The following is a 72089-nucleotide window of genomic DNA, read 5'->3' as shown; positions in this document are numbered from 1 at the left end:
AATGATTTCTTTCTCTTGCTCCTAATGGGATTGACACTACATCATCTGCTTATTGTTCAGATAGATTCAAGAAATTTATCTCTTCCTGCATCTCAGTGACAGAGAGGATGTGCTGTGCTGATTTTGTACTTGGCAGGTTGTACAGGACATAAGGCTTTTGCATTGCATTATTGCTGCTGGCAGAACAGAGCCAAAAAGATGGATGATTTGTTTGTAGTATTGCCTCCTATTCATTTTGCTCTCTCTCACCCAGCCCCATTTTTTTCCCTGTGCCCATCCTTAGAGACCTGCTTCAGCTTAAGCATCTCCCCTGGTAAAATAAAATTAAAGTGTTGCAAACAAAAGTTTCCTTAGACAAGAAGGCTTCCAAATAAGCTACATTAATTCTCAGAAACATTTTTTGTATTTCCGATCAAAAGGCTGTGCTTGTGCATTGGTAGAATTTTATCAGGGGCAGGATGAGGTGGCGCCTTTCTAAGCCAAGGTGTTTCATTTTGTTTTTTCTTCAGCAGGAAATGCCTAGGCAAAAAGGATCCCCTTTGCTGCTGCATGTCACGTTGCTTCTGTTGGGGCCACGCTTTGTTTCGCTCCTCACAACCCTGCTTGGCTTCTGACTCTGTGTGTTGCTGTAATTTATGAATGCTAGAAACGCTGAATCTTGAAACCCTGGCAATACAAAGCTTTATGTTTTGTAACACATACTGATCCCACATCATTTCAGGCTGCCACCTCTGCTCTTTTATGTTGTCTTTCTCATTCTGTATTTGCCACGCCTTGCAAAGGCAAACTGTCACCTGCCCCAGCCACTGCTGGTTTACCAAGGCTTTGAGAAGGAAGGAGAAATTTGTTAATGGTTAACTCCACTTCATTACCTCCTACCACGTTTGTCACTTTTAATCATTGTGAAGGTGTCTAATTGTCCTTGTGTTGCGCTATTTTTGTCCTTGGTAACTTCTCCTCCACGGTGGTCCTTCAGGTATGCTTACCAACATTATTTCTGGAGGTGCCAGTTGTCTGCTATTGCTGCTCTGCTACAAGAGATGAATATCATAACACTGGACAAATGTGAACCGTCAGTGCAAAGCTGTTGTCACGGTCTCTTCTGCCTCCACGCTTTTTTCTGGCTGCAGTGTGTGCTTACTTTGTGAGCTGGGGTAAGCCATGGCCCTGGTGCTGCTCCCAGTCTGTGGGACCCAACTGTGCTTGGCCCAAAGCCCTGGGGAGAATCTCAGTGCAGTCCTCCACTACCCAATGGGGGTTTATAGGCAAGAGGGGGCCAGGCTCTCTCTCTGAGTGCAGGGTGGAAGGACAAGAGGCAGTGGTCACACGCTGCAGCAAGGGAGCCTGTGACTGGACGCGAGGAAGGAATCCTCACCCTGCCAAGGTGGCTCAGTAGTGGCAGGGGTGGGTCCAGAAGCCTGGGCAACCTTCATCCATGGAGATAGTCAGAGCATGGCTGGTCGTTGTACTGAATGACCAAACCTATTTGTGGCAGGGCTGGGACTGGGGACACCCGGCCATGCCTTTCAGCCCTGGTGGTCCTGGGATCTTCTGATCCTGTTAGCTATTTCTCATACAGATCTGCAGTTTCATCTGCTCGCTCCCTGTAAATACTCTCTGAAAGGGTATCCTTGTGTCTTCCTAGTCGTGTATGGCATTGGTGCCTGTAGGTTCTTGAAATTGCCAGAAGTTTTCTAGAAAACTGTGGTGCAACTGTGGATTCTGGAGCTTCAGGCATTTTGGGTTTTAAAGAGCTGTGGGGATATTCATTTGCCTAAAAATTGCTAAGGGTAACCTGTACCATGCTGCTAAGGAAGAGGAAGCTCTGTACTGATAGATGTCTTGCTATTCAGTTGGTGTATCATTCTCCAGACAATTTAGATTTTCTAACTGTAGATCCCAGCTCTTCACCTATTTGCACTTTGATTATATTCTGGGGAACTCACCAAAGCATCAGCTGAGGGACCACAAGGTGCAACTCAATGGGTTCTTGGAAAGCTGGATGTGTCTCATAGAAGAGATGTTTTTAAAGAGTAGCCACAGCTTTATTTTTGAAATATGGACTTTTCACATAGATATTCCTTCTCTGGATGGCTTTAGGGTACTACTGAAACTTTGTACGGAAAATTGGCATTTATTTTATTTAATAATAATAATAATAATAAAAAATAAATAAATAAAAAGTTCTCATATAAAAAAGGCTAGCAAAATCACTGCTAATTTTTTATGTGAAATGAAGAGCCACAAAGAGAACTGGATGAGGCCCAAGCACTGCTAGCAACACTTCAGAATCTATTAATGCAGAGAGGGTTAAAAGATTGGACCATAATTATCTAACGTAATACCAATTTAAATAAACAAGCATTTCTTTTGACTGGATTATTCCTATTGGAAGCAGTTTATAATTTTACAAATACTAGAGCTTTCTGAAGAAAACCACTGCAAAACGCTCAGTGAAGGGAGTAGGTAAATTGGCTTTAAAATTCCACCATCTGGAGACAATCTGGAAAATTGGTCTTTAAAACAGATAATAATAATTAAAAAAGCTGTCATCTATTTTTCAACTCCAACTGTTGTTCTCAGTGGAGTCTAGGTTGGAATATGGCAAATACTTTAATTGAATTCTTGTCCCTCTACACTAAGTATGATACCCTTGGTGTATGTTCATGATTTGTGGTTTTACAGCAAGCAAATTTAGCCACGCAGTATTTCTTTTAAAGTTTTATAGCTAACAAATGCCTGAAATGGGGCAAGAGAGATATGAAAAATTGTACTAACTAAGCAAAAAATCTAAATTAAGTAAAAATGGAAAAAAGTGTGATGGGGAAAAAATGGTGGTGTCCAAACTTTAGTGTTAGAGTTATAAAAAGATACTCAGAGCCATCAGATTTGTCCCATTGCCCAAAGCTGTGGATAAAATATACTCCTGTAATGTTAATTAAAATCTCTGCATTAAAATTGATTGCATGTATTTCTAGATCGTAATTGGTTATAGCACCTAAAAAGTATGCAGATACATGGGATGAAACATCTAGTCTATGACATGAAGGGTAAGTGACTGAATGGCATGGGGGAGGTAAATTATGGTGTAGCAAACCCTTAGAGACTGGCAAATTGGTGTCTGAATTAAAATTTAGCAGAAACTGCTTTCTTCAACAGACGATCAACAATCAAGACACATCCTGCTGTTCTTTCTGTTTGTCTTCCAGGTCTCCTTATTTAATGGTTTTCTTTCAGAGATCATCTCAGCACATTGCAGAGACCGTATAAGTATTAATAAGCATTTTTCTCAGTTTTTGAAGATTGGAAAATGGAGCTGCAAAGTGCAGAGCAATTAACCCCAGGTCACCAGGCAGTGCAGCTATTGGAAGGGGGCTGCTCCCAGCACCACGCTCAGCCCGCTGGCACACTGCTGGGTGGAGGAAGGTCTCTCCTCCTCTTCCTGCGCCCGGTGAGCTGGGGCAGTTCCCATGCTTCTCGCTTGCCCTGCTCAGCATTTAAATTCAGCTGTAAATGTGTGAATCATAAAATGCTTATGCTGGGCTCAACCTGTAAATCTGGCCTTGGGCTTGTTTCTAGGGCGTCCACTTCAGGGAAGCTCAAATCGCCCCTTAAGATCTCTGTGCTGTGACACAGCATCCTTGTGTCGTGATGTTTGACCTCTGAGCCTTCCTGCCTGCCTCTCTGGTCCCTGTCTCTGAAGAGCTGTATGTTTGAAAGGGTTGAACGCTTGTGCTGGGAATGGCAAAAATGGCCTAGATGCATTCAGTTCAAAACATTAGGGAGCTGTGCTTGCTCGGCATTGCAGCTTTCTTTGGCAAAATAAACGGGGCCATATTCCCATCTGTCATAACCCTGGCGTGTTTCTGCTGAAGTGAGCTGATGTATACCAGCAAGGGTCTGACCCATCGCAGCTTGAGTGAGGAGGAGTTAAGAACATCTGCACATTGATGAGAGAACTAAATGATGAACTTGGTGATGTCATGAGGAGGAAGGCAGCTATTTTACCCTATTCAGTCAGAATGAAAAATAAATATGAACAAGCTGTATGAAATTTTTAGGGCTTTCTTCTTTCTTTCCCTATGTGGTAGCCCTGAACTAACCCTCCCCTTGCTGTCTTCTTGTCTTCCTGCACTGGAATAGTCCTGAGCTTTGCAAGAGTTCAGATAAATCCCAACAGTGAATTTTGATGTAGCCTTCTAAGACATAATGGACGTGTACCGTTGCGCTCAGACTTTTCTGCAGGGGGTTGAAATCCACGTCTGTATATTAATGTTTAAGCTCCTCTAGACTTTTTTTCATCAGACTTCAGAGGTGAGAGAAAACAGTTTGGAAATCATGTTATTTGTTGTTGCTGCTGCTTTTTACCTCCTGGAAGCTATTAGGAATTGATATTAATAAAAAGAAGAGGGAGGTCTGCTTTTTGTGGTGATGCATCTTTTAAGTTAGTGAAAATTGCTGACTTGGAACCTGGTGTTACAGAAAATGAAAGCTCTTCGCAAGTTGTACATTATGGTTTTGCAGGTGATAAACAAGGCAGCTCTTCCAGGCAGAACTTTAACAATATTGTTCCAGTCATGCTTTTTTCTCATTATAAATCATCTCCTCCAATTATAGCTAAAATTTTGTTCCTTGTAGAAAACAAATGCCTGATATGCTATGATATAGCACCAGCACCATCATTTTCAGGAGTGTCAGTAGAAACATCTATTCCCAGGACTAAGATTAAAGAACAATCTAAAATCAAATACTTTTTTTTTTTTTTCTTGGTAGCTGAATTCCTGTCAGACCCAAACACTGATTCTTCTGGAGCTTGGCTTCTCAGTAAATATCTTCTGAATGAGCCTTCCAATCAGGATTTGAAAAGTTATAAGATCAATCCTTATTTTGAGTGACTTTAAAAAACAATGACTTAATTTATTAGTTGGAATTTTTCCACAATCTTACACAGGAGAAAAGTCTCTTGTTTGCTTTGCAGTCAGTGCACAGATTGTATATGTGGATGCGCTGGCAAAATGATTGTCAGTAAACCAGGCTAAGCCAGATAACATGTCCGTGCAGACTGGTTTTCAATCCAGAGAATAAATATGAGACTAGATTCAGCAATCTCATCTGAACGACTGTGGTTTACCCTGTGATGGTTTCATGCTTCCTGAAGTAATTTTCTTCCTGACAGCTCTGGAGGGCAGCATTGCACTTTGAATGAGAGGAGGCTTGCTCTTTACTCCTTCATTAACAGAAAAAATGAAAAAGTGAGTAAAATAAAATAAAAAAAGTATGTGTGGGGGGCAGGGGTACAGGGACAAAACGAATGAGAGAGAAAAACCCAAGGAAAAAAGCAAAAGAAACAGAATACTTGTCATGATGGAGGGGGGGAATTAAAAAAAAAAAAAAAAGTGGTGGGTTTTTCTGTTTGGTTTGGTTTTGTTTTTTTTTTTTACATTGTGTACTCCCTGTCAGAGTGTGTAAACTATAGTACTAAAGCATTGAGATATTCCAGGATATGCTATACTGGACAATTAATAACTTCCTGAAATAGAAATATTTTTTCCCCTTCTTCCCCATGATCTCCTGTTATTCCTTGCTTATCCATCTCCTTCTCACATTTTCTGTTTCTAAACAGCCACCTGGAGTATTCATTTAAAGCAACCGTTAAAAGATTAAATTGGAAGCATGCTTTGCCTGCAAGTTGCCTCTTAAAACAAGCAGCCTAAGAACACTGTAAGTCCGGCTATGCCTGATGAGAGCTGTATAAGCAATGGTTCAAGGCTGCAGGGAGGAGGAGGAGGTTGAAAGCCCTTCTTTTCTTTCTTTCTGTTTCTTTCCTCCATCTTTTCTGTTGCTGCCACTCTTAGCTGACCTAATCTCATTCAAATCTGAATTGTATCTTCAGCCAGGGAAAGCAAACACGCAGCCTCAATGCCAGGTTAGATAGGTGAGAGCATGGTAACTTGGAGTGGTCTGCCCTGCGTTCCAGCAGGCTGCTGCTGGCTGGTGCAGTATGTGTGCAACCTTTTTCTGCAAGTTCTTTGTTATTGACTTTGTTAGTACCATCCATGGTCCAAAAGATGTTCTCAGACTTTTTGTAAGTGGGTTTAGGTGACATGAATCTGTGGCACTTCACGAAGAGGTGATCAAAGTATTTGTAATCCAGAGTCAGGTCCAAATATTGATACTCAAACCTACTTTTGCATAAAGTTTACATTGGTATTGCAGCTGAGGTTCAGTACAGTTCCCTTCCTGTGTGATACCCTTCCCCTAGTATGTGATTTTGAAGCCATGGTTTGCCTCAGGCCATCTCATGTCAATGTCTTGTTTGCCTAACGCATGTGGGAGTGCAATGCAGGACTCGTTGGTGCTGTGGGAATGGTAGTGGAACAAGCCCTTGGGGTTTGTGATGGTCTGTCTGTATGTTGTCCAGCACGTTGTGTTTATGGAGCATCAGTTCCTGTAGCTTAGCCAGAGTCAGGCAGAAACTTGACAGAACAGATTTTTTTCAAAAAGACTTTAAGTCTAGAAAGCCAAAGTTTTTTTCAGAATGTCTTAGACTGGGACAAGTTTCTTAGGCTGGAAATAACATATGAGAAAGAAAGAAAATATCATCTTGGCTGAGACCAAGGTTGGAGACCATGGTCTATCCAGTTCAGCAAGGGGCCTGGGGCCTGGTATCCCACGTGACAGATGAGACCTTAAGCTCTTGCCCGTTGATAGTCTCCTGCTTTGTGCCTGCTTTTTGTTTCTTTATGGAAAAAAATTCCAGAGGTTAAGACTTGTCCTGACATGATATAGGAAATCTTTTGAAATTTTCAATTCTTTTTCAGGAAGAGCAAACTATTTCTCATCCTGCATTAAGCTCCACAAATATGTGTGAAAACTCTCACAAGGACAAGCCTTTATGTTTGAATAGCAACTTTGTAAATGGCATTGATTTAATTTAAATGAGAAGTTATTCTTTCCTCATATATTTATAACTTTTAGAAAGAAAAAGGCAACATGAGGAAATGTTTTACTTTGGCTGAAAGTACAGATAGGGCAGGGTATAAAAGACCACATGAAGATTAATCACTCCTGTTGAAATTTAGCTTGACTGCACAAGGTGAGACAGTTTAATTATATAATCATAGTGCTGCCTTTAGCTTTTGAGGCCAGGAATGTAGTGATTTTGTTGCCTTTCCCACCCTCCTGTGTTTAATTTATGTGACTTCTTGTACCTAACCTTCCTGCCCCCTGTTTGAATAGGAAGAGGGATTAAAATTTATTTCTTGGAGTGACGGTTTATCCTTGTGCCTTTTGTATGTCTCATGTCAGTTTTAACGGACGGACTACACTTGTTACGATTGATAGAGTCCTGTGATTTACTGAAGGCTTTGGCAGTTGTTGTAATTGTTTATTCACTTGAATTCCAGAAGAGTCTAGAAGCATTGAAATGGGATCAAGGTCTGCTTTATAAGAGCTATATAAAAATGCTGTATGTTTATCTGTTTCAATGTCTCTTCTCTTCTTTGGTAGATGTCTTCCTCCTCTGACAACTAGTTTTCTTGTGATTTGACTCAAGCCTTAAATAAGACCTCTTTCCTACTACTCCAAGTCTATTGCAAGGTTGCATTGAAAGGACAAAACCCATTCTTCTAAACCCGGTGAGAATTAGAGGCAGATTGTACTGAAGTCACAGAAAACTTCCTGTGGACTTTGGTCGGCCTGCAGGGTATCTGTCAGGCAGTCGTTTTAATAGTGTGCAGCACTTTCAGATGTGTAATTCATTGCAAGTGATGCTGCTTTGCTTTAGCAGACTGCCTGGTGAGCCTAGCTTACTTTCTTGTTTTACTAAGGACGCTGCTTATTCTCTTGCCTGTGGGCTGTCTGGCCACTTGGTCTGGTCCTTGTGCTGTAGCTCCTTCCACTCGATGATACATGATGGTGACCTATAACCCTTGTTTTTAGGTAATAGTAACAACACATAGCGTTCTCTTGTAATAACTTATTTGTGCAGCTTTGCAACCTGTATTTCAAAATGTTGGTTTAGGTACCAATTAATAATTAACTGGTGTTAAGTAGGGGAAAAGCATGCTGCTGTAGTCGCTGTTGTGTTAGGTTAAGGGATGCACGGGAGATGGTTTGAAACACTTTGTGTGGTTACACCCCTGTTAGGGCACACCTTGCTCCTCTCTGGTGATAAGAGCTGATTTTTTGTTGTTGTTTTGTTCTTCTGAATAGTTGTCTGCCTGCCTGTCTTTCTATGGTTGTACCTCCCAGCTGATGACACCTAACTCAAACTGTTTTTCCCTTTCCTGCCCACTTTTATGATGCAGAGTTTGAACTTTGGAGGCTATCCCCTACCATCTCATGAAATATCAGTAGTGCTGTATGCAGGGTTTTATTGGTTCCTTAGCTGCCTTCATAACTTAGACAGAAGCAATCTAGAGATTTGCTGGCAGTTTGTGAGTCAGGAACGAGAGGGGAGTGAAGCAATCCAATTTCTGTGACACTGTATTAGTAATATTTATTGCATCTTGGCTGCATGGCATTGTTCATTCATCAAGCTTGCGCTATATGTTGATGGCTGCAGGGTTATATCAGTCCAACAAAGCAAAATTTGGTTTCTCTGCTTAATAATTGGTTTTCTATTTACAACTTACCTTTAAAATAAACTTTCTCATTTCATCAGCACAAGGGATATTATTGCCGCAGTGATCTTATTGATCGCATTTTATCTAACTTCCAGAGAAATGGCATCTTTAGCTAAATGGCAATGCTTATTGATAGTATGTGACCTAAGGTTTCGAAAAATGTACTTCATTACAGGACTTAGTGTATTGCTTCAACATATTGCAGTTTTTCTCAGGATCTCAGTCCAGTACGCAAGGCAAAATTATTTTGCGAATGAATACAGCATTTTTTCAAGTGAGATATTGACCAGCTATCGGCAACTAGTACCTAAAATTATCCCTTTACAATGGACACAAGTGAAAATATAAAGCATGCACGCTGAAGTATAAGGAGAAGTATTATTCTCAACCTGAATCAGGTTGCTGGGACAATAAGCAGTCTGTCACGCTGGTAAAATTCCCATTAGATAGTGTTGGAAGCAATTGCAAGGTTCAGATACCTCCAGGGCTCCTCTCAAAGCCTACTGGTTGGCGTCTACTTGGAGACCTTGTTCATGCCGTTAATCCCTTAAAACTCTAAGCAAATATTCTTTTCTCATGAGTCCTGATGCTGTGGGAAGGCAAACAGAATGTTCTTGTGGAGGGAAATCCACACGGAGTTAACAGCAATAAAGCAGCGCTATATTGGCAACAGTAAGTAACACCTTCTCCCTCTCCCTGTAACTCCAGGGTTGCTCTGGGTCGGATGTCTAGTGGCCCACGTGCGCTTTGGGCATGCTGACATGGCATTTACCAGGCAGATGGGAATTCACTCCTGGACTATGAATGGACACAGATCATTAATTTGGTCACAGCATGATACTTGTGTTATCTCATGCAGAAAAGGCTGTGTTGTGCCTTTTGACATACCACTTTCCCACCTTCCTGATTAGCTTCACTTGCTGCTTATTACCAGTTGATAGTGAGATCCCAGACGCATCTGGCAAGTCCACCTCCAGATGCTAAGGGTAACTTTTGCTCGGCTACTGTGAAGGATGCTTCAGTGGTTGGTTGTGTTGTGTTGGTACCTCCAACTGTGAGATAGCCTCTGTGCCCTTACCCTGCTGCCTCCAAGCCCAGGAATGAAGCCTGCAATGCTGCAGTCCAATGGTGCTGCTCTTCCAGCTCTTTCCTTTCAGCCACCTGGGTGGTAGAAAAGGGAGATCCTCACACGGACACCCTCAGCTCCATTGCTGTCTTCTGCAGCTCTGGTGGGAACCCTGACCTTGACCACCACCCATCTCTGGCCGAGGTGCCAGCTTCCCTGCTTCCATTCCGCCATTGGGATGGGGGAAGAGGGCACTTGGTGGATAGCTGGGGCTACCGAAATTCCTGTCTCCGCAAAACAGCAGCGCACTTCCCGTTTCTCCTCTTGCGAGATACGTGCTGGTGCAAGGCCATTGGGAACAGGTTTTCCTCAGGAAGGTGCCTCACTCCAGAGAAATTATGTACAGTTCTGTTCTTGTGCTCTGTAACAAGGATCACAACCTTAAATGCGTTTTTAATGAAGAGACACATCTCCAAAGGTAGATAACAAACACACAGGACAAGCTCTCCTCCCTTCCTGAGGGGGGAACCTTGCTTGCTCTTTCTACTGTCGATGCCAGCTATCAGAGAGCTGCTTCCTTGCAACTCTTAGGCCAGGGGACTACACTGAAAGCTACACTGGTGTTTTAGGGCTACAGGCTTTTAGAGGTTTCCTCTATTTTATTACACTTATTTTCTACTTCCAAAAACCCTTGAGTGAAACATTTTACTATTATTTGCTCCACTTCAAAGAACTAAATGTTTTTGCACTGTGGATGCAAGAAGGCAGGTTATATTGGGGTGTACAGCTCTGCCCACACAAAACTTAATTGAAAAATGAATTTTTGTTTGCATAGATAATAAGCAGGATGGATTGTCAGCAGTAGCGTGTGTTTCTTTTTGCCAGGTCAAAGTGTGATCTGAAACCGAATATGAGGTTTTTGTGAACGAGAAGTTGGGGAAACTAGGTTAGGCATTGGTAGATTTATACTCCTGGAAAGCAATAAAGGCAAGAAAGAAACTGTTCTCTGCTGCACCAGTGCTTCCCTCCTGTCACTTAAACCCATCAAGGTTAAAAAGATTGCCCCATCTGAAGGAACATGGAGCCATTTCTGCCATCCACATATATAGAGAGGGTAGGCAGCTGGGATGAGAATAAGAGGACTAGAGGCAATTCCTCTGCTCCAAATAAATGGATAATAAATCAGAAACTGGTAACCAGAGCCTGTAGCAGAGGATGAAGGTTTATTTTAATCTTCTTCAGAAAGTGTCCAGCAGCTGAGCAGATATTCTTCTGAAAACTTTAACCAGAAACCAGCTTATTACTTGAGTGGCATGCCCTTTTTAAAACATGATGCTTCTTTAAAACCTAAGCCTTGTTTGATTTCTGGGTCTGTTTTGCTATGTTATACTTTGAGCTCAGATGGTGTAGAGATTTTCTGGAAGGAAACTCTTTAGTTCCTGGGGATTTCTGACTTTCTGCAACTTAAATTGGACATAAGTCCTCTCTCCATGTCAGCCTGCTCAGCAAACAAGATGGTTGGTAGCACATAAACCAGAGATCAGGATTCTGTGTGACTAGTAGGAGGTATCTCCTCAGGGAACGGCAGATGTGCGTAATATATCTGTTACAAAATTCGTTGAACCTCTTAATGAATATGCTTGAAGTGTTTGTCAATAAAACAAAGGGAACAAACAGAGCGTGTTATTAATTAAAAATTCAGACAAGGATTTATTTTAATAATTATTCCTTTGCTTCCTGTGGGGTTTTGGCACAGGAAATAGAAGCATTCACCAGAGTTGTAAGATGCATTTAAAAAATGTATTTTGAAGATGGCATAGGAAAGGACCCTAGGGAATAGAAAGTGACCAAATTGCTTTAATTTGTAATCAAAACAATTGCTCCTGGAGAGCTATGAACACAATTTCATTTGTCGAATCCATTAGTTCACTGTGAATAAACTCCATAAAAAACCCACTTATTAGATTGCAGGATTTTTTGTAATAAATAGTTTGTGCAGGGAGTATGTGTATTTGCAGGTGCTTGTATGAGTAAGAGCAACAACATGGGGAAATCTTCACGAAGAACAACTGCACGTTTACTGCCTAGTAGTTCTTAAAGCGATTGCAATGTTTTCCAAATCCTATTTCCTGTTTGCTTTGCAAAATGATATGGAGGTATCTCTTAGGAGGTGCCTGGTACTAACACTTGTATCAGAGCTCAGTTCCAAGCTTTAGCTCTGTATTGCATCTTTGTGATGGGTCCTTGGGAGATGGTGCTCTGCTGCATGATCAGTGGGCCTGGGGTGTAACTCTTGCTGCAGTGTTCCTGCTTGTTACAAAAGCGATGTCCTTCCTGACTGAGCCTTTATAATCTCAAGATGTGCTATTTCTTCTAGTGTTTAAATGGTTTGCTCAGGAACCAACCTTGTGGTGTCATACTATGTGTGCGCATGTGCATATTTGTCACTGTAAAGACCCGTGACCAATTACAGCCCTACCTGTCCAAACAGTCGCAATCGCAAACTAAGACAGTTCTCATGAATTTTATGAAAATAGATGTCTGGAGAAGACTCACACTGATGGACCCCAAAAATGCTGCTTTGTGAACCTGGCTATTTTAGACACAGGGGAAAGTATCAGGTGGAGAGGGGCTGGAGGCCTTTCTCCCAGAGGAAGCACTGACCAGAGCCTGCGTGTTTTGGGGCGCTGGGGAACCCTGCTTTGCAGCACCCTCCTGTGGGTAGAGAGGGAGGCTTTGCTGGTCCCAGTGGCCTGAAATCCCAGGAGACTACTTTTTCTGATGAATTAAAGTCAGAACTTTAAAACTCAAACTCTTCAACCTGTGAAATGCAGACAAAGTAGCATGGGTACTTCTCATGGCTCATCCCGGGCAAAATGGCCCAGATGGCAGCAGCTGTTGGGATGAGGCATATGAGTGCCTACGCACCGTGTGTGGCAGGAAAGCCTAAAATCATCTGCTGCAGTGGGGAGTAGTGTGGGAAAGGCAAGGCTGGGCGTCCCGTGGGAGGGGGAGCCATGCTCACCGGAGCAAATGTGCACCCGCACATCTCTGCGCATGGGGGTATGGAGTTGTTAGGATTTAGTTGTAGAAGGGTAAATAGAAACTTGCTTGTACTTACTAAGATTTTGAAATAGTCCAGTGCTGTGGTTTGTCCTTTGTGTTGCTGATACTGATCCTGAATGTTTAGTTCACTGATTGCTGGTTAATTAGGTGTCATTAATAAATCAATAAACTACTTCAATCCTGATTTGATTTAAACCATGTGAGATGAGCAGTTTTTCCTTGTGACAAGCAGCACTACTTCTTGCAGAATATACATGACCAGGGCATCTCAGCAGTATCATATCTTGCAAGTGATGGCAGAAACCTAAACTACCACAGTTTCCGTGGTTGCATAAACCCTATAAAACCATCTTTTTTTAAGCAACAAGACTGTTCTTGGGCATAGGGCAGCACTTTCTCTAACCTGTTTCTGCTGGTTCTTGAAAGACTTGATGCCCCAATGACTTGTAAGTCAGAATATTTGAAAACAATTGTGAAGTATGCTATGATGTATAGTTCCCAAAGTGCTTGCTGAACTTGTGCAAATAGGGCTAAAACTCACAGAAGTTAGTCTGAACAAATCATAATAAGAGATTAAATTAGGTAGGTTATCATGTGTTGCTGATTTATTTCTTTGCTTCTCCTACTATGCAGTTAGGCATGCTTAGATCATGCTAATGCATCTTTTTCTTACGTTTACATTTTCTATTGTAGCTGTGGTCCTTATACTGTTTTTGCACCAGAGAACTGCAAGTGTACTTGTAGACTTCACAGACACTGAAGCCAAAATGTTGTATAACTTGTAAATTCCCATGCAACATGTGCCTATGTGTGTGTGATTCTGCATTGAAGTAAGAGACCGAGTGCCAGTAAGAGCAGGCTTCAAACACATTGTCTCTGCTGTGCTGTCATCTAATGAAATTGCCTTTAAACTTCAGCATAGCGGTTTTGCTTATCTGGAGTTTTTGGCATTTCAGTAAATCAATCAACTTTCTACTTGAAGCATTCTGAGCCATCTCCTCTTTTTGCTTAGCTTCTATGGTGGGGAAGATAAACTAAAATCCCGCTATTCAGACCACGATATTGTGGTGGCAGTTCCCTTTGAGCCTCTTGGCAACAGGAGTGTTTGCTTTAGAGCTCTACATCATATTGGAATCTATGGAGAGCCATTCTTTGCCTGACAGGAGATTTATAAAAGGCAGCATTAGCTGCAGCTTCCAGTCAATATGTTTCCTTCTCATTGACACAAACAAACCAATAGTTTTGAAATATTTAAATACAACACTGCCTTTTAAAAAATCATTAATTTTTCTATAACTGCTGGAAGTGATAATATGATGAAAATAGATTTGAATAGAACAGCAGGACCTAGCTGAAATTACTGCTTAATTTTCTCCATTAAATTAAAAGCAGCAGAACAGAATGAAAAAGAGGATTATATATTTATATATATTATTTGTGATAAAGATAAATGTCCTCAGTTCAATTTCAAAATACCTACCTTTCTTGAAGTCAGGCCTCTGAATCCCAGCAAAGTAGAGTCACTGTTTTGTTCCTTGAAGGACTCAGTAAGCTTTTAGGATTCTCAAAGGAGGCTTTACAAACAGATGATATTGAAGAGAAGATAGCGCTTTTCTGAAAGGGCAGAAACTTGGACTTCCTTTTTTTCTCTCCCAAAGCGTATGGAGCAATTCTTTCCATTGCTTTCCATGGGGTCCCATCAGTAGGTACATTTAAGCCATGCAGTACCAGAGAGAAGGAAAACGTGGTCCCATAAGCTAGAAAGACAGCAGAAAGAAAGAACAACAAGGGTCATCAATATCTTGCATTTAGGGTGTTTGCTGTCTCTGCTGGGGAATAGCATTGTTTTCATACAACAGGAAGTTCAAGGATTCACAGAATTTTATTCTGACTTCTTTGGTTAATTTTTGGATTGGGTTGTTCTATAACCTAACTGATTTTAAAAGCAATTGGCAGTCCTGCCCATTTTCGACAGAGTCCAAGATTTTGGTAGGATTATTTTTTGCTTATTTATGCAGGTTTCAAGGAGTGTTGCTCACTTTACTGATTTAGTGTTCTTTTTGGTCTGAATTTGTGGTGTGGCGGGCACTTGAGCACACCACTGGTACACTTGAAACTGTCTGTCTCGTGGTCAAACCACAGTTGAAGTTGTGTATCAGGGCACAATCTGGAGTGCCCAGCTTGCCATGTGGCTGCTAGATACTCCAGCAGTTAGCCCTCTGCACATGTGTGGCTTGCACTGTACTGGCAACTGGTGCAAATTTTACTGGTGGCAAAGATATAATGTAGATATGTGGTCCTACAAACATAAGACTCCTGCTGATTGTATCTTGCTCCTGCCCTCGTTATCAGTTTGTAATGCAGCTCTACCTGTTTAGCACTATTTCAAAGGAGGCACCAACTAGAATGGTGGCAACCATTGTTTATTTTTTATAAATTTATCATTACTTTTTCTAAGATGTATTTTGAATTAGTTACAGTCATTACCTGGACTCTGGAGTAAAAATGAGATTTAAAAAAAAAAAAAATTAAATTTTGTTTCTCATTGCTTCTCATGATACAGCATGGTTTTTTTTTTTTGCTGGGTTTTATTGAGAAAAGTGTCTGGACAATACTCTTCTGTTGTTGGCTGGACCACTGGTATTTATTATGATTGTAGTGGAGTGACTCTGAACACATTTAGATTACTTGACAGGAAGAAGGCGGAATTCCACCTAGCAGTAATATATTTGTAGCAATACCTTCCTCTGAGACTACTGTATGTGTTTGTAGTCTGTGACTGCCTTTATTTTACAAAGGGAATACGGCAGTCAGAACTCTTCCAAGTAGAGTCCTGGAGCTTGTGGTGGGGGTAAAGCTGGACAACAAGTGGGTATCAGTAAGAACTTTCAAAACAAACACACGTGTCTTGGATTTCTGTGATGGATTATTGATGATAGCAAAAAGAAATCTTAACTATGGCAGAGGGGAACCGGGTTTTAATAAGAAAATATCCATGTTCAAGCCTACAATGGTGCTATTCTTGTTCCATGCTATGTGTCTAAGCTGATCTCAGTGGGCAGGGAAAGTGCACTAGACTCCTGCTGTAAATGTGCATGCATAGTAGTTATACAACTGAAGGCAGAGTCTTGTAATTAAGGATTAGCACAAAAGACAAAGCCTTTTAACATCTTCCAGAGCAACATAAAGCATGAGATAAGTCACGAGGCACAAAACTTTTTTTTACTGGCTGTGCTTAGCTTTATTCAAACAAGTAGTCCTCTTAAATTACCACCTTCACAGATGTAAAGTTAAGTCTGTGTACATGTGACCGTAAATTATAAGCAAAACATGTAATACCTGAAGTATTTTTAAGTCTCAGACAATTTTTTTTAGGTAGGATAGGAAAAATGAGGACTGTGTAAATGATTTCTTTGGGTTGATTTGTGAATTAAGCTTGTTTTGTTTTCTGCAAAAAACAAAGGTGGTCTGCTCCCCCCCCCCAATGGATTATCAAGATATTTCAAGGCTGTTATGCGTTTTAATTAGCTGTATGTTAAACTCTATGTCTTACAGGTGACTGGGAACTGATTTGAAGGGTCAAACTGATAAGTGTGTAAAACCTCAGTACAAAAGTTACGGATGACCTTCTTGCTATTCTACTGCTAAGGTTTGGACTTACCTGTGCTGCTCATCAAACTGATTGTTGATGAACCATCTAAACCAGATCTTGAGTTGTGGTTAGCGTTGGAGAAATCTAACAGATTTCTGTTAACTCTAATGTACTGTCTGATATGACTTCTTTGCTGAAATTTTGCAAGTCTACTTGGAAGCAGAAGATAATCTTTGTACTCTGCCCACTAGATTTTTTCTTTTTCCTGTTGATCTTGCTGTCCTTCTCTTTGAATTCATCCTTGATTTAATATCACTGACACTGAGCGTGTGTGTGCCCTTTACATTTTGATCAGAGTCTCTTTCCGTTGTCTAGCCTCATTTTTGTTGAGAAACAGCAACCAATGTCCACACTGGTACGTGAATCTAATGTGTTATATGTAAGTATTTTTAGGCAGGTTTCCCTGGGAAGTGAGACTTTATATGATGGTGAAGTTTGTAAGTTTCCTCCGTTCCCCTCATAAATTTTGAATGGTGGCCAATTGCAACCTAATTAGAAAAGAGTAAGTATCTTAATTTTTCTAGTTTAATGTCAAAATTTGCAACGAGGGGAGTAAAGAGATGTACATTAGCTCTACTGCTGAGGTAGAGAGAATTCATAGCCTGGCCAGTCCATGGGCAGCTTCATAGTTGTCTCACTCTGGTGGAAATGTCAGAAGAGAGCTGAAGAGAGTATGGAAATGGTAAAAAAGAGAGGGGCAAGGGTCCGAGAATACAGATGAATCAGGAGCCAGACTTCACTTGTTCTGTTTCTCAGGGGAAAAAAAAAATGGTGGTGTTTGATTACTATTAAAATGGTAATAGAGCAGATTGCTGCATAAAATAAGTGGGCAGAAGGAAAAGAGCAAATTCTCTTGTTTGCATGAAGTGGAGCCCTGTTTCTAATTTTTTTCTGCACTTGGAAAATTGGGCAGATTCTTCACTGTAGGGCAACTTCAGGGGTTGTTATAAACTGTGTTGAGGACAGAGCCAGTATAAAATTTAGGCAGCTACAAACAATTTCTTTTTCTCGCCCATCTGTTCTCATGCTTGCTAATGCAGAGTCTTCTCCAAGTCCACCCCACAGATCAAGAGCAGTAATGAATATCACCTCTTTTGCAAGAGAGAGTGAACATGTTGTCGTTAACATCACTTAGGGTTCTCCTGTTGTTTAGGCTTTCATTAACTTGAGCGCTGGCAGTATTGCCAACAGGATGACAATTTATACCTTGCTTACCAGTACTGCTGTAAATGGTCACTGAGGCTGAGAGCAGTGTGGCGGTTCTGAGGATGATGAGAAAGGATCACATCTTCTCTTTCACGCTGCCTCAGCTGGCCCAAGCTGCCCATTACAGGTTTCACCATTAACATTTGCCTCGGAGTGCATAAAAGATTCATTATTACATGACCAAAACAAACACCTTTCCTTTCCCTTCCTACAAAAGAGCCTTGTGTTCTGTTTGCCTCCCTTCTTATGTTAATTTATTTCTATTCTTCCCACTTGGGCTACCTCTGGCTCTCGTGCTTTTGGACCGTGTGTGTGTGTAATGCTCCTTGTTTTTACTTTTTCTTATGGCCAGATTACAGCTGCTTGGAAATTTGTATCAGAGACCTGTTGCTGCAGCACAAAGTTGCCGTGCAATGTATAAGAGCCAGTGGAGGTGAATTGTTTAAGTGGGCCTATACATGGGAATTAAAGAAAAATTCCTTTTGAAAGGCCTTGAAGTATTTTGTGAATGTTATTCCGCAGTAGCTGTGAAACATTTTCAATTAACCCAACAGAAATATTGGCCCTGCTTTTTCTGTTGATACTGCTCATCTTACGACTGCTGAACAGCAGTGACAGCAATGCTAATTAGAGAGGACAGTGTGGAAAGACAGTTTGTGCTTTGCAGAGCTGTGCGGCAGGTCTTACAGCACTGTCATTAAGCATAACTATTTGCAGTGTGTCAGTGCTGCTGTCCAGAAGATGCAACAAAGAGAAGCAGACCATGAAAGCAAATAGTTTGGAAAAGGCAACTTTAATTTTTTAAAAAATACTTTTTAAAGAAATGATGTCACTTATTGCTCCGAGAGTAACCCTGATGCTCTTCAGGCTGCTGGGGCTTGGGGGACCTGTCCATGTTTGATGCTCAGGTCTGCAGTGAGAGTCAGGTGTGATGGCCTTATCAACACATATTCTGCAGTGTCTGTTCCTAGTCACATTTATTACCTACTTGTAGTTCAGCTCCTCAAATCACCTAGAGCACTCAGTGCTGATGTGCCTCCCAAGCTATTGCCCTAGCAGGCATTCAACACATAATACAACTTGAACTGCATTTTCTGAAGAAAATGGAACATAAACAGGGTGGGGGTGGTGGTTTTTTGTCAGGTCTTTAAAGCAGTGTGGAATATCAGATTTCAGAATGCCTTGTTCTGTAAAGCAAATGCCCTAAGATTAAGCCAGTGAAAAATTAGAAGTCAGAAGATGAATTTCTATGAAATTGAGAACATAATTTAAGACTCTTCATGTGATTGTTAGAAAAACCTTTATCACTGAATTGATCTAAACAGTTCTGTGTAAGAGCAGACAAATCTGCTAGGGGCTAATGCAATACGAATTGTAAGTAATAATTAATAACCACATCAAAAAAGATAAAGCAAAATTTCCAATCCTGTTTTAGAAAGAACAGCCTGATTATCTTAACATGTACTTCAGTGCAAATGTCCGTCCTTGGTTTCTGAATGGTACCTGCAGTTTTTAAAGAGTTCAGGCAAAATTTTATGTTTAGCACTCTATCTCTCTGAATGGTTCCTCTGATTTCTTTTTTTAAAAGCTAACAATCATTTTATTTATGTACACATGCAAATATCTATTGACTGATCAGTTACTGCTGGATTTGAAGTTGTCTGAGTAGTTAGAAAGAACTACTTTCTTTCTTGTGGAAGAATTGTAGGCTTAACTAAGAAAATACGAGGTAAGTTAAACAGTTTCAAGAAGAATCTTCTTTAGTACATTTTCCTGACGTGGCATGCATGAAAATCAACCAGAGCTCTGAAATTGTACTTCTGTCTCTTCCCTTAGTTTGAATTGAAGTTTCATGTCTAGTGCAAGAGGTTACAGTCATATTTATTATTTATATTCATTAGAAAATAATTTTTATCAGCCAAGTAATTTTTCTTTAGTAAGTGTGACAAATTCATTTGTGCTTATAAATCTTTTCCTAATTAATCTCTGACAGATGGTGCAACTGGTTTTGCCAAAGCTAACCTATAAGATCATTCATCTTCCTGCATAATTAACAGGGGGCTTTAAGTTTAGACTTTGAATATTGATTCAGTCACGTAGGAAATGAATTAATAATCAATCATAATGCAATCTCGATAAATATATTAACAGCTTATTTAGAAACCTGTATGCTGGCCAAGTCCTTGCTGTTACAATTGTGCTGCATTGTTTGTAAATTGAAAGGTTTTGGGCGAGCAATTCCAGCTTCAGTTAAAGTAAGCTTTTCTGTGTTTTCTATTTTAAGAAGCATCTCATATGCTAGTAATTGCTATAAAGCTGTGTTGTCTTATGTAATGTGGTTTGTGCTGTGCAGTACACAAAGTCCCCATCGTAATCAGTAGATACTTCTCTAACAGAAAAATACCCCACCTCTCCTTGCTATCTTTGAAATGCTTATTCAATTTACAAAATCTGTCATCAGATGTTAGAAAGAAGGCATTTATACAAGTTGCCACTAACCAGTTGCACTTGTGATGTACCTAGGAATCTCTAGAGATTCGAGGAAATCTGCTTACATATCATCACAAGTTTACTCCATTGAAAGACTGAATTTCACCATTGCACAAAGCAGTGTAAGGATCCTATGTATTTGTATTTACTGTCGGTGTTCCACATTTATTCCGAGTATGCATCGATTCTCAGGGTATCTTCATCAGCACCATCTCGGAGTGCTTTGACTCCATGTAAATAGATCAGTATCTCTCTCTTTCAGCTGGACTTTTCCTTTGTGTTGAATGAGACTGCTCCAAATATGAAGTTGTACAAATTTTATTCAGGTTCAAGGCTGTTTTGGGGAAAGATCTGGAAGCCAGCATCTAAAAGTGTTAGTGCAACTATTGATAGACTAATTTTTAATCATCTGCTTTCTTTTATGTAATTCTCTTATTGCTTCTCCTTGTTCAGTTCCCTTTGCTCCCCAAGCCTTTTGAAAATTCTTCCATTGAAATAATTTTCATATTGAAACATTAAAACTTGGAAAAAAAAATGCCTTTATTTTCTTTTGAAATTACTAGTTTTGCAATTTCTGGAGAAACTTGGTCTAAGAGCACCCATCACAATCCTGCTCCTTCTGCCTGAACTCTGATGAAAACTTAATCTGAGAGGCCCCCTTCCACATCCTCGCCTTCAGCTGTGGGAATAATAAACTTGCTTATATTGGAGCTATAGATTTGAAAGGGTGATGCTGGCAGGAATGGGGATTCTCTAGGGTGCTGACAAATCGGGAGTACAGCAGCACTGGAAGAGCGAGAGAGGACATGTAGGAATCTGTCCCTTTGGAGGACAGGGTGTCAGCAGGACATACCTTTACTTTTTCTGTGCTTGTTGTGAATGAGGTAAAGAATTCAGAAAAATGGATTGCTAAAACACGTCTTGTTTCCAGTAATATTCCCCTGGGGAAAGTACACAATCAGCCTAATAAATAGGCATGGATCAAATTAGTTAGCATGTTTTGGTTTTGTGTGTGGTTTTTTTTTTTAATAATCTTTTGATGTATTAAATGTGAAGCAGGATATTTTTCTGTGGCGTGCATTGGTCTATATGTTCTTTACTGTGCTAGTATGGTCCTGTCTAGGTTAATTACATTGAAAGCTCTGGCAAAGCCACAGGAGTGATCATATTTGGAAGAAAAAAAATCCATGCAATTTACAGACTTCTTTCTGGTATTGTCCACCATAGGAGACATCCCAAAATCCAACCTCTTTGGAGCAGCCATGTCTAAAATAATGTCACAGTGAACTTGGCAGATGTAAGACCTTGCTTTAGAGGTGGGGGTCTGCAGTGGGTGCAACGCCCGAGCAGGCAGATGTTGCAGTGTGCTGGAGTGTTGAATTTGGGCTGGTCCTCTGGTCAGTGTGCTACCTTGTCCTTTCTGGGGCAAATTAGACTCTTTTGAAATGTCCTCAGGCCTTTTGTGGGTTGTACAAGTCATTATAGTATCTTACATAAGCATGTCGGGGTGAGCCAGTGACTCCTACCTCATGCTGTTAGGAATACCATCAAAACCAAGCTACCCATTTTCTAGCTGCATTTACAGCCTATAAATCAGGTGTGCACTTTTTACCCAGCTGAGGTGTATTTTGGAAACCAGCCTAGAGCCTGCAGTAATATCTAATGACCAGGTGCTGCTGTCCACACAACCATCACAATGCAAAATTCCTCTTTTAGAAGGAAACTGAAATAAACCCCCAGCCATTAAATTACCCTTGTTTTGTTTGTATTTTTTGCTTGAGGGCATGGATTCGCTCTGTTCTCCCTTAAATGTTGTAATGGCATGTTTCAAAGGTAAGCATGTAAGCTGCTTCCCTCCCTCTTTAATTACAGATCTTTGTAAAGAATATACATGGGAGAATGAAGTGCGAGTTCTCATACATCCAAAATTTTCACTCAGGTTGAAGGATTGGTCTGAACATGAAGAAGGATTCTGAAACAACATGTTTATTTTTAGATCTGCTTGTGCATCCTACAAGCTAACTGAATTCAAACCCTAGAAGATCTCTATAAGAACTCATTAAGCTGCTTATAAAGGTTTTAGTTTTGCTCTTCTGCTTCAGTGAATTTTTTATGAAACATGAGAGCAGATAATTTACAGTAAAAGAACAATAAATCTGAGGATAATGAAAAAATAATTCTCTCTAATTCTATTAAAGTTAGTCCAAACTCTTACTATTTATTGTCCAGCTGGTTAGATAGAAGGCAAACAATAACTGGCTCCTATAGATTGTTTGTGAGAAAAGCTTTAGACATTTTTTGGTCTAAGTATTTTCACAACTATTTTTAATGTAGTTTTTGGGGAAAGGGCTCCAAGTCCCTCCAGGCTGTTCAGAAAGCCCTTAATTCTTCTTATTTGATTATTCTAGTGCACAAGGAATCAATTACTTTCCAGATCTGACTTGATCTTGGAAACAGTTAAGTTATCAGTGTGAGATTGCCCAGGGTCTGTTGGCAGGACAGGCTGGCTTCAGCTGGATTTGGATATAGCCCAGATTCACATCCAGAAAACCTGTAGTGTGTAAATACCTTCTGGAGTCCCGTTAGCCCTGGTTACACCTCTGTGGAGAAATCCCTTTTTGTGTGTGTTTGCTTGTTTAATACCGAGTAGTGAAACCTGTTGTCTTAAAGCTTGCTCTAGGTTGTCATTTCTGCTGAAAAAATGTAAGCATATGATTGAGGAAGGCAAACCAATTCCATTAATCAAAGACAACAGGCTCATCTACTTAGAAATGTGGGTGAGATGTGGGCTGAGTTGTTCCATGATACAACAATAAACAGAAGCAGACATGCTCTTTCACAGCTAGACATCTGCACCCTGAGTGCCTTTTGGGAGTAAAACACTAAAACAAATTCAGTAGAATGAACATTTGACCTGAAGAGACTTTTTCTTCTTCAGACAATAACTTGAAAGGATTTCTGCATGGGGAGAGATCTGAGGAGAGCTGATACAGTGCTGGAACCCAGATACCCAGTGCTGTTGTAGCCAGTTTGCTCTGATAGTCATGTGCTGGAGGCTGGGGCAAAAGCAGCTTAGGAGAAAAATTGTGACATCTCAAAAAGAAGTACAGTGTCAAACTGGAGAAAGAGTCATCAGTGGGTAATATATGAGCAGAACTGTTCAACGCTGGAAAAAGCCTGAGCAAAATGTGAGGGCAATGGCATTATTGATTTTGAAACTGAGACTATGGAATCTGATATACTACAGACATTTCTGCCTTTTTGATAGAAAGCACCCTGTCTTACTTGTGCAAAACTACATTAATAAAGTCCTCAACAGAAAGAAAGAGGAAGATGACTTTCCTCCTTTGGGAACTGAAGACACCCCATGATATGAAGGTGCAAATCCAGGAAAGCATCTTTTCAGGGATGATAAAAGCATGGCTATGTGCTAACAGTGTGAGCGGAGCTGGGGTGATCCAAACTGGAAAGGGGTGGGAGTTAGGGAGGTGCAAGGGGCTGTACAGCTATATGACCTGTGAATTGCGCAGGAAGTTTCCATATATTCTTTTGAGAAATCCTGGGCAAAAACTTGGGTTCATGTGCAATGAAATCACTGTGTCAGTAGGCCGAATGCACCGTGCATGTGTTGCACTTGTGGAAGAAGCTGAAGCAGTAAGTCTATAGGAACTGCAGGTCTGTTGGTGGCCAGACCCTACAGTGCCTGCAGTGTTAAGTCCAGGATGCATCACAGTCACTGCACAAGTGACAGTGGCCATTTGTCTGGGATTCTAACTGAGCTGTTGGACATCCAAAATCTTGAAAAATGCACTGAACTAGGAGCTGCTAAAGCCGCTGTGTGCAAATAGTAAGTCACCATGTGCAGAGTATCTAGAACTGACCTCTGCAGAATTTATTACCAATGTTCCAAGTTTTCCCAGTTTCTTGGAAAGCCACTTGAATGTGGGACAAAGTTATGCTGAGAGACTGAAACTAATATCTGCATGAAAACTTCCTTCTTCTAACCAGTTTTGTTTGATATGCTCAATTCTGGAAGAGCAGGAAACTGCTCTAATTAGCTAAACCCTAGTGACGAAACAAATCACGCTCACTTTGGTAAGCGAAATGTCTTTCCAGTCATCTGGTGAAATTAATTTCTCATTAATTGCTCCACCTCTCTGCTCAGGTCAGATCTGTAACAGTGTTCAGCTTACAATGGCACATCTTATACATGGCGAGGGTATGGTAAAACTGTGCTTCAGTCAGCCTGTCTTATTCCTTTTCTCTAAAATGAATAAACTTCGGTGGAGTTTTGCCTGTAGCTTGTATCCTCTGTGGCAGCTTTTCCTGACACTGATCTTCTGGCTCCAGATCTCTGACTGACACAGTTACACAGGCAAAGTGTGGAGAGAAGCCTTGGCCTTGAAAAATGTGCTGGAAAACTGCATAGCAATGTGGCTCGTTTGGTCGTGTAGCTCACTTTTAAGGAACAGGTTAGACTTTCAGCCCGAGAAATGCAGTTGCTCCCCTGTGCCCTTGTATGTTAGTACGTACGTTAAAACTGTGTGGGGGAAAGCGAGGTCTGAAGGTTGCAGGGTCAGCACTACACTGGGTAACCTGCAGCCAAGGGGATTATGCCAGCTTGCTTGTGGTAGATAAACTAATGGGGTTAAATTTCTTTGAAGTAATCCCTCTGGACTTTAATTAAATGTATGTGCCAAATCACTTTAAAATACATACTGGCTAAGAAATGTATACACGTATATATGTAGAATATAGGCTTAGGCTGTTTGACTGTATCAGAGAGGCATTGAAAACCCAGTGTCTTTTAGGCAGGGAGTACACTTTACATTTTAATGTATATTGTAGGGATAGAATGACCTGAACTAATTTTAACATAGTCAGTTTGGATACTAGTTGCATTCTTGTCCCAGGAGTGTGGAGTTGGCAGAGATGATTTTTACCAGCTGCATTGCTGGTTAACAGGACCAAAGCCCAGGCTCCTTCCCTCCCTCCCTGGAGCAATTTTGTACTGGGTGCGCAGCCTGTTTCTGTCCCTGGCAGCCTCTTTTCTCCTTGGGGTATAACAGTGCTGAGGCAGAAAAATCTTTGCTGGAGTAGTGCTGTTTGCACCAGTTCTTTTTCCTCTTAGCATGGTGTGTAACAGCTCTTCAAGTGCTCCTTTATGGCTGACATTGAAATGGGCCAAATATTTTTTCTCAGATGAGTTTGCCTTACATGTGACATATGATAGTGTTTATTTTTGTATCTGGGCATAAAGAGAAGATCGAAAAAGGAATTCTGGAAATTTTGTTTCTCTGTCTTTATATATCTATACGTAGAGGTTATTGAAGTGGACGGTGCTAAATGCCCATCGTGATACCGGATCAATGATGTGTACAGTGTGCTGAGCCAAAGAGCTCAATTCTGTGTTGCTGGATTCTTCTCTCACCTTTGCTGCTGTGGTGGGAGCAAAACCAACAAAGAGACAAGGAATAAACAGGGTGTAGTAGGGGAAGACATCCGCCTCTTCTTCCTTCACTCAAGTACACACAAACGGTGAAAGTAAGTCCTTAGAACTAACAAACCCTCCATATTTTGGAACTGCAGTTCCTGTGAAGAGAAGCATTGAGTGCATTTTCAATACCGTTTCAATACTGGCTCTGAATCTCTGCTCCCAGAGCTTACAGATAAAATGACATCCACAGCAATAAGTGCTGTCACTGTAAATGATCTCTCCTCCTCTCTTTCCTCAACTTTCACCACCTCTCAGCAGCATGATAGTAGCTGCCATGCAAAGTATTTGCAGTCAGCCATTTGAATTTTTTTTCTTTTTCCTCTTTCATAACACCTTGTTTGTAAAAGATGTAGTTTCATGGATATGAGCACAGTCTTTGATGGAGTTGGGCTAGAAGCAGCAAGCTGGTTCATAAGGTGGACTGTATTTGTGGAAGCCTTATTTTGCATTTCCTTAATCATTTTAGTAGACTGTTAACTGGATTACTACTGCTGACAGTAACAGTCATTAAAAAAAAAGTCTGGCAGTGATTTTCTTTTTTTTTTTTTCTTTTTTTTTTTCCCCATGGCTTCTCTTGTCAGTATTGCTGGGAATGATTAATTCGCAGTAGTGAGGTATATATTAATGACTTACCACTTATATAGTGATTTTATCCTCCACCCTCCCCAACATTACTTTGCACTAGGCACCTATAAGTTTCAAATGGCGCTACTCCCTCTTTGGTCAGCAAATCATTCATATTAATGCACTTTCAGTCTCCTGAAGAGCGATGCATTGTTTAAAATTATCATTAGAAAATATTACCCTGTCATCTGCAGAACGGTGTTTACATTTGGTATCCTGTGGCTGTGGGCAATGACCTGTCTGCATAATGCTGGGGGAACTATTAAAAGTAAGTACCGAAAGCTTCATTCTTTAATAAATGTAAACTGTGACCAGACAAAGATTAGTAAGTGTATATTAGGGAATAATCCTGCAGGATGGATGGGAATACTTGTTCTGGTGTTCCCGCTCACACACCATCCTTGGGGATCGCCTCCTTCCATGTGAGAAATGCTTTCCTGTGATGGGTTTGGCTTTGAACTGACCGGATGGCAACTTCTATGTTTTTGCATCTACTTTTTGTGATTCATGAATAAACCTAATACAAGGTGATTCCTGCAGTGCTACAAACAGGAGCCACAAGAATCATCTCCAAGCTGATTTTTGGATCCTTTGCCAAATGGAATTGGGCCAAAAACTGAGTGACTCCCATGCATGAATATAGCCCCCCTGAATTTTTGGCATGAACGCTTAGCCTGCTGGTGCTATTGGTCACTGGTGAAAAATGGTGATTGCTCTGTTCAGGTTTTTTTGCTGCTTTAGACCTATATAAATGCAGCCCAGCTTGCCAGATAGAGTATGTTGCATTTTTTTATTCAACCTGGTCTACAGATATTTTTTTTTCCTTGTTTACAAAAAATGTCACAATAAATAAAACAACTTTTCCATATCCCCTTGGAGTTTAGATAAAACTTAAAAGAATGGAGACAGAACTATAGGTCACCAGTCACTGATATGATCAAGCTTAATTAATTTGATGTCTTATTGTGCAGTTGTTCCCATGTGAGATTATTCCGAGCATGCTCCCTAGCTATGTGTTGAATGTTTCTTTGTTGTTGCTGCTTGTGAGATCGTATCTTTTGAGAGACTATTTAGATGGCAGAGTCTCTGCCTGGTGGGAAAAGCTTTTCAGCACTTGTCTATTGATCTTATAGTTTTGTTGCAGTGGGGAATGAAACATTGAGCGTGTTTATATCCTTAGAAGCAAAGAGCAGTCTCCTTCCCCCTGCTTTCCTAAGATGTCATATCTTGAAGGAAAGTAAAACAGAAAAGGAACAAATTTATTCTCAGAGCTTGGAAGACGATGAATTATTTATCCTTTGAAAGCTTCCACTATCTTTGCATGAAAGGAAGTCCTATTATTAAAAGCAAGGATTTCTTTTTCTGCATGTCAATAAGAGGGAGATCAGAGTTGACTGATTATTGAGACGTCTTTTGCCTTAGAGAACAGGACAGCTTTAGTTGGTTGGCACCAAGAAGCTGTTTTTAAAACAACAAAGTTGTTAGATTTGATATTAATGTGAGATTTGAGGCCTGCTAAAAGGCCTGTGAGGACCAAAAGATGAAGCAGAGTCTTGGAGGGGTTTATGCATGACCACATAACTTAAGTGTTTCTCTATCAGATATATTTTCCACATGTATCCAAAGTTTTCGGTTTAGTTTTTCAGTCAGATTGTGTTTATTTGGACTCCTTTCTTTGATTTCTGAGTGTCTACATATGCCAGAGAGATTGAAAATAAGCTTACTCCACTGGAAGATGACTAGCATCCCACCCTCGTACTGTTTCTTCTTCTTTCTTGGCTCTACAAACTGAAAGGCTCTTTTTGTGCTTGTGAGAACCAAGCCCCACAGACTGAGTAGGTATCTGTTTTCCCTGGGGGTACTGCACCTCAACATTTATCTATGTTTTTGAGTGGACTTTGGGGAGTGAGGTATAAAATGAGATGTGCACCTTTTATTACATTTGGACATTCCCTGTGTATTGTGGCCAGTAAACCACCAATTTCTGCTCAGATGTGTAAGGTAAAAGTATACACACTCATTATTTTCCATAACCTTGTTTCTCACTGTAAGTTGTCATGAGTAATGGCCTGGAATCAAAGCACTAGGCCAACAAAATATTTTCTTGGGATGGGTTGTACTGTTGGAGCCAGCGTCTTTTGTCAGTGGTGTTTGCAGATGATCAGAGTTCCTAAGTCGGGAATACCATTGTACAGATAAACCCAACAGTGGAAACTCTGATTTACACCTGACTTCACTAAGGTTGTTATACAGGTAATGAAATAATATAATTTGATCTTAATGACATGGTAATTTTGGGGGAAATGTGTGTTTGTGCAATTCTATCTAAGGATGCTAATATTAGCTTCTAGGAGCTCTTTGGAGGTATGGAATAATCTTTCCATTCCTGCTTCTAAATTATAGGAAAACAGAATAACTAATCGATTCTGTGATCACACCATGGAAGGAACTCAGCATGCTCAGAAGCCTTCAGCAGACCTGGTGCCTCTGTCCTGGCCATGGGTCCCCCTTTTCCCCTCTGGTTTTAATGTGATCCTGGTTTCATGATCCTGCCTTTTGGGTTGCAGTGTGGTGGCTCTCAGTGCAGGATGTTGCGTGGATCCTTTGATATTCAATTAGGGTAAGATTCAATTACCCCTAGAAGTAACTAGAAGTTAAACTTTCCCTCTTATCAGAGGGCTAGTAATGAAAGCAGGTAACAAAATTTTTGCTGCATGCCTTTGTCATGTTTTGCCCCATACTTATCAAGAGATGGGGGTAAAGAGCTCTTTTCCCTTAAAAGAATTCTCTTCCCGGCCTTACCGTACTTTACCATATGCTTCCACTGGTTTTCCATCTCTGGTGACCCCTCTTCCTGAACAAATGGCAGGGAGGAGTGTAGCTGAACAAAACTGGAATAAATTTGGTAAAGGGAACTGGTTTGAATAGAATTGGTTATTTTTAAGCAATATGTCCGCACTGAAAGCGTGACACGTATACATATGCGTATAACGTACAGATAGATGTTCCCAGTGTACACTGCAAAACAGAAGGTGAGAATGTGTTTTTATAGCTATTTTTTTACAGCAAAGGTGGTAAACTCAGTTTCGGCATGTGGCCCCATGTATATGTCCTGCGCCGCAGCCCTCATCCAGCTGCTGGTGCTGCCACTGGAAGGTAATCATGGGGCAGAGGTAAAGCAGGAGTCTTGTTTGGCAGAAGGTTTTTCCTGAGGCCTTCAAGAGATTCAGAAGGTGGCTGCCCCTCAGGGCTGCAGACAGCCATCTGCTGTGAATCCGGAGAAATACTGTAGCAGTGACGGACACACTGACACTGGTTTTACCGTGTTCAGCATGGCTAAGTGCTGCAGCAAAGGTGTGGTGGCCTGGATGCCAGCAACTGATATCTAGGGCTTCTGGGACCCCTGGGCATACTCTTCATTTGTAAAGTTATGCCAAAGTACTTTGCTTTGTATCTCTCTTGTTCCTGCCTCGGCTGGCTAGGTTGAGTGGAGGGCAGGTGTTCCTACAGGTGTTGCAGTCCCATTTCCAGATGCAGAGTGTGTGTACATAGCCACTGCGAATTGTATCTTCTCCACACATGATGGTGTGGCACGTGTTGCACTTGCTCTCGAAGAAGAAGTAGTCAACTTAATATTTAGTTAATGGAAATATTTAAGAAAAGAGAAAGGTAAAAATTAGTTTCTGATGGGTGGGAGCCAATCTCTGTCTGCCACAGGCATCTCCCCCTCATTCAGTGAAGCAGGAGCCCATACTACTTGTCCTGTCTGGGCTTCTGTTTCAGGGCACCTGAAAATAAAACTTGCAGAAAACTTTAAAGGACAAATCCTTTCAGTGATCGCCAGCTGAGTAAGTAAGTGAAAGCCTTGGCAGTTTTAGTACTGAGTAGCATCCAGCTATTTAGCAAGGTGACTCTCCTGCTGTAGTTAGCTATTCTGATCACCACCAGGACTATATGTTGTTTCATTAAGAAGGTACTGTAAAATTGTCTCCTTTACTGCTTGGATTTCTGCTGTTACCAGACTCAAGTGGTCTTAAATGTCACTAATATGGGCTGCCTTAGTTTTTGTTGAGTGACTGCAGACTATGACAGGTCTGTCAAGTCTCCCGCAGTTTTCACAGAAATCCAATAATGAAAAATAGCCACAGAGCATTAATTATAACCATATGTGCAGCTATTAAAAGCTGCAGCCTGGCAAAACATTTTCGCATACACTCGGTTTTAAGCATATGAGAGGCTTCAACCTCTTAAGATGCTTTGCTGGATTAAGATCAGAATTCCCTGAAGAGTCCAACACACATTTAACTACTCTTTAAGGCAAAAACAACCTCCTCCAGATACTATTAATAATGCTGGCACATTAAATCATTTTTCATGCCATCATTCTCAAGCACTGTACATAGAATCCAATGTATAAGCAAATAATATGAGAGTTCAGATAAAGCTGACAGAAATAGGGTTCTGAAGTGATAATCTCGCATCACTGTATGTGCCACGCAGCAGATAATGCAGTTCAATCTTATTTTGCTTGTTTCTCTTTACTTGAGCAGAAAGAAGGCTCCAGATGTCTAGAGATTCAGGCTGCTTATACCCAGTTCTTATATCTTTGTGGCAGCATAATGTTCTCCAGGGCTGGAACATGCAACTGCCCTTGTTTTCTAACAAATGAAAAAGTGAAGATGAGCTGCAATCGATGAGGAAAGTATTTGCTACTGACCATTTACCTCACAAAATGGAGGATGCAATTCAACTTGTGCAATGTGTATATATCACATTGATTTCCATCAGAAGACAGGCAGAAAAGAGGTGCCCTGAAGGCCCATTCTTAATGTGGTTCAATACCTGCACCATTGTATTACCAATGTGCAAATTGTCACTTGTTGGAAAAAGTATTTAAGTCTCATGACCTTTATTTTTTTCTAAAGACAAATTTATACTTCCCTTTTTCCTCCTATTTTCAGGTGCCCATTACTTGTTATCTTTGTCAGCAAATCCCAGGACACTCTCTTGAACTGAGGAACAGCACTGAACTCCAGCTCTGATCTTTCTTGGGGGAGTCAGGCACGCACCTTTGACATAGTTGATTGACTGTCTGTATAGCTGTGTAGGTGCTTCATAGCTGTGCCATGCAGGTGGTGTGTGATAGGTGCACTCAAGTCTCCCTACAGGACCTGAATTTTGTAATGCTTAATCTCTGAATCTCAATTTGGTTCATGAAGGAGATGGTAATGGGGAATTTCACCTCTAGGTAATGCAAATAATTCTGCAACTTTGGCTGTTAGTAGATTACTAATGAGATAGACTGCCTAAAGTGCCTTTACGTGCAGAAAAATTGGTGCTGATGGTTTTTGAGCATTGCTGATGGTAGCAACAGGTAGTGAGCACTACTGCACCAGGCAGCTGACAAGAGAAAAGAACAGAAGTAAAAGCAGACTCACTTTGGTTACTCCACAATGTATAGGTGGATTCTAGGAGCTTTTTTCCCAAGGTATTCTTTTCAAGATCAAATTAAAGCTGGATGGGTCATGGTGATGATCAAAGAAAATGAAGGAAGGAAAGGAGAAATGCGCTTCATTTTTATTACCAGTTACCTGTCTATAGATAAGTGGTCAAATATTTGTTCTTAACACAGATGTGAATCAATTAGAGTTGTTTAGAAAATTGTCCATTGCAGGGAGGAAAAATGGAGACTGGCAGGATTTGAAGTCCCTGGATGTTTTGGGAGTAAATTCTTGACTGATGTGGACTGTGTGACCTTCTTTAGTTATTTAGGTAAATGACTCAAAGTATGTAGGGTTGTCAACTTGACATATTAGCTCAAAGTAATCGCCCATTTCTTGCAGTCTTAAAAGTGTTAGTATACCAAAATAAATGTCAAGTTTATACTTGTGGGATCCTGATCCTGATCCTGAAAACAGGCATATGTTTAGGACTTCAAATAGTACAGTTGTCTGGAATTATATGATTACAAGAGGCATTGGGATCTTGACTTTTTAGGATTATACGGAAAATATAATTTGTCTTGGATTTTTTAGGAAGTGTGGGTGGAAAGGAAGAGAGCCTTGTCTAATAGCATTTGTATTATGTCTTCCTTTGGCTATAAAACCCAAAAATGTGAATTTTAGCTTTCTGGCATAAAAGTTACTGCTGACTGTGGAGCTTCAAAGTAAGAGGTAGTGGGGAGCTGGAAACTCCAGAACTCCTCTTACTGTACACTACAGATGTTTTCTGCACTTTATAGCCTAACTGTGACAATTCATCAAATTAACGAATTCAGTCCCAATAACAGTACAGTGCAAGACCTACACATTTCTCCTTATTTACTTTGATTTCTTTTTGAGCAGAACAAAAGGGTTTTTTTGAAGCATCACTTTAGCATTTGAAAAGGAAAGAGGAGGTTATTGCTTTTATTTCAAACTGTATTTGTGACAGGTATGAATTTGGAGGTCCTAAAAAGTGATAAGCTAATAATTGTAAATGCTTATGAAAGGTTTATCTCTAGAACTCTGATCTCTTTAAACTATATGACACTTTAAAGATGTGAAAAAGTCTGTTGCATTAAATCACCTGACTGTAGAATCTCAATTTTTTTCCAGAATGAAATGCAAAAAAGAAAACAAAAAGTAACCTGTATAATGTAACATTGTGGCACGGAAACGTGGCTTTTGTGATACAATTTAGATAAAAAGGGAATTATAACATATTTAGCATGATGAATTTGATAATTATGTATAGAAATTATATGAATGCCCAGAGTACATAGGGTTTGACATAGTTTGGATGTGCTCATTCTAGTCTGTACACAGAATACATGGCCATTCATGTCCTCAGTTGATGTATTTAATTAATTTTTGCTCAATTAATATTTTATAAGGTTTTGGAATTGCATAGAGTGTCTGTTCCTACAAGAAATGCACACAAGGTTCAAAGCAGAGTGCAATGCGTTCAGCTTTTTTTCTGTTTGCTCTCTCTTCTGTTTGTGGAATGCCCTTACATAAAGAAAGATATAATTTTATTGGCTGTAAAATATTTTGACGTTTGCTATAACATTAAGGCTTCAATCTAGAGCTGTTCATGCAGATGTCCTTTTCTTCTCCCTGTGGTTCATTTTGAGTCTTTTGTTGCTCTTGATGTGAGAGGTGATGGAGTGACCTTTGGGGGAGCCTTATAGGTGCTTTGGAAACCCACAGGCAAAGTTGTCAGGGGAAGGAGAAAGCCTGGTGGTGGTGGTTTTATTTCATTACCGAAGAGGTGGTGCCAAATGCGAGTCTGAGCAACGAAAAAGGGAACAACAGCCACAATTCTTAGCATTGTGTTGAGGAACAGGAGGCAAGCATACAGATAACAGGGCAATTTACAGTGGCAGATATAGCAATTATCATGTGAGTTGACTGTATCTAACATATATTTTCCTAGGATGAGAAAGATGATGTCCTTGCTACATTATGTCCCACTGTTGTATAGAGTTTTGCTCAAAAAAATGTATCGGCTTTATTTCTTCTCTTGCTTGTTCCTTTAAAAAAAAGATAAAAAAGCTAATGGCTTACTATCCCACCTCAATTTTGCTTGTCTACCGATTTTGCTACTTTTAATTCTCTGCTTGTTAATGCCAGAGTGTATTTTTAATACATAGACATTATATGAGATGGCCTTTTAGAAGCACAGGTAGGAGCTCTCAATTTTAATGAATTAGCCTCTACACTAAAATCCTTTTAAAGTGACATAATCTTCGACATGGTGCCCTTGGAGAATACCCTTGGTAATTGGGTAAGGAGCTGAAGAGAAGCTGTTAATCTAAAATGGGTAAGCCTACGACCCAATTTTCTGTCACAGAAAAATCACCTAAAAAGGGTGAGTATACATTTAGGTCTACTATAGCTGTACACAAAGGCTCCAGTTGTTCTGGGGGCTCTGCTGATCTTGGTGTTGCATGGATGTACACAAAAAAAATGGTTTCTATTGCAGTGTGCTGGAACTTTGTCTTCAAATTGCCCACACCCCTGTATAAACGATATATTCAATTTTAAAATTAATCCAGTAGGAAAATAGTGGTCATTGTAAATGTCAGTTATGCTGCCAAATCCTTAAATGAGTAATTGGCAAAGTGTGATGTACTGAAGTTATAAAATATATATGAGTTTATGCTCACATGTACATTGTTAGTCTTTTCTCTCTCTATTTTTCCCCTCTTTGTTTAATTCTGTGTTGTCCACATCTGTTCTCCTGAAACACTTTCTAGTGCATGAAAAGACAAATGCATTAAACTCCAGCGAGGCTGACGGTCATGAGAAAGGGGGAAATATATTTTGTTGTTTTGTTGAGCTTTTCAGTAAGAGAGAAATCAGCAGGCAGGCTGCCATAGCTTTTAATGTATCTGCACCTGGTCCTGTATGTGAGATATCTTCAGTACGCACAAGAATGTACTTTCTCTTTGCAGAAAAGATGACCCAGGGGGACACCATGTGGGGCTCTGTGCTGGGCAGGTGACATTGCCAATATCAGTTATTGTTTCTTCTTTACTTGTAGAAGAGGCCCTCTGCTAAAGGGGAATATGATTCATTCCATGGTTATTAGCTGGCCATAATTTTCTAAATCTGGATGAGAGACGATGAAACTTTATCCCAAGTTCATTTCATCTTTTCAGTCAGGCTCCTTCACGGTAGACTCTAGGGCAAATGGCATGCTTTCATTAACTACTAGCCGGATTTCTGTGTTAGTGCAGGTTGTAAAGTGTGAGTTGTTTTTTAGGAGTGTTCATAGGGGTTTTAGTGTGGGTTTTGTAAACGCTGAGCTGTATGTAACTACCTGCAACTCAAAGACCTGTCTCTGAAAATGTTGAGATAGCTTTGTCTCATTGATTTTTCTTTGCTTCCCAAGGTTTATAAAGCATCTTCATTAATAAGATAGTAGTTCTTTAACTTCCCAACTGCAAACATCACCCATACTTATACTTTTGTCTTTATGTGGAAAATATCATATGAATATATAGTAATTCCAGATTAGCTGTGTTAATATTTCACGCGTGGGTCAGTACTGGCATTTCTTGGAGTCATAACCCAGGGTAGCTGAAGCAGCATTTGCTGTTCAAGGAAACGATGTTGAGGCTCGTCACTGCTGAGCTGGAGCCAGGAGCTGGCCCTTGCCCCTGTGTACATCTCCCAGTCGTGCTCCCCAACACGCATCTCCCCCCTCAGAGACTCCGGCATGGCAGACATCCCTGTTAAGCTCCTTCTACTGAACACAACCCTTCAGTCACAAGGGACGTGGACTACCAGGCAGACAAGTGGTATTTCAACGTACACTGAAGCATGGGGTTTTGTTAGTGTTGGGAGCTTCACACAGAATAGCAGCGAGTTTTAATATTGCAATAGTGCAGCTAGTCTGTATTTTATATGCACTTATAACAAAGCCTCTGTGAAATGTCCTTAAACCTCCTCAGCTATAATTACTATACAGTTATGTTTTATCCTCAAGCAAATCTTGAAGCATTGTAAATGCAATTGTAAGGTATTTATATCCTATTCCTAAATATAACATTAAGCATTACCATGTTTGTACTGTGAATGCTTTTAAGGGATTGCGCTATTTACTGCAACTTTTAATTGATTTGCTGCTACTGTTTAGCAAAGCCATCTCCTGCCACAGCATGAGGACCTTGTGATACAGGCTATCACTGGAGTTAAATTTGGTACTGAAGCTTTATAGAAGTTTTTACAGCATTACATCTTAGCCTTGTGGTGAACTGTCTGCAATTTATTGCTGTGTTTTGCAGCAAGAAACTGGAAAGAGAGATTGATGTTGGAATCATTTTATCTCCTAACGTCTGCACAGACATAGTTAACCAGTGGCATTGGCTTGGCTGTGGTTTTACAGCACTTTTTAAAATGATGCATGGAAAATGAATGAATCAAACCCACCCATTCCTTTTCTGGGGATGGATGAGGAGCTTTGTCATGCAACTTTCATGCAAAGCAGTTAAGGCTTCTTCTATGCTTTGTAATGAATCTAGGTTAATTTCCCAATATTATTTGTTTTTACTGTTTCAGTTCTGTAGTGTTATGTGTGTTGTGTTGTTTTATTTTGTTTTTTTACCAGGAAGTGACTGAAGCCTTCCTGTTCTTGGCCTTAGGCTGCTGATGCTGTGCACTGCTGTGGTCAGCTTCTAAACATTATTCCCCAACACAACCAAGTTCAAAGGCTTTGATTTTGTGGAGTTTTGTTTAACCTGTCTTGCCTGATCTTTGGGACTGTTTCCCTGCTCCCCATAGGGAATGGGCCCTGGGTTTTAGCTCCAAGCATTTCTAAGTGGTGTGAGACCTCTAGGACCACATCTCATGGGGCAGCGATGCTGTCAAAGTAGCCTGATGTCTTCCTCTGTGTTGAGCTTCTCGCGGGGCAAGCAGGGACTCTGCCAAATGGGCAGCAGCTAATTTCACTTGCTGCCAGTTACTATTACTATATTAAATTGTATTATACTACATTATATTTGGAGAGACTTTCCAATTAGATGGTCCAGTAGGCGTAATTTCCTACGGGGAATCAGCCTGGATCAAAAGGAACATGGAAGACAAGCAGCTCTTTACAACTTCTCCTCCTTATAACTATCAAGTAATTCCCAGAAGTTGCTTGACAGGAGATTAGCAACCATCCTAGATATTAATGATACTTTGTGTGTAAGAAGAAGCCTGTGCCAGGTGGGGAGAGGGAAAAGAGAGAAGGGTATGGGAATTCTTGCTGCCGTGTATTTCATCCAAATGTAGGTAGCAGCTGAAAAGCCTGTGCTCCAGCACATACAGTGTAAACAGTCTAGGAAAAAGCAGAAAGTAGGGGAAAGGAACCCACAGGTTCTATGCATTTATACCATCATATTTGAGAGATTCTGAAAGTTATATACTAGGAACTTGTTTTTGTAAATGAAACCTGTCTTTTATTTATTGCAAGGCTTTTTCTGGTTTGAAATAAAATGAGATATTTTACTTTACTGAAATGTTTTTAGGTCTTCCTCATGGCAGAAATGATGTATCCTTTTGTTCATTGACATTGCTGTGATTTAGATAATAATGCATGCCTCTGCTTGTAGAGGTATTATTCTGGAGGTAGTAAAAACTCCAAGGATTAGAGACTGATGCCACAAAAACATATATTGATAAGAACATTTAAACCCTGCAGCAGCTTTCAGATGTTGTGAACCGCATACAACGTCAATAGCATATTGTGTCAAGAGAGGAAGAACACACCTGTGAAGAAGTATAAGAATAAATAATAAATGGAAAATGAAAAAAATAATCCTAGTTTTCTCACATTATACACTGGAAAATTACTTTTCTTATTTTTCAGTATTAAGTAGGAAAAAAGAGAAGAAATGGTACTTTTTTATGTAGCTAACTGAAAAATAGGATGACAGATTAGGCAACTATTTCTTAGATAAAAGTAAAGCGGGAGATTATTAGGACATTGACATTTATAATTCTACTAAATGAATATGTAATGTACCTTTTCATAAAAATGGGTCTCAGTGTATGCATTTCTATATATCCTGACAAGGAAACAACCACCTCTAACTAGTTACTACAAGGTTTGCTCCTACAGTATTTTGTCTTGTAATGATTGTTACCTTAAAAGGTTGATGATGGGGTTCATAAAGAACCCAGGGTGGAAGGAGACAGCCACAGGACTTTCTTACGTCTTTTGTTTTTCTTCACATGGCGTTTCGTTCAAAATGCCCTGAATAACTACCACTTTCCCTTGTAGGTTTATCCCCCCCCCCCCCCCCCCTTTATTTTCTTAGAGAAATTTGATTAGCTGGTGTGGCCTGGTGGCTGAGGTGTCCATGTGATGCCCCTGAGGAACTCACCTGGGCCACCTGTGCAAGGTGCTCGATGACTCCTGTGCATCTTTGCCAAACTGTCCAGCCTTTGCTTTCTTTGTTGTTCCTTAACATAAAAAGCAGATGTCTGTCTCTATCTGTCTCAAAGAATACGTAAGGCCAAAATATTTAAGAGCTTGTTTGCTGTTTCCCAATCTCAGGTGTTCTTATGTGTTTTTAAAACTTAACAGGTTTATTTTCAAGGTTAGTGATTATGTTGGGTTTTTTTCCCACATTCTGGAAGGAGGTACATGGGTTGCAAAAGGTAGTTCAAATGAAAACACCAAATTGACCACAAAATGCTGCATGTTAGCATTTTCTGAACACTTTTTGCTGACACAACTCAGCAGTCCTGGAAAGAATATGAACAAAATCTGATTAGAGGACTTCCAATAGCGCAGCAGTGACTGGCTCAGCAAAGGAGAAACCACTACACTTTCCATCTGCTAGTTTGTTTTCAGAGGTGGTGATAGCAGAACTACAGAGGGGGTTTTTTTGTCCTTTTTTGTCCTGCACTAAAGATGCCTTTATGCTGTGCATGGCAGCCATTTCTGCTAAACTGGTGGCTTCCTTGGTGTCTCATTGAACAAGTGATGAAATAACTGATGATAGTTTACATAAAATACAGCAGAAACTGGGTTTTTTTTGGTTTTTTTTTCCCTGTGTGTTCGCCCCCCCCCGGAAGTTGAGCTGCTGCTTTATCCAGATTGGTTCAGACCTGAGACTGTGACACCAAAATGGGTTGTTGCAATTGGGAGAGAAGTTGTGGGCGAATTCAGTAGCAAGTCAATTGCTCAGAGCCCCAAATCCAACAGAAGTTGAACTTGCATTCAGAAATGCAGTTGCTAGTACAAAAGTTTGAGCTTGCATGAGTCGCCTTTCATTTTAAAAATAGTTGGCCACAGATTTCAGCTGCACTTGAGCTACAGCCTGTGCTACTATAGCCTGCACTACTGTCAAATAAGTGTACGGCCTTACAGTACAGGTGGCCATTCCTTTAACTTGGCCATGGATATAATAATTTTCCTGATGGGATAGACCTCCAGACCTGAATCCTAGGTCTTCATCCTGCCTCCCAGAGTAGGTAGGTGGGTAGGTGGCATGGCAGACCCTGCAGTCTGCATGGTAACACTACATACAGCAAATAAAGATAACAAGCCCTTATTAACAACCATGCACCAAGAGCAGACTTTAATAGCTTTTTTAGAAGAACTTTGTGGTGTGACCGCAGCTGGTTTTGAAAGTCCATTTGTTGAATGTGGAATCCTGTAGACCTTAGAAGTAAGAGAAATGTAAGAATTGAGAAGATTTTTGTATCTGAGTGAGTTACACTGTTTTCCTACCTGTGAAACATACCATGTATTTACAAAGAATACTTATATTTTTTCTGTACAAAGTCTTTAATACAATGATAACTTGTTTGTGCAATCGGCAGATAGGTTTGTATCCTAAGTGGGTAAGGTAGACATGGCATACTGGAGTTCAGCTCTATTCTGTCAAGCACTTCTGTTTCTATACTAGTTCTGGAACATGTATCTTGGAGACACTACACACTACAATGGTATGGTGTTGCTGCTTCTTACAGGTTTTTAAGTACAAACCTATTAGGAAACATTTGAGGTTCCTGAAGAATCCAAGAAGATTTTATGACAGGATTTAATATTACCGTTTATCAGAAAAGAAGCTTTTTTAAAAAGTGAAATAGTATAATTTTAAGTAAACTTTCCTTAGGTTTTTCATGTGTTTTTTATTAACAGAGTAAAACATCACTCACATTGTTGCATTGTGTTACATAGATATGAAAGCAGAAAATAAGATATGGTTCCTTTTTTATTATTTTTCCCATGTGGCTGTGTATAAAGATGAAAGATAATTGCTCTGCTTATAGAATAAGCATGTGTGTGGAGATTTAATAACATCAGACATTGTTTAAAACATCAAGGTTCAAGTAAAGAGGTGCTTGCAGTCAAATTCTCCTTTCTTTTGGCTTCTCTGCTCATTCTGCTATGTTCAGAAAACCATCAGCTATGCAGGAGGTCTCTGAGTTATAGGCAGGTAAGGACTAACCCCCAGAGCCTTAGGGAACCAGTAATGCCCAGGTCTCTCTCCCTTCCCTTTAATTAGGATGGAAAGGTAAGCTTACATCAAAGTAGGATGCCTCTCCCTAAAGCCTGTATTGAAGGTTAGTTAAAGACAAAAATCTCTCTGTAAGCTGGGAGCTTTCTAGGCGTTTGTGAAGTTAGCACAATTGCTGTAGGACTCACCTGTGTAACGAACAGATGGATAGAAAGGTGTTACTGAATTTTAAAATGTCATTGCATATTGCTAGAGGCATTAAAGGACTGCGCTAGTCTGCCTTTATTGCACAGCTCAAAGAAATGAGGAGGAGACATTTGCAGTGCCCAGCCATTGGCATTTATGTTCTCTGTTCATGGACTCATTTGTCAAACTCTGTTTGGGAATCTAGATTGGTCCAAGATTTTAAATCATACTTGGATAGTTATTTGTTGCCTACAGTCGTGCTGGAATGTATGGTAAGGTGTTCACAGGCAATTGCAATCCACATTATTATTCTTCCAAGGTCTGTAGTCTATGAAGAAAAATGTTATTTTAGCTGGAAATCCAGAATAGAATAGAATAGTTCCAGTTGGAAAGGACCTACAACAATCATCTAGTCCGACTGGATGGATATATGGTGATGTGAGGATAATTTTTTCTCACTTCTCTTTTGAGTGTCTCATCCCTGGCTGGAGTTAGCAGTGAGGGGAACTGGCTGAACTGGGAAAGGAAAGCTAGTGGCTCTGGAGACTTGTTTGTTTCTGTATTTGCGAATCTAACCTCAGAAGCTTGGGAATCTAGTTTGAAAAATGGAAAGGATTCATTTAAACAGTGTAGGGTGTTCAGTGTTTTTTTTTTCCATTTTTGCTCCCATTTCAGTAGTCAACTCATTAGTCAATAGATTCAGTCGTCCCCACGATGTCATTTCAGTTGCTGAGCAAAATATAGCTCTGTGATACACAGAATAGCTGTATGAGCTTACTGCAGTCCAGGTGCCCACAGACACATCTCAGCCCCCAGAAGGGTTTAATGCTGTTGGTTGCTTTGGCGCAGGGAAAATTGGGGTGCAGAAGTAGAAGTGTCTACTTGAGCATGTGATCTTCAGCTTGGGGGTACAGCACTTGAATTGTTTTACTGTCTAGCTTTTGTGGGCAATAGAGTGACAAGCATATTTCCACAACTATTAAGTTAAATAGAGAAATAAACCCACAAAAGTTCAGAGCCAGACCTCCATGAGTTTATTAAAGGCAAAATCAGTATTATTTATACAGAAACATACTGTTACTCCATAAACCCAAGTCTAAAACTCTAAAGGAAACAACAACCTGCACTGTCTCAGCTGAAAACAATTCCACAGATTTTTTTGTAAGAGGAATACAATTTTCAGTTAAATTCTACTGAGTGGCTTAAGAAGGTCAACAGAGTGTATCTTCTGTAGGATTTTTCATGAAGAGAAATAGGGGAGAAGGAACTGTTTGAGGGGAAAAAGGTAAGAAATAACTATCAAGTAATTTTGCTGATTTGTGTAAGGCTTAATATAACTACAAGAAAATGAAGATGCAACTGGATTGTACCAAAAAGAGCTGTGATATCTGATACTAAGATGATGCTGATTCTCCTCAGAATTTAAATGTGAAGCATCCCTGTGTGTGTCTCAGATGTTGTCAGAGCCTGTATTGAGAGTGGAAGTTAAACAACGATCTTGTTAGAGAAGTGTAGGTCTGCATAATGGTAACTCCTCCCCACAAAAGCACCACCACCTTTTTGCAATTATTTGAAGCTCACAAGCCCAAAAAGGGATTAAGTGAAAAAAGAGCAGGTAATATGCAGGAACTTGTTGACATTTATATTCTCCTTGCTTGACTTGTATGAGAGAACAGACTGAAGAGACATCAAAAATGCAGAAATCGCACAGCCCAGCGGGGATATTCTTTACATTTCTCTGATCAATGGTACCTGGGAGGTGCCAGGGTAATATTATCTGTTGCTTTGGTGCCCAAGACTAAACAAAGCAGAGGTGAATTACAGACAGCTCTCTCCCTGCCTTGTATAAGTGCATACAGATATATATGTATAGCAATTGTATGCTTATGTATGAAAATATACCCATCTGACACTGTGGTTTTAATAGGAACTGCAGGTTACAATTTCTGGGAGGAGGGGAGATCTGGAAGATTGAAAGAAGGGGGCATATTCACACTATATAACTTTAAATGTTTCTAATGTCTAAATCTCCCTATTTAGGAGCTGTTTCTATTCAGTGGTAACACAGGAAGAAAAGATGTCGAACTTTGAAACAGAAATTAGGTACCTAAAGTTGGGTGTTGTGAATACTGCCCTAGCTCCTATTTAAATATGTGATTTTTCAGAAGTGCTGGGCACCTGGCTGCTTCCACTGGCAATTTATATCCGTGGGTGGTTGCTTACCTGCCACAGCTAACAACCAGCACCAAGGGAGCTTCCAAAACCTTGCCCTCCCTGCTGGCTTTTGTGGTCTTTGAATACAGACCTAAAAAACCCTGCACAAAGGAGCTTTAGAAAACAAGGTCCAGAGATGGCTTAAGCTCTGTGTGTATCATATGTGTAATATATGTCACACATATGAAATGTATGATTTTAGATGTATGCATATATGCATGTATATATACTTCTGCATATATGAATGTAGTATGGTTTAAAATAGGTATTATTGAAAGGATTTTTCATGGAATAGTTTTATATCTAGAGAAAGACAATGTTAAGGTGAAGTTCGGCTATATCCCTTCTTGGAACAAACTGTTACCTGAGCTCTCTAAGATCACTGCTGCCTATGCATGGTGATTAAATCCCCTCCAAGATGGCACAGGAGCAGAAAAACGTTTGCATGAACTCTACTTTCTATGCTTGAACACGGGCACATACTATATCGGGAGCTGCTTTGAATTTGGAAGAATGAGATGAACATAAATGACATACAGTCCAGCATATGAATCATAAGTTTATCCTAAAACTTAGAGTTTATGCAGATTTCAGAAGTTGCTTGATGGCTAGTGGGCCTGAAGAAGACACAGCCTGCTGGACTGCAAAACCCCGGGCGGTGCAATTAGAGCCAAAAGGCGACTCATGTTTCTCCTCCATAAGGAAAAATCAGTCACTTCTTGCACAGTCTCTTTCATCTAGCAGAGTTTACAAAAAGCAGGTATGAAAATTGGAAAACTTGTGAGCGAGAAACAAAGCCAGAAATGTGTCTCCTGCATTTCTAGTGGCAGGAGCGCTCTGCTCCATCTGCTGGTGGAAATGGCGGGTCTTACTCTAGGGTGCTTACTTTATATATGCTATTTAACGGAAATACTTACTTGATGGTTGGGCAGTTGCCAGAACAGTACAGAGTACTGTCACTGAGAGAGAAGTTTCTGAGTGCCTTGATTTCCCTTCCTCCTTAGGAGCAAGGTGAAGAAGGGGATGAAAACCATATTAAGTATTTTCATGAAAGAGTACAAGGGGGACAGCAGAAAACTTTTGTGATATCTAGGTCATTAAACTAACTTAGGTAGAAATGCTTTTAGGACTGGAGACCAACAAGAACAAATACTGTGCTCTTGTCCAGACACCAGTTGGTTTTGGTAGATAGGTAAAGGATGTAGTTGTGCAAGTTATCAAAGGGACACTTACACCACTGTGTTGAAAATGAGTCAGATGGCCAAAGGTACTGCAAGGGTAGGAGGACTTTACACTGTCAGCATAACTTTTCTTTCACTGTGGGTTTCTTTTTTTTGCTTAAAATATATTTATATCTTTGTATTGGTATGGGGCTCTGGCACACATGTGAGCAAGGAAATGCCTTCTGTGTACTGCACATGTAGAAAAGGCATTTTATTTTCCAAGTTTGTGGAACTTACTTATATAAGAAGGATCCTGAGTGTAGGGAACCTGTATTTTGACTGGCCTCCTGATAACTTATCTCTCAGTGATGGAAATGGTCCCAATTTGGGGTATGCACCAGATTTTGCTATGAATATTCATATTCCCAAGTGCTTCTGATGATTAGTTTGATATCCCGTTATATGGGTTAACCTTGCAAAAATAGCTATGGAATAATAATGACAATACGGCATTTTGAGCAAAGAAAGTGTGCTGGTTTGGGGGTGACAAATACGAACGTAACATTACTATAAAACAAGCACAAAATTAGTTGCTGGTTGAAACAGTTTGTGTTTTCACTGAAGCCTGAAAGGCTCCACATTTTTCTAACCTGTGTCACTTGTATCATGCCTTCTTGGGTGCCTTGCTGCAGTGGAGGCAGTACTGGTTACAATTCAGGAACTTGTGAAAAACCTTAAGTCGTCATTAAGAAGGCAAGGCTTTTACCCCAAACATTGGTGTCATTATGCTGTTAAAATCAGAGAGTGATGTCAGGGTAGGCTGCCAAATGTTGTCTTGCTTTGAACACTTCTCTTAAAGCTCTGCAGACTTCTTTCTGAAACTCACTGACTACTGTTTTTTTTTTTTATCCTGGAAACTTCCTCTGCACTGGGCATCAATGTCAATATTTTCTGCTTTGCCAAGCTAGTCCCTGCAATCTTTTTTCCCCCAGATGGGTTATTTGCTGAATTATTCTTAAATTTGCAAACTGGCTTGGAAGAGCTGATGCAGGGAAAACACCAGAAGAGATACAAATGTGTTACAGGTAACGGTCATGTAGGGTCTCCTGGGGACACCCAAGAAACTTGCTGGATTCAGGTTTTTGGGCAGAGCCCTCCTTGGAGGGTAACTACTGGCTGCCAAACTGGCATCTGCTGACACAACTGAGATTCCGTGGATGGGTACAAAGCACTGCAAGTTTAAGCCCCTCTTTGCACCTGGAATTTTTTATACTATGTGTAGAGTATTGTGCTGTGCATTTCTTGACTCTTCCTCAACATTTTAGTTGAAGCCTAATCCTGTGTCATTGTCCCAGGCTGTATGGTGTTGAACTACATGTAACCATGGATGTCAAATATGCCATATTTTCACTGCATCTCATCTGTCTCACTGTGCTTATGGAGAAAAAAATGTCCTGTAGTGAAGACAGGAGTGGGACTGGAGAACATGGAATGCCATGCAGACACGCAGGAGGGAGGATTCTCAGTGCTGATTCACACTGCTGCGGCAGCTCGTGGTTGCGTGGAAATGAGGGTGAACTCCAACTTAAGGTCTGCAGGAAAACAAATAAACAAGTGCAGCTTCAGACTTCAGATACTGCAGTAACCTGCTTCACACAAATGTACCTCCGTGTTCCCTTTGCGTGAGTCAGAGGCCACTACCCCAGCTAGTGTTTGCTAATCTTTTATTTCTGCCCACGCAAAGGGAGTTTCATATACAAATGCTTGTAGAGGCATATACAGCCAACAGACTTGAGTCACTTGGGATCAGGAGCCTTAAGCAGGTTGTCTGCTTCTCCAGATCAGTTAAACAACTTGTTTAGAGATTTGTCAGATACATGACTCTGCCAGGGCTTTGTCTCATGCTGCTGCTCTCTCCCATGGGATAGCTGCACATGGAGACCCTGCAGAGCTATCTGCAAGTGAACATAATGCTCCTCCTCAGTTATACAGCCATATACTCCAAGAACAGTGTGTAGTGTCAGCATTTCACAGGATTTCTGTTTTCTCATGTGAGATGTTTTTCATTGGTCAGTGGAAGAGAAAGGATAATTTTTAAGACAGTGAAGGAAAACTGAAACCTGCATCTGCCAAATGTAGCGCATCGATGCGGACCTCTGTCCTGTCCTGCAGTGCTGCACTTTCCTTCCCCTACCAGTAGTGTTGCCACATTGACTTCCTTGCTATTGTTTGCCTCTACCTCTTCATTGTCCTTAGATAGATGTCTTTCTAACAGTCTCCCCTGTTTTTTCATATTTCATCTTCTTCCTTCCTTTTCCTGCTTTATTTTCAGAGTGAAATAAAGGGAAAAGTTGTTCCCATTTCAAATGGACTGGGAGGAAGTGAAGAATAAGATTGGTGACAGGGAGGGTGTGCAAGAAAAGGCTGAGAAAGTGGGAAGAGAGATTTGGTTAGAAAAAGGGAACAGAAGATGCCCCCAAATGCATGGAAACTGGATTTCAGTGTGGAGTGAATGAACAACCAGATGGGGGAGAAGTATTTCCTCCCCACTACAGTGGAATAGACTACAAGCTGGATAAGTAGTTGCCATCATAGTGAGGCAGACACTTTAAACCTTTTAAATCTGGGGATTTTTTTTGTGTGCTTGTAGATATACTGGCAAAAATGCAAATGACACCTTAGCAACTCTGTGTATTGAAGATTCACCTTATCCTTTCAATAGATAGTAGAAAGCAAGCAACTGCAAGATCCTGGTGGGTCTCCAAGCCCACTCGCAATCCATAGTGTATGAAGAACAGAGGGTTTTTTCATGCCTGTGTTCTTTTATTCAATGGCCTCTCTGCAGTTAGGAAAACAGACACAACAGGCAAAAGTACAGCTGGCACACAGCACAATAAATGACTAATTTTCACTCAGCAAAGTTCTCTAAATGCCGCTACATGCCAGACTCTGTGGAGCCATTTCTAAGATCTCAAAAGAAAGATTAAAAACATCTCAAATACACAGAATTGACAGGAAAGTAAACTTTTCTATGGAAAGGACACAAGAAGCCAGATGGTGAGTGTTGCACAAAGCCAAACAAATCCAGTCTCTGAATTCCTAAGGCGTATAAACCTCTGCAGAGAAATTAAATTTCTCTGAAGGAAAGTGAACTTTATGCAAATTCACACTCTGTCATAATTCTGTCATGCAGAACAAAGATCTTGTAATTTCCCAAAGTTGTCCTTTCCTTACCCTTCTGAAAGTGTGTTCAAAAGCATAAAATAAGTAGCTCTTTCACTGAAGCAAGCTGGTAAGGAGAGGGAATAATTATACATAGCAGAGGGGAATCAGTCCGTAGTTAACTGTGCTCCTTTTGTTGTTGTTTGAAATAGTTCTGTATCCACACAAAGGATTGTCTTTTGTTGCTGCATTGTACACTTGTATGATGATGCAGCCAGCTCGTAAAAGGAGAATGTGACGGATGATCTGTGGCTTCAATTCACAGAATTTCAAATATGTTCATACATGCCTAAGAAGAAATTGATTGAGGTGTATTAATACACAAGTTACTTAAATTCCTTGACCAGTGAGCAGCAGTAATAAAGTTTAATAAGACGCTGGCTTGCATAAAGTGGGCTGTAAGTCTAGGAGTGTTATGCTGTCACTTTGTAGAACTCATTTTGTCTTCATCTGACATTTATTGCCCAACTTAATTCACTCTATTTTGAAGAAAGACGTACTAAAATTGTAGAGCATGTGTCCTAGAGCATCTACATGACAAACAGAGTGGAAGGATTTATGTACAAGGAAAGGGATTATAGAAGTTTAGAGGGCTGTGAAGAAACCATCTGTAGGGATATAATTGACATAAAGGTAAGGGATTATAAAATTAAGATGTTGCATTTAAATATTTGTTATTACATGCTGATTTTAGCTTAGCATCTAGGACCCCATGATGGTCTTTTCTATGCATGGTATGGCACACTCTAAGAAGATTAGTGAAACAGAGTGGAAGTCAAGAGAATGAATTAGCTGTGAGCAATTTGAATTGTTCTAATCACATGCGACTAAAGTGACAATTATTTTTATCTGCTTCCCAGTCTATATATTAAAGTTCGTTTTTCAAACTTAAATTAGAATTGATGCTAAAAGAAAAAGTAGCATTTTTCTGGATAAAACCGAACCAGCTGGTAGGTATAAGAGTGAATAGATCTGGGGATAGAAGCAAGCAAGAATTTTTCACTTTATTTGAAGCCATGGCCCTAAATAATTATTGAAAGTAATCAAATCAGTTTACCTTTTTGTCCTTGGAGATGGAAACCTGGGGCATTGTTCCCCCCTTAAACATTATGTAGAAACGATAGAAGAATAAAGGAGATATATTTGATGAAGCATAGTTGCATGTTTTTATTAGACCTAAAGTTTGTCTGGGTTTAGGTATGTGCCAAGGTATTTTCCAATGTCTGTGGTTTTCTTCATCATCAGCTGAGTAAAGCTTAGCAAAGTCACTCAGAGTGTTTGATTTAGCATAAATGATGGTGCAAGAAAAATTGCAGGGGACTGAGTGAAAGGGTTTCTGAGAAAAAATGAAGACAGTTACGATGCTTTCTTTTTTCTTTGAGAAAACAAAATATGTCACTGCTTTAGTATCCTGTACCAGTAACACAGAAGTCTGTGCTTATCGTCCAGGATGGATGGTGAAATTTGCAGTGAAGCTAGCAACTAATGATGAGTGATGAGAAGTGATTAAAAGGGCAACCCAAAATACTTATAGTTCATTGGTGCTGCTGTTCGGTGATTGGTAGATAGTTAATGCTCATGAAACAAAACTGCAATTAGTCTGTAGCAGTTGACCTCCAGCTGAAAACAGCTTTGTGCAGAAGACAAAGAAAAACTTTTTCAGACCTCTTTAGATGTACCTGGACCTGATTTTCCTTTCTTCTGTCATACTTGGGATGTTCTTGATTTGTAGCTGAGTAGACAGGTACCAAATAAAAAACCGGGTGCTGGAGACCATGAGGGCTCTTGCCAGCAGCTCAGTTTTTTTGCATCAGCTAGAGAAACTGAAGGAACATGCCTTACTGGTTGTGTAGCCAGGTGTGGAGAGCCAGTAGCTTTTTTTGCTTACCTTGTTACTTAGCTTTCGGGAAAGGTCTTCTGTGAAGCCGTTGGTAGACGTGTTCCTGCCAATTTTCACAAGTTTTTGTGAAATATTACTTTCCTTCCTTTCTTATTTGTCATTCATGAAGTGGCAGATGAATATTGATGAGGATAAGAAATAGGTGTTGCCTAAGAGTAAACACGTATGGAAAGAAAACAGAAATGTCCCCAGTGTCCCTGGAGGAGATACTGGTGATTTTCTTCTGTGTACAGCTATTTCCTTACAATCTGTAAACTTGAAAACACTTGCTTCTTCTGTAGGAGGAATAATGGGAATGGGAGCAAACCTAACCTGATGGAGAAATAGTCAGTTCTTATCATTAGATTTACTCGTTCTGTATGCATGATCTGTCTCCTGCAGGGGAGCTTCTCACACATCAGATGTGTTGGACCTTAGACCTGTTTTTGTAAGAACTGACAGTGTAGTAATGCTCCAGTAAGAGGTTGTTTTCCTGCCGCTTCTTGCAACAAATTACTTTTCTCCTTCTACTTCTCTGCATAAATCTAAAATTAAAATAACTTGAAAAGATTAGTTGAGATTAGTGAGGAGAATTTAGTGACATATCTTCTGTGATACAGAAGGCTAAAATGGATTAACCAAGTGGCTTCCTCCAGGGCCTGCTACTGTGATTCTGTAACACAGTAAAAGTGTAAAACACAAAATAACAATAGAATAGGCAGCCAAAAAAAAGAATTGCCGAGTCTCTTTGTGAGGCAAAACTGTGGTATAAAATAAGTTTATAGTAGTGGCAGCACTAATAAAATATTGTAATCTTAGAAATGACAATAAAAAATATAGCTGCAGTAAAATAATTGCATTTGATTGATTTCAGAGACGCTTATTACTTGCTCTGTTGATGTTTTGTCACTTGTAATATAAGATGGACTTCCACAGAGAAATCTCCTGGTGGGAACAAATTGTTCAGCCTCAGAGACCTGTTAAAACTTTTCAGTTGTTTTGTTACTTGAATCTTTTAAGTGCCATCTCTGTGGATTTGCTGACTGCTTCCTTTGGGAGTTGTTGTTAACTCTCAAAGCAACATTTTAAAACAGGAGAAAAATGATCTTTTTGAGCAGCTTTTGTTTCGTGCCTTTTTGTAGAAAAATCTTTTTGATATCCTGGATTTCAGTATCCCTACTATGTGCATTTTATTGTCAGTCATTCGGAGACCCAGGCTGTATATATACTTCTTCCGCTAGCCTGTTGCATGACTTTGATTGTGTCTGAGTTCAATATGCTGCAGAATCAAGAAAATGGATGCATTTAGTCTGCTTAGGAAATAAGAAAGCTTAACAAGTCAGTACTGATCCTGACTGCATTTCAGAAAATACCTGGTGTGTTATATAATGGAAAAGTAAACTTGCCTATAATTTAAAGGTGAGAGGTTCAGAGCCACGAACTGCAACACATGTCACAGCGGTACAGGAGGTTCAATGCCTGCAGTTATGTCATACAGAAGAATCAATGAGCATTTATCACAAGTTAAGCCAGCAAAGTAAAATAGAAAAATATATGACTGGGTGACCTTTGTAGCTTGCATGATGTCTTTTATCTGGGAATCTCAGAGGACTGTGAGCATTGATGAGCAATGAGAAAATGTTTTCACTTGGAAGTCATAGGATTTAACACAACTTGCCCAGTCAAATGAGAAATGAAGTCTATAATTCAAGTCTCTGGGTTTCCAGTCATGTTTTTATACTAGGCCATGTTTTCTTTCTATCAAATTTAATACAAGGCTCTCCCTCACTAGTGTTGGATGAACTTTTTCCTGAAGCTAGTTTGTACCTACTCAGAATAAAAAAGAAATGAAACACAGGGTCCCTGAAAGACAGACCTCTTTAACATGAACTGTTTAAACCTATGCATAAATGCCCTACATCAGAATGAAATTGTCTTCACTTGATTGATGTACCAGATCCATGAAATGGTCAGATTAAAGGTCTAGTCCTCCAAAGAAAAGGGAGTGGAGTGGGGATTTGTGGTTTGGGCTATGAATCACAATTAATTAAATGGGAACAACTGAGGGAGCTTTACACTGTAGTATGGGGGCAACTGTGAGTGGTGAACTCGGATCCCTTTCCCAGGATTTCCTTACACCAGTTTGTGATCAGAGAAATCATGAAATAGGAGGAGTGGATAGTGTGGAAACATTTCTGAAGGGACAGACAAAAAAAATATGGCAGGAAAACTTCAAGAATCACTGGGAGCTTTTTGGAGGGTGACTTTTTTTCTACTTTCTTGCTACTGAACTTACAAAGTTTGAGCTGTGATCAGTAGAAGGGAATGGTTTGGAAAGAATTCAGCTATGTCTTCGGACAAAAAAAGAGAGAGAAAAAAAAAAGGTTTAATTCTGGAAAGGGTGGTCATTTGAACTTTGTCCACACACCAGTTTGCAATGGTAGTATTGGAGTTAGACATGAGTTCTAGCACACTTATAAGTCTCACATAACACTTTGGGTATATTGGTTATAGCAGCTGAGAAATCAACACAGCACCTCTCTGCCACACTCTCTGAAATAGTGGAGATCCACCTGAGTGAAATGTTCACCTGCATTCATTCCTTCCTGGTCCAAACAGTGGCTTTAATTGCTTGTGCATTGCTTTCAGCTCTTATTCTTCCTGTTTTTACACTAATTGGTCCTTCTCAAAGTGATAGTGTATTTTGAAATGTACCATGAATCTTGCTGGGCTTAAAACTTATACCACTATCTCTGTCTAAAGACTACAAAATGTATTTTTTTTTAATTCTAGTTTTACAGGTTTGTAGTGGTGCCTGTAGTGAAAAGGTAAAAAGGTGTAGCTGTTGTTGAGACACTGCTATTCTGCAGAATCTAAGAAAAGCCTCTGAGGACGGGGTGTGTGTGTGGGGAAGGTTGGAAAGGATCTCTAGAGGTCATCTTGTCCAACCTCTTGCTCAAAGCAGGCCTGATGTCCCAGGTAGATCAGAGTGGTCAAAGCCTTTCTTAAAGACAGGCATGTGAGTTAGGGGATCTAGAGAGGCTGGCACACCAGGAGGTGAAGGATCTGCAGTTTTGCAGGGCTGTCAGTCCTGTCCTACCATGTGCTGAGAATCAGAAGGTTTAATCTGGTCTGCTATCTTCAATTAAAGCTAACTCATCGGCACCTAGAGCTAACCCAGTTGAGAGCACTCTGTTTCCTAGTGAGGACAAGGTCTAGGTGTTTGTTTTTTTTTTTTTTTTTTAAATAATTGTTGTTGTTGTTCTTGATACCCATCAGCTTAGAGTCAATTATGGGACTTTTAAAAATGAAATTCTCTTTTTCATAGTCACAAAGCTTACAAAGGTGAGAGCATGTATTGCTATTCTCAGTACTTCGGATAAATCATGCTAGAGTATTGAACATATTTGCAGAAATTGTATTATGGCAGTGCTTGCAGTAATTGAAACCATGAGATTTTACACTGGAAAACAAGATCTTCAAGAAATATATGCATATATGAGTATTTGTGTACTTGTGTGTGTGTGTTTGCAACCTGTAGCTTAAGTGTTTTGGCATGGGTGGGGTTTCCAGGTGAGGTTGGTTGGGGCCATGAGTGCTTTGACCCTGTTGGTGCTCTTAGGGCCCTCACTCTGAGTCCTCAGTAGAGGTGAAGAACCACCCAACCATATTAACTTCCAAACTCTGAGAATTTACACATACCTTTACTTCAAGGTCCTAAATTTTGATTTTGAATGCTTGGGCTGATAAAACTAGAGTTGAGGTGCAATGGACCCCTTCAAACTGTGGATGAGATCTGCCAAAATATGGTGAAGAAGAAAGCTTCTGGTAGAGTTTCTGGTGTGTTCCTTCAAGCATGTGCGTTGTGGCTTTACCGAGTCAGGGGTTTGGTGGGTAACAAGCAGCTGTTTTGTGGGTGCTGATGTGCATGGCTATTTACAGCATTGCTTACGAAATTGGATGGTATGGCTGAAGCAGATAGTCTGGCCCCACATTTCAATTTTAGATGTTTACTAGCAATAAGCTCTAAATGTCATTGCTTTTGCTCAGATGTTATTTATTATATTATAGTGTTTCTGATGGTAAAGTACAATTTTCAAAGGGATCAGAAAATGTGTACGCTGAGGCTCCATATTGGTCAATCAAAATGATTGTTTTTAAAGGGTATTTTTGTGTTTGAAATGAACATTTAACCAGTCCTATCAAAACATAAGATGGATTCTTAATCTGGTGGTAAACCTGTATCAGCTGACAATTTAGTTGCACTTTGTCCTCATATTGCTTGTTAGTCATAGAAACCAATAATACTCATATGCTTGTGCTTGAAGCTGTAATAAATGTTATATATTGTGTACAGCAATAAGATGAACAATTTATAAAAAACAGAAGGTAAACTTACATATTTTCATTCTACCCTGTGACAAACATGTATTCTATTCTTGCTTCATGATAGTATTTAAAATAAACAGAAATCAGCAACAGAGTCTATCAAAGCCCGCTGATTGCCTTTTAAGGTTATATTGAGCTTTTGCTTTATGTTTTCCTTTAGGGTTGAACATAGGTGCATTTCTAAACATGCACACATATGAAAAATGTTTATATACGTATAGTAATGAAAATGGCTGTTATAATTTGCCAGAAAATTCTGTGACAACTTTTGTGACCATTTTAGGGGACCCCGTTCAATCCAGTAGAGAGTAGTAGGCAGCAGATATATAAAGATATTTTTGAAACTTTGAGTAATAAAATTACTGTAAACTAAATAAAACCTGCACCTATAAATGTTATACACTGGCTTTATGTGGTTTGGTAGACATAACCCTACAGTAATAATTTTTTTTTTTTTCCATTTTATGTCATTTTAAGAAATGAGATTAGCTCTGTGTCCTTATGATATGTTTAAATACACTAAAGACAATGGTAGTCCACATTCTGTACTTGAACAACCTTGGCACATAGGGTCTTTGGACATGAAATGTTTTAGTAGGTATTATTATAGCATCTCTATTTGCTTGTAATTTTACGAAACGTCATTTAAACCCCCTCTGAAGCAGCGATGAGTGGCTGTTCGCAGCACACATGTTCCAAATGCCAAGCAGAGCGGATATGCTGAGCGGTCGCAACACAAACGGTGAGAAATATGTTTCTGGGAGATTCCCTTGAGGCCAAAAAAAACCCCCAAGAGGTGAGGGGGTAGGGAGAAATAAGAAACAGTAACTATCACTTCATCTCCAAAATCTGAAGTTTGCTGAAAGGGAAGATGATTGGGACACTTGTTTTGAAAGTGCACTTCTGATCTGTACCCAAATGCTAAAATAGAGACGTTAGGTCTAGCTTGACAATAAAAAGACTATACTAGGAGATGAAATTTTAAGTGAAAAACTGGGAATACGATTGAAACTGAAGTTCATGACTACTTATGTACATTTTATCTTGCTCTGTGAAGATGAAGGAATATTATGTCTGATTTGATAGTCATTTTTATGTGCTTTTCATTTTAATAATAGTCACCAAGTAGTCATGGTCTGAATTTATTTTAGAGTTAGCACAAGATACACTTATGTATATAAAAGACCATTAATGTAGAGATACATGTTTGTCTTGTCTGATATATGGGGAAGGCGGCAAATATAAGAGATCAGAGGACATTCTGAAATGATTGCTTTAGAATTTTTTACAAATTAAGTTTAAACAAACTCTACCAGGTAATTAATTTTTAGATTATTCTTTTTCAGATGCAGCCTGCTTTGCCTACTTTCAGTTGCTCTTCCTGTGGCAAGTTAAAAGGTGGGGATGTGAAATCCTCCTGACTAGAGTGAACAAAATGCTTTTCGTTGACTTCAGTTGGCTGGGCATTGAATGCCAGTTCTCAAAAATAAGGGGTTTGGTGCTCTCTGAAAAGCAATTCTCTTTCAAACCCCTCGGGTTTTGTACCCAGAAATGACAGTGCTTTTGTTACTGGTTGTACTTCAAAACTCTGGCCTTGAAACTTTCACGTAAAGTAGGTTAAGATTCCATGGGGACATTAATCAGCAACATCCTTCGTTTGTGTAATACAGCACACTCCAATTAGTTTTGGAAATGGGTAATTGAGAAGTGTGTTTAAACGGATTTTCTTCAAACAGCCAGTTTATTTCCATTGACACTCAATGGATAATCCTTTGTTTAATAGGTATGACAAGATCTCTTTTGTGGGACATAGATTTTGTGATTAGACACACTAAGCTGCTTTAAATCACAAGCAGAGGTAGCTTCTTAAGCTTTGAAAGTGGTTTAGCTTAGGTATTAAGCTCTATGTTAAGCTACTTTTACAGTGTATGGGACACTTAAGGTATACCCTGTACCCCAAAGGATCCAACTGGGACACTAAAAGTTGCGTATACAGTATATAGAGGCTGAATCCACCCACAGATGATTACTGACCGGTCCTGGGGAACTCAGCAGCTGCTAGCAGAAACTTGCATGATGCAAGAGCAAGAGGATAACTTCTGTAATTGATGCTGTAAAGGAAGCTGAAGAAAGGAAAGTACAACCACTTGCGTTTGCCTAAGACAGCAGTGTTAGCCTCAAGACTTCAGAAAGTGCCATGGGAACTTTGATAGCTGAGAGTTGTCAGTCCTCCTGTTCTGCTGGTGAAATTCCTCATCTGCTGAATTTCCACTCAGGACAGCAGCATGCTTAGCCTTCTCCCCCAGCTTTTTGGTTACCGTTTGATTTATGATTGTTGCTACCTTTTACATCAGAAGAGTTTGCATTTCAGTTACAAATCCTTCAAGCTAAGTACCTCTTGAGTGTTTTATAGCATACATTAAATTAATGCTTTGGTACAGTTCTTTAGACAAGCATTAGGTCTAATGCAAAAGGAGGTACGGTTCCAACAGCATACCACCTACTTCTGTATGACTTACCATCTTCTAAATCACCTCTCTTACTGCAGTAATCCAGGGTGGTGTTGCTTACCTAGAAGATCGGGACACAGTTAAATGTGCATGTGGCATACATGTCTGGGTCCTGCTTTCCATTTGATTATTTGGCTATTGCATGTGTGCTGAGGGAAAGGAGACTGCACTCTTTGGGGATGTGTGATTATACAGATCTGTACTGCTAAGGATAGAATTTTGCCCTCTTTTTGATCATCCCTTTTATTGATGGGCTTGCCACAAAGGTTAAAGGGAGCTTCTTGCTTTGAAAGCTTGGAAACAGCCCATCTGACAAAGTAGTACCTTTATTTGTTAAAAGCTTTTCAAGCTTATAGACCTGGAAGAGCCCCAGTAAAATCAATGAAAAACTATCCAAGATAAACAGACTTACAGATGAATAAATGCTCACTACTATTTTTAGTCTGAGCTCACAAAATCTCTTCCTGACTGCCTGGCCTTTTTCTCTAATAAAACAGCTAATTCTCCAAATATTAATAGAGGCGTATTGGCAGATTTGGGGCTTGCAGTTCTTCCTGAGCTTAAACAGAGGGAATGGAGCTAGACAAAACCTTTTCCAAGTGGGCCTGTAAGTACTTGTTTAGCAAAGTTCCTGTCTCGCCAAGGACTGATCTTTCCACAAACTCCAAGCAGCGATGCGTTAGAGAAATAGTTAGCAACACTGCAGCAAATGAAAGCTTTACTCGTTCATTACTGTAGCCAACACAGGAAGGATTTCTGTACAAGTAGACATAAACAGTCCTCTAATTTACTGGTGCAGTTTTCCAGAGCGTTGAGCACTCAGAGCTGTAGTAAAACATATGGTTTAAATGAAGCTTGGAAGACCATGGGAAGAGAAAGTGGAGAGTCTCTGGGACAATCAGATCTTTTATTCTAAGACCATGCTTTCTCATCTGCTTTATTGCTTATCATTGTATATAGATTTTTGTGCTAGACATGAAAAAACCCACCCTCCTGCGTTTACATGTACTGGATGTATCTCATTTGAATGGCTAGATGTACTGACACGTTCTGCACTGAAGGTCCTCTTTCTCATCTCTTGGGTGGTTCAGGGCAACAGAATGCTGCTGGGCTTTTGTCCGCTGATGTATCTTCCTCTTGCCCTGTGTATCAAAAAGTATGGTGTTGTTTATGCCACTATCGTTTTAAACTGCCTTGCTTTGATGTGGAAAAACCTAAGCCTGCGGAATGCAGCTCCTTGCTGTGGCATAGAATCAGGAGTATATTTGGAAATTTTGTTCCTCTTTGAAGTGGGTATAATTTTGCTTCAAACCAACTTTCAACATAGCTGTATTTATTTCTATGTCCCTTTATACTGAAGTAATTTGATGGTCTAATGATGTGCTAGTGTGACTTTCAGGAAAGGGACCAGACCTCTGCTATGGGAGTGCTTTGTAACTGTGCTCGTGCATCTCCCGTGACCAGAAATGAGACATCTGTGAGGTACCAGCATGGTTAGGTTGCCCATGTCTACTTTAGCCCTTGAACTACATGTGGCTAGGACTTCTACCTGTTTAGGTAGAAGCCAAAAATACCTTTTTGGATTTGCCCAAGTCTCCTATGGTCTGCTCCTGCATTCTTGTCATGTGCAAAATGTCAGGTTGTCGGGACTTTGGTTTTCGCTTGTTCTGGAAAGGATTTTCTGGTCTGAGGCTCTTGGCCTGTGGCATATGCCTGGGAAGTTGGCCAGGAGGAAAAGAAGAGTGTGGGGCCAACATGACGCTTGCCTTGTCTCTCACACGAAGCAGCTTCCCTTTGCAACTTGCTTTTTGTGGAGTCTTCACCTCGTATCCAGGCAGCCTACACCTCGCTTTCATTAAACGGGTGGTTTCACGATACCTCAAGAATGTATGTATTTTTGACTAGCAAGCCCTTTGCCATACTGATGGTTTGTATTTACATCTGTGCTTCTCTGAAGATTATACCCCAACTCATCCTAAAAGGAAGAGTAACAGATATGGGGACCGAGAAACTGATCTCCCTTGTGTCTGGTCTCAAGTGACGTAGCTTGCAGGGCTGCAGCGAGACAGCAGGTGGGAGTAGTAGATCAAAGACTGAAATGACACCTCTAGCACTGCTCCAGAATTGCAGAGGGAGGGGGACAGGATTTTGGCATGAAGCTCTGCACTGAGCTTCGTGTCTGGAACAGCATGAAGATAGCTTGGAAAAAAGTAACGTGGGTAGGAAAGATGACTCTCTGACTGAGGATGTGCCTGTTTGCCTGGAGCTGTGCCGTGGTTGGCAGCTCAAGCAAGGTCCTGGAGCCTTAGGCCTTCATGGTGAAGCTACCAGCAGCTCTGTAGGGCAAGCAGTAAGCATGCTTGTGCTTGTGTTGGCTGTTAGGGGATGCTTAAAGATAATGCACAGTTTTGTTCCTGGAATTGGTTGTCATCATCTTGCGCAAATGTGAACAAAGAGAGTTTAGACTCAGCACAGTTGCCTCCACGTAACAGCCTCCTCAAATGCACATGCTCAAAATGTCAGCTTTTGCATCTTCCCCCCAGCCCCGTCCTATTCTTTTGCTGGACCCTAAGTGCTATCTTGCCACCATTTCCCTTTGCATCTCTGTCCCACTTCTCTGTGTGACTTTATTAGCTGGCATCCCAACCATCTTAGGCTCAGGAGAAGACTTCCTTAACAAAGGTGTCTTTTACTGAGCAGAAAACCTTGTATGGGCAGTCCAAAGCACCTGCTGCATGATAAAGAGGGATATTAATCAGTACAAGTTTGGAGAGGCTGCTCTCCAAGGTCTTGCACAAATTTGTGTATCAGTAAATCCCAGTCATTTTCATAAATGGCTTTTAAATAAAAGTATATTTCATATTCTAAAAGAAGCTTTAGCAGAAATGTAATTCTCAAAGGCCCTTAAGTACTAATCCCAAATCAGTTTGTACATTCTCTGAGCTGCTTTACCTGCGTTACCTGCAGCAGCAGTAGGCACTGTAATAAAAAGCACAAATTACCAATGTTTCCTCCCCAGCCCCCAACATTCCTCTGCTCCATTGTAACAGCCAAAGGCTCTGTGCAGGGTAGCACTGATGCTGTGAGGGAGGTTCAGTATCTTCCCTGTTGATTTATAAACTGAGTTTCAAGTGTAGGAGTCTTACAGGGCAAGGTCACCTTTTGCCTGAGTGGGAACAGGGCTCTCCCAGTCCCGCACCGTGCTAGTAAACACTTCTCCCTTGATGTATACAGCTGGGTGTCATCTTCACTGTCAGCCTGGCACAAAAGCCTGAGTGTAAGGTCAGCATTTATGAAGTAATTTCTTTGGTGAATAACCACTTGTTACTCTGAGGGAAATCCCGTCATGTAGATAGGCCCCATGCAGTTCTGGTAGCTCTGTGACATTTTTCCTTTATTCTGTTGACAAAAAGTGCTGGAATATACCTGTGAGAGAACCATCTCCGTCATGGCTGAGCTTTGGTGAGGTGCACTTTGTCACGTAGATCATACGGCTGAAATTCGTTTTTGTGTTCAGTGGCCTAGACGATGTTCAGCCTCAGTTTTCTGAACTGTGAATGCACTTGACCCCATTTTGCACATACACCTTTTCTCTTTTTGGTGCAAAAAAAGCAAATGCTAATAGCACAGGGCAGGAGAAAGAGATGTATTCAGAACTTGGTTTTGAGCTGCTTTGTTTCCATTGAGTTTTGGGTGGCTTTGGGTCACAAAGTTGTGCAAAGTCATTTCTGTTCAGACCAGCTGCTGAAAGACAAAGCTGCAGTAAGACAAAGACTCAACATTTAAAATACAAGTTTTCTTGTTATTCTTTCATACTTCCAGGTGTAGATCAGTTGTTGTAAGTCCTTATATTTCTGTAATATACATATCTGCATTTTGTGGCAAACGTTACTTTGATTTTTGGTGGCATATCACTAAACAACTGACACTGTAAAATTAAAAGTTTTTTTCAGTAAATGGATTTAGAAACAAAGAAAAGTGGTGAGAAGAGTATTCTGATAATGTGTGGAGACCTTTTCCCTCCTTCAGTAACACTAGATCTCATGGATGGGGTGTCGCATCACAGTGTGTTGGCTTGCAAACGGGGAAGATGTTTTTTAAAAACATACTTTTGGGTTTGTAACAACACTTACTTAAGACAAAGAAAACCCTTTACTGAAGCACTAAAACCATAGAGAGAGGAATTATGATGTAAGTCTTCAAAGGAAAAACACTGGGCTACAGGCAACGCAGTCGGAAGCACAACAAAGGACTTCTGAGGCTTAGCAGAGGCATGCAGGAGATGGGATGGCTTGCCTGCCTGCATGGGGTTGGGAGAAAGGGTATTGGAACAAGATTAAAACCTTGTTCTTAGTAGGATTTCTGCACAGTTTGCACAGCTGACTGGGAAGGCAGTGCAGGCCCAGGCTGTCGGCATTTATCTCTTTCCCCAAGTGTTGCTGGGGTGAGGAGAGTGGGAAGGCTGCTGCTGAGCTGTGTGGCCAAAAGGTGCGTGCCTGGCTCTGCAGCTCTCCACAGGAGGATGCATATGTGATTTTTAAATATCTTCTCATGAATTCCTTGCAGTTGCAAGAATGCTTCTGCCTTCATTTAAAATCTCTGGAATATGTAATACAATTTAGATAGTAATTTCCGTAATACATAAAACGGAAGGCAGCATGGGGAATTCTTGCTTCCCTCCACAGTGGCAAAATAGATCATGAAATGAACAAAGTACAGAGGCTAGTCTGAAGATAGTTTTTTAGGCCCTAAACATAATGCAGTTTTTGGCTTGAATGCAATTTTAAACTTGGAGTCAACAGGACAACTCACCTGAAACTGTGCATGGGTCCTGCTCTGCAGGGCTTTTTGGAGAAAAAAGCAGTTTATTGTCCTGAAGAATGGGTTATGTGCAAAAATACTAGCATAGGGTTACGTCAAGATGGTGCTTCTGAATTTATACTTTAAATTGTTTTCTCCTTGTAATAGATACATTACACATGTGTAAACTAATCTTACAATGGTACTGGCACTTCAGTACTAAAATACCTAATGCTCTGTGTGAGCATTAAAATGCACGTCAGTAAAAAGTTGTCTGAGCTTGTGACTAAAAACTGTTTTCATCAGTGTGCTGGCAGCATTCTTGAAGCAATGACCTTTGAGCTACTGTAGTGTGAGACAACCCATGGTCCTAATCACCTGTTGTCACTAAAAATTTCTTGGTAATTTTCATGGTAGAAAGTTTATTAACTCTGATGTTTGGACTAAGTCCAGTTTGGATAATTACATTGTGGCTACATGAAGTATTATGCCACAGTATTTTCTGTTGGTAGCTCTTTCCCTTCTCATCCTAAAATATGGTATGGTAGTCACAGTTTCTTCTACAGTATTTAAATGTACTTTATCTGCTTCAGTAAAGTTAAGGTCCACAATTGACACATGCCCATCTTACCAGGTTGATGTGGTATTGCGCATTGACGCTGCGTAAAGCTGCAGCGTGTGTTGGGTTGAGAAACGGGCTGTCTGGTGAGAGTGGGTACTGTGGAGCATGTCCCGTGGCTTTTGTTGAGATGTCACAGCACCCTTTGCCTTTTCTTCTGAAATTAGTCATGATTAGTGCCTCCGAAATTCAGTCATAAATCTGTGTGGATGTGCTTAAGCAGGAAAACAATGTTTGTTTTTCACCACTTCCCCCTTTCAAGTTTTAGTCTTATGACTTGCTTCAGTACATCAGGTTGTGCAGTTAACTTATCCACATCCTGCCTTTACTGAAACGTCTGTGACCATGCTGAGGTACCTCATTCACAACAGTAACATGTGACAATTTCTGGTAATTGATGTTGGGTATCTTTGGCTATTTTTTGAGTTTGCAAAATCAAAGGCCAACTTCCACTGTGGTGTGTGATGCTTCAGAGAACGACAGGGTGGTTTTGTGGTTTCATAACAGGAACCCAGACTACTTCTTTTTCTGTTTCTGAAAGAGTGATCGTCTCATCTTAATTGCTAAATCCAGAGTAGCTCCAAACTATCAGCAGTCTTATGAAAGAGGGAAGACTGAGGTGGTACTTAAAACAACATTGGAACCAATGAAAGCTACTGTTAATAAACATATTTGCCTACTTTCTATCATGGAACAGCACATATTTTTGTATTGCACTCGGGTGCTGTTGTAGGTGAAAAAATAGCTTAAATTGTGAGTTCTAACAGGCAGCAGATAATTGAGTGTAAGCATAGGTGAGTGTCTGAACTTCTGGAGTGAAGCATGCTGCTCCCTGGAAGCTGATGGAGAACTGGATGAGGATCTTCTTTGTGTGAAGGATCCAGATTCACAGTAGTATTTTCTCTTGTAAGCCCTTTCTGGTGTGGTATTAGACATAAACATTAAAGATAGGCCTTGAACATCCCACAACTTGTGGAGCATTGGCTTCTAAACCTGGTTTTGCTGGGCCTGGATTAACTCCTCGGTGACTTCAGGCAGGGACACCCAGTCTAAACAGCCCTCCTTCTTCCCCCAATTTAGGTTTGTGCATGGCCTGCAAAACTGCTCTGACTCAGAGGGAAAATAAGATAACTGATGGAAAGCTGGAAAAATTGAAGTATAACGTGATTTTAAGGCAATGATAGAATACCCATGAAGATATATTTGAAAAGTGTTCATACAAGATCTCTACTTTAGACTGTGCAATGGCTTTGGCATTCAATGTTGTCTGTGCTGGCAGAGAAAGAATAGCAAGAAAAGCAAAGAAAACAAGGTCTGTCTTTGTCTCAGAGAGGAGAAACAAAATCCAACTGACAGGCTGTATGGATGGATAACTGAAGCCAGGGATTAGGAAGAGGAGAGATAAGGAGGGAAGAGGGGAGATTAATTTAAAAAACTATGGAAAAGAAGAAAGAATAATATGGAAGAAATGCTGATGAACATGAAGGCAAGGAAAGGTGTTTAGATGCGAAGGGGAAAACAAAACTAAAAAGACACTGAAGTGCTTCTGATGTAATTAGTGTGCTGTAAAATGTGTTTTATTAACTTCTGCCACCCCACTGTATTATATTTGAAATTGAAATGACACAAAAGTTGTCTTTATTTTTCTCTTGTAATCTCTGTTTAAGAAAAATAGCCATGCTGTGTTGTGAATCGGAAAGCAAACGATTCAGCAGTGTGGGTTACAGACTGTTATGCTTTTAACGCTCTCTGTCAAGCCCAGTCTATTTGTCACTCCCTGAACAGAAGATACTAGAATGCAGAAAGCGTGGTAATATCACAGCCTACCCATACCAAGCCAGGAAATTTGTTTACATGGCACAAATATGGAATATGCTTCAGATTCTACTCTCTTGATGTACTGCATTTGAGGACCCTCTTCCAGCCTAGCTACCCAGCATTTTTTTTTTTTTTTTTATCCTTTAGCATTAGGCTCTTCAAAGAGCATCCTCTATCTTTCATTCCTCCAGCTGCAAACAAAATGTATGGTTTGTTTTGTGGGGCAGTCTGAGTAGCACAGTTTTCATGTAGCACATTAAATGCACAGATTTCCACCCCTGATTTCAGTGACTGTTTTCCTGGTACAGACACAACTCCAAAGCAAGTTTCTTTAGTAATCAGTTGTTTGAACTGCAAGCAGTGGGATCTGTTTTGTACATGGAGAAGCGGCTGTATTTTCTAGTGGTTTTAATCATGCTCTCAAAGAAGCCTGTCACCTGCAAAGCAGTAGGAAAGTGGGTATTGAGACCAGTGAGGACATGCGTGACCAGCACAATGTCTATCTGCTGGCCGCCACCTTCATTCAGTGGCACCAGTGTGCACCGACTGCCGCGTCCTCCTGGGGGTAGGGATAACTCATGGAGGGGGCTGGAGGCTTGAAGTGAAATGAGGACAAATGAAGAGAGCTGGAGAATGCCAAAATCAAGGGGGCAAGCTTCTCTTCCCCACAAATACAGAAAGAACCAAGAGCACAGGTAATTGGAGACAAAATCTATGTCCTCGTAAATGTACTTCATTCCATCAGGGACATTTCTGTTCCTTGCAGTAAACGTTTTGTCCTTCTCCTAGGTGTGCTGTTGTATTGCTGCACTCTCTCCTGTTTGTTGCTGGCCTGTGTGGCAACTCAGGAAAGTGACCTGCAGGTCAAAACATTGAAACCTAGCCCAAGGAGAGGACATCCAGCTGGTAAACAGCCCCCATCAATCACCAGTGTGACAGGAATTCAAACAAAACATTGTCACGTATGGAAATAACTGGGCTAGATGATGCTGAAATGGAACTGACTTCAGCAGTGGCTGGGATTTTCCCTCCCTTGAAGAAGCTGGGAGATTCCCCTGAGATTTGTTTTAAAGTTATGCTGTCTTTTGTGGGGAAAGTCTTGTGTGACTCGCATTTTGTGGCCCCATGACTTCTCAGTAGCTTTCAGGACCTGCTTTTTGGGGACTCTCAGCCTGTGGTTGTCTCTGGGACAGCCTTGTAGAGGCAACTCCCACAGCACAGGGAGGCATAACCTCAGCATCAGAGATCAAGGAGAGAATTTGAAGTAGTCCTGTTATCCCCCTTGCTGCCTGCTTTCCCCTCCCTCTTGGTCCATGGGCAGAGGCTGAAGTTGAAGGAAGCTCCAGGGAGAGTTGCAGGGTGCTGTATAGATTTAGGGTGATCTGAACCTACTGGAAATAGCAAGAAATTTGTTGGATATTTGAAATATGGTAGGCAGGAAAGAGATGTTTGGAGGGAAACCAGCGTTCTTGTTTAGTATATCTATAACAGACAGCCACTTAAACAGGAGTGTTTTTCCAACTCAGGAGTTAGCGTGTTTTTTTCTAACCTGGCTCTTTTGCATGTGAAGAATTCTGGATTTTCAGTAGCTTCTTTCTACCTTTGGCTTCAGAGGAGTGGCAGACTTTCACTTGGGGGTTTAATGCAGTGCAGGCTCTCCTGATGAAGTCCTCAGCTCACTTTAATTGACACAGCTCCCATGAGTAAGGGGAATGGGACTACTGCTCATTCGCTGGCTGAGCTTTATTTTGTTGCACAGCACCCTCCAAAATCTCCATACTTCCACAACAGGAGGAAACCGAGTGCTTTCCAGTAGTGCAAAAGCAATGTATTGAATAGATTGAAGAAATTAAGATCTAATCTTCAGGAGAAGAATAATCTTCCTCTTTCAGGAGAAACAGATCCCTTAGTATGGGGTGGGTTTTTTAGCAGAACTTAATGCTTTATTTTTCTCACAAAAATTGGAGGGAAACCATTCCCCTGTGCTGGGGCTATAAATATATTTTCAAGTAAGGTGCCTTTTAGAGGTGTTTTTAATATCTGATGTCAGGGTGATTGCTATTTGTGGTTTTACTCAGCCCTGGAGGTGTAATAATATTGTCAGAGCAAGAGCTTGCATTCCACCTCAAGTCTGAGCCTGTAGTCTGCCTTTCTTTGTATTTTATTTTATTTTTTTTAAATCCTGATTTGTTTTGCCCTGCACAGGCAATTAGTGTGACTCTCATTAAAAGTGGGGCATGATGACTTTGTCAGGCTGGGTGCAGCATGGATCACGGGATTTTTCCTTCCAGCTGTGTAAGAGATGGGTAAGTTTCAAATTCTCTGAGAAAACTTGTCATGATATTTAACAGGCTTCACTTATACAAGCAAAAATGACTTATTTAAACCACTATCAACATGATGATTCAGGCTCTGTTAACAAGCTGAAATAAGCAGGTCATGATCAGGCATATAGATGTATTAGATTCATTAAGAGATTTCTTTTTAGAGTCCTGCCATCAGACAGTATAGTTACGAGTCTAGCAGAATGAGTTTAGCACAGAGGTATGCAGTCAGCTTTTTACTGCATTGTTTTATTTTGAAAACTCTGGAGGAGAAAATCTGTAAAAACTTAAGCTATATCTTTGGCATATGTTGTCACTGATATGTTCTCAGACATGACCACCCGAACTGACAATTCTAGCTGACAAAAAAATGATCCTCCTAAGCATGATTTTTAACTCTGAACTCATAAAAGCTCTTGAGAAACTGGTGCAAAATACTTGTTGCCTTTTTTTTTTTTTTTTTGTCTACAAAAGATAAGAACAAAAAAATTCAGATTCTGGCCTTTCCCTTGAATATTAATATTCCAGTCCCCGTGGCAGCACTGTGAACTGCAGCCAAAGCTGGCAAAAGGCTCCTGCTTCAGCAGAGAAATAAACCAGCCTTCTATCTCTGAAGCTCCCCTAGATGCATCAGAAACCCAGTTTCAAGCCTTGTGGTACAGTCTGCACCAAACTCGTGTCTCCTAAAGAGCCTGTAAATATTTACAGAGTCCTTCATCCTGCAACCGTACTTAAGACAATCCCAGTCTTTACAGTGCTAAATTAGCAACACTGTGTCCCTTCCACAGGCTCATCCTGCCTCACCTGCAGATGTTGCAGCAAGATAGGCTGATGTTCTTCTGCTCCCATCCAGCTCTTTCACATACTGTTATGACCTTTTGTGAGCCTGTTAAAATCTTTCAGAAGAACAGAATTTGTTAGATCTGCCACAATAAAGAAAGAAGTTGCATCCTTTGATGCCCCTGCAGATGGAAGCTTCAAAGGAAGAAGGACAAAGGAGCCAGCATACTTTTAAGTGACTATGTGATTTGAATTTTGCTCCTTTCTTCTTCAGTAGAAAATGAAGATGCAGCACTTTACACCCACAAGCAGAAATATGGATGGAATTCAGTTTTCAGCTACTATTAATAATGTTTTCCTGCAAAGGTACAGGTTTCCTGTAGACTTTTGTCAAGAGGCAAACCATGCTGGTTTTTAACACTGTACTTTAATATTTTCTATGATGAATAGTCATTGTGCAATGCTTTGGTTTTATCTGCTGCATTCTGTGACTTCCAGTTATTATTTATGTTATAACTTATGCTGCATGCTCACTTGTGCTGAGTACATTCCTCTTTAAGTCCTACAGAAGTCATTAGGATTGCTCGACAGACGTAGATTTGCACTGCAAAATTGTGCTGCTCTAAGTTTTGTTATCGAGTAACAGTTAACACACGTGTGCTCTGGCGACATAGCTGACATCAGGACGCTAATGTTGATTATGTATCACCTTGCAGCTGATTGCTGTAGCAGTTGAAGCTGATGTATTCTCTGGATAGAAAAAGCAGTGACCTCCTTTCCATGTTCTGGTGCAATACATCACGGGACACTCAAGAAGTGTGTTGTCTAATGCTGGATTAGCATGAAAGAATTAGGAATACTAAGGGAAAACAGGCCATGTTTTTACCTTTTCCACTCTTCAGTGTTTTTGCAGCCCAGAATTTTTGCAAAGGATAAATCTCACAGCTCCTTGCATGCTTCGTTCTCACCTATCAGCAGGCACCCAAACCCTTGCAAAGAGATATTTGTTTCCTTCTCTCTCTCTCTCTCTTTTTTTTTTTTAGTGTAGTATAAGTCACTCTTTCTTTTCTTTTGCTTTTGCTTGTAAAATGCTTTGCATTGAAATGACTTTCTAATAGCTTAGAATTAAAATAATGCCTAGTGGCTCTGGATTTATCTAATATTAGTAATCTCATGTTTGTGAAATGAAAAACATCAGAAATCAGGGAGAATTGCCTTTTTCAAATAAGAAGGGGCATCAAAGTTAAGAAAAACGGGGATCTCTGAAATTAGTCTTTCCTGACTATTCCTCATGACTTGTGAGGTTGCAGTCCTGTTGTGTTTCTAAGAGCTCCAGGCACTCTCAGATGGGTCGACACCACCCTTGGCGTCTCCTTCCTCTCCCTTGCTGTGTACATGAAAGTGCACGTTGTCCAGTTCACGTGAAGTATCAGCGGTATGGAGCAGAGTGTGGGTGGTTCCCCCCCTAAGTATGAAAGGGAAAATCGCTGGCCTGGCTCCCAATGTTTTGTTGTGTGGCCTTCTCTTGTGGTAGGCTAGCTTCAGAGACCTCCTCTTGGAAGCCGCTGACTGTCCCTGTCGAAGTCCATGGCTCACAGCCCTCTCTGAGATGTCTTCAGAAGTGTTCCAATCCCTTTCTTCCCTGCAGCTGGGCTTGAGCTGTCCTCGCCTGCCTCTAATCCCCTTCCCATGCCGAGATGCTCTTGGATTTCTTTTGTTTCTCTTCTCTAGGTAGAATGATAAAACGTGGTGGTATTTTTTCTTTGGATAGAGCATTGGTGGATTTGGCAGTGTTAGGTTTGCGGTTGGACTCGATGATCTTAACGGTCTTTTCCAACTTAACTGATTCTATAATACTAGTACCTGTTTGCTTTAAAATCACCCTGAGGGTTTGGCACTGTGCGGGAGCTGCAGAGGTGGTAGGCAGGCAGGGCAGCGGCACAAGGCTGCTGGTCACACTGACCTGGAGTAGCGATCCTCGCCAAGGGACGATTGTACGTCCAGGAGTCGGTGACCCATGTAACAGCTACCCTGGGTAGGCGCAGGCCGGTGCTGTGCTGCATTACACTGTTTGTCCATCCTGGCCTTCAGGCTGTGTGGTGCTGCACAGACCCCTTGGCCGCAGGGTCACCTCAGCCCGCTCGCGGCAACAGAGGAGCCTGTGGGCAGCTCCCACTTGGAGCCACCTGCCTGGCCTTGCCTTTAACTGTGCAGCAACAAGCTCTTGAGCCAACATCCTTTCTGTTTGACAGCAGAAATGATGAAGAGGGTTGTTTTCTTCTAAGAAAATTATATAGTAGCTCAAATGACCAAAAAATAGGAACCTCTCTCCACGGACGGCATCTGTGCCGTGGGAAAATCCATCCAGGGTCTGTTTGATGCTGCACGAACGCGGGGTTCCCAGCATCCAAATGGTCACAAGATTTACTTGCTATCTATATTCCTCTTTTTGTTCAATCTTTCAAACCTTTCTTTTTTTTATGAAGCCATTTGTTGCTGGGCTTTCTTGCTAAGATCCAGAAGGAGCCCTGCGCTGTCTCTCTCCCACCTCACCCCCAGTGCAGAAGACCTGGGCAGTGGAATTTGAAATCGTGACACCATGGAAGTGTGGGTGTTGTGCGGTTAAACCTGGGGTGCAGCTGGCCTTCAACATGAAAAATAGAGCCTATAGCTGAAGTGCGGGACCAGGGCATGGTTTCCAAACACCTACACTTGATGTATGCCTTGACTGTGTCCCCCTCCCTGTGCCGTGGTTTCCTTGGGGATCAAATGTGGGCCAGTGGACAGACAAGGAGTTCTGGCATACTCCAGTTATATCCAGTAACTCCAGTTGCTCTAGCGACAGGAAAGCAGGACAGTAGAGCCCACTGCAGAGTTCATCTGCTACACAGTACAGACAAGCAGTTGTGACTGCATTGGGGTTTTGGTGATAGTTACCTGTTAGCTGAGGGCTCGTGGCTTTTAAGGAGATATTGCTCATTTAAAAAAGAAAAAAAAAAAAAAAAAAAAGAAAAAGGTAGTTTTGCTGGCTTGCTCTGAATTTGTGAGTGTCCACCCATAAATCTCTGGTGATAAAACCTGTGTTATGGTGACAAAGCTTCCCAGGCTAAGTGAGGGCTGAAATGTTAGAAATAGGTATGCTGTGACCTTTATCAATCATAACAATGAATCATTTTTTAAATAGCATCTAACGAAGGGCTGAGCTTGGTATGCTTTTCCACATATGTCCATGAAGTGCATTTGGCAATTCTTGCTCAGTTCCCAGCTATCAATAAGATAAAAATTTCTCCAAACACTCCTATTCTAATGTGCTCTTATTTCATCTTCTTTCACAGCCCATACTTCGCTTAAATATTTCCTGGTTTGTAAAACACATGGAGGCATTAGCTATTTTTAGATCTCTGCCTGCAACAAGAATGTAAGGTTAGTGTGGTGGTGTTCCACAAAGTCGGTGTGATGTTACATACAGAGACATGGGGTGTTTTTTCTCCCCTCTGTGTTACTGCTTTGCATTCAAACTTCACAACAAACGCAAAATGTCTGAACTAACAGGAGAAGATATCTTTGAAAGCTACGTTGTCTCATCTTGGTAGGATTTTCTCACCCAAATAATTATCCACTTAAAGACATTTTAGAATAAACACCACTATAAAGGGCCAGTAGCTACTTTTTGGTGTCAGATTCTGGGGCCTAGCCTCTTAGGCACTTTTGTGAATATATCAAATTTTACTCTGAGGAATATTGCCAACCATTAAGACACCAAATTTAGAACTTTGTTTTAAATGTTTAGAAGTTGACAAGAATTGTGCTAAATAGTTACTCAGATTTCACTGAGATTGTCTCAGTTCTGTTGAGATTGGAGTTGTGCTGAAAAGCGAGTATGTAATGCTCAGCTTTTTGAAAGAGAGGTAACCATGACGGGGATTTATATACCTTTTTTTCAGCTGCATTTTTTACTTTTCCTTTCTGGGGCCCCTTATCACTTGTGCACAAATGCAATAGTTTGTGAGACCACCTGTGGAGATCTATACCAGAAAACTGTCCAAGACCCAAGATAATGATACCGAAAAGGCTGAGACTAGGGATTCAGCTTACTCTGTGGTCCACCAAAGAGTTACGAGGGGTGGCACAGCTGAAGGGAGGGCCTTGGCATGGGAGTGAGCAGCAGGAATACAGGCTGGGGGTTGGGGCTTCTCCAGAGCCCACATTGCTGCCAGGGAAGGCAAACTGTATCCTGACAGTTCAGTGGATGCTCTTCTATGTTTTTATGGTGTTGAATATTGTCCTCGCATAATTCTCAGGGAAATTTACTGTGGAAATTGTTCTCCTTGCTTTACATAGGGAATAGAGGACCACATTGGTTTTTGTCATTAAGATTCTCGTGGGACTTTATAGGCTGCAAACTACGTTGGCTTGTGTAAGGAAAACTTCATACCCCAGCCTCACATTGCCATTGATCAGAGCAATTTTGGAGTTATGAGACAAAATTCAGTATCTGCATATCATTTTGGATCTGTGATAACTTAGGTTGGCTCACATGTTGAACTCAAGAAGATGAGATCAGCTCTTCTAGGACTCGGGGTGTGCTTTTTCGTGATACTGATATAGAAAGCAAGCTATGGTACTAGCAAGTAGCACAATGAGACTATAAAAGCTTTAGCAGTAATATCCAATCTTACAAGTAGGGGCTGAGAATGAAACTCGGAAAGATTTAATTCTTTATTGGCAGCTGGACCATGGTGCGGCACTGGACTACCATCCTTTTTTGTAGCTCTTGTAGGAGACTACCCAAATGAAATCTCTCATCTCAGGACCACAGAATTTATGCGTATCACAGAGCTTGGGATACTGACACAAGGCTGCCGAGGTGGTGCTACCATCAGTGTTACTAATTTGTGCATCATTTTATATTTCATACATTGAGAATTTCAGTACCACCAGACTGCCAGATAAATATCTAGAAATAAAGAAATGACATCCTGTATATGTATGGGAAGCATGCGTGTCTTCCTTAGAAAAGGAGAACCTTAGGAAGACAATATGGGGACAGAGATCAGAGGGTGCTGTCTTGAAGGAGATTAGCCTTTTCCCTCTGTTCCAATTAAAATCTTGTTGTTGTGACCCTGCTGTAAGTTGTGTCAGGATATGTTGTATTTTATTTAGAAGGGCAAAGTTGAGCCACAGTCTTAAGTACCAGCTCTGCAGTTTTGCTCAGGCCTGGTTAAATGAGGTGCTCCTAGGGATGCAGAAAAGCTGGTGTGGGAGTATTGTCTTCTGAGTGGCCCAATTTCCATTGGGACAAAGGTCAAGAAAGCTTTGAAAAGTGATGATTTTTATTATTTTATGTAATTTACACAAGACTCCATCAAGGTATATATCACTAAGACTACCATCTGTTTCCAAGGTACTTGACTGAAATGACTTACTAATCTGCTTACCTGCTACCATTTTAACATGAGTTGAGGGGCAATTAGTTGTTTTCACTTAGCAAGTTTAACTTTTTTTTGGTCTGGGAATTATAACAACAATAATATCATTGCCCATTTGCTTTATGATGGAATAATTGAATGTTCAGTGGCTGAGTTATGAGGCTGGAGAACAAGTGGTTTATCACAAGTGAATTGGACTACTGCTTTGCAGAACACAGGGGCAATGATGTTATCACTTAATTATATACTTCTAAGGCAATCTTCTCAGCCTTTCTTGGGTAGCCTTCTGAGGCACAGGGCCAAATGTGACCCTGAGATCCATCGCTCGAGCATGCCACTGACTCCTGTAATGCATTTCTGGCTCTCTGAGCTTTGTACCGCTTTCAAGAAATACAGCTTGTCCGTAGCAAATAAATTGCTTATTTTCATCATTTTATTGCTGAGAGCATGTAAGAAAGTGCTGTATGCTCCCAAAACTGTTATTCAACAGGAGAAAAGTAAAAGCTGAGATGGGTTTGAATCATCCACTTGCCTTAAAAATTCAGAAACGTTTGAGATCTGTTGTAATTACAGTATTTTGAAGGGG

This window comes from Harpia harpyja, chromosome 2, assembly GCF_026419915.1.
Source record: "Harpia harpyja isolate bHarHar1 chromosome 2, bHarHar1 primary haplotype, whole genome shotgun sequence".
In the NCBI taxonomy this organism is placed as follows: domain Eukaryota; kingdom Metazoa; phylum Chordata; class Aves; order Accipitriformes; family Accipitridae; genus Harpia; species Harpia harpyja.
The sequence above is the reverse complement of the archived record's forward strand: the minus strand, read 5'-3'. Positions refer to the sequence as shown.